At 30.8% G+C, this 72,089-nt stretch overlaps 1 protein-coding gene across 1 annotated transcript; it reads right to left on the reverse strand.

The window, feature by feature from the left end:
* Window positions 1–34,720: 34,720 nt before the first annotated feature.
* Window positions 34,721–35,212, reverse strand: LOC129968217 (V-type proton ATPase 16 kDa proteolipid subunit c-like). The gene has a single exon (XM_056082071.1). The coding sequence runs from the start codon at window positions 35,195–35,197 to the stop codon at window positions 34,721–34,723; it is 477 nt and encodes a 158-aa protein (XP_055938046.1). The 5' UTR covers window positions 35,198–35,212.
* Between the last annotated feature and the right edge of the window lie 36,877 nt (window positions 35,213–72,089).

The raw sequence follows: 72,089 nt of genomic DNA on the forward strand, positions 1-72,089 counted from the left end.
AGTAAATGAGTGAAAAACATTGACAGTAAATACTCAGCGTTATTAAACGATTCTGCTCGAAACGGTTGTACCATGTTTGCGTGAAAAAGATGCGCCTTCTACTGTTTATGAAATATGGAGCAAGAAGTCACACTGCAATTCCAGTCCAAGAATTCTTGATACAGACGTTCGAGGGCGAGAGAATCATTTGCAGACATTGCAAGTTTCCTTGGCCTTCTCGGTCTTCAGATCTAGCACCAGCAGACTTTCGGCTATGGGGAAATTTAATATCCCGGGTGTATTGATCTCGCCCATCCAATCTGCCGGAATTGAAAGATCCAATCTGCCGAGAGCAATCATGTATACATGATGCACTCTGCCGTTGCTGGATTTGTGACATTGCTGCAATGTGTTTTCACCAGTGGTGATGGACATGTGAAATACATACAGCTATAGTAAATGATTTGGTAATATTATTTCTGTTTTCTGCCCGTCTTTTCTTCCAATTACGTACGAAAAGCCACCTATCGGATGTTTTTTTAATTATTTTTTTTAATTATCTTATAAAAAAATCCCGCAACTTATTGATGCTAAACATGCAAACTGTTTTTTTATTTTGCTTGGTTTTCCGGCTTTTATTAATTTTTCAAGTTTTTATAGACTTTTTGCCCATTCTGTACTTTCTGTTTACTACTTATATGAGGAATTTAAAAAACTTCGTTGTAACATAGTTATTTAAATCAAAAGCAAACGAGCTAAATTGTGCAACAAAATAAATCTTTTTGCTTTTATGTCTACCAAGTATAAAAAAGGAAAGTATAGTAAACATAATAATAATAAGGGAATTCGGATTTTAATAAAATACACATTTTTATGTAGGGCGCATGCTTAATACTTTTATTTGAAAGTATAGAAGAAAGTTTCAGAGAGACCATTCTTAATGACTATCATGTTAAACTTAATGATTATGATATTGTTACGAATCTGCAATGCGGCTTTCCAGCATAGTTGGTTCCATGGAAGGTCCCAGAGCTTGGCGACAAACTTGGCGACCATTTGGCGACTTGACGACGAATTTGGCGACTTTGGCACCAAAATATATTATACCCGAAACATCGAGAATTTCCCCGATCCATCCAGTAGGAACGGAGATACGCTTCGAACGTTCCTGATTGGTTGAGAGGCTTCTAGCCCCGCCTCCTGAGACCTATAAAAAGAAGCACCCGCAGCTGCCGGGCAGCGGTGAATTGGGTTGCGAACCAGTGGAGTCGAAGAGTAGTCGTGAACCGACGGTGAGTCGAGTGGTGAACCAGTGGTGAATTGAGTAGTCGGAAGCGACAGAGAAGAGTGGTCGTGGACCATTGGAGTCGTAGTAGTTGTGAACCAGACGGTGAATTGAGTCGTGGACCAGTCGTGAACCGGAGGGTGAATTGAGTCGTGGACCAGTGGAGTCGAAGAGTAGTCGGAAGCGACGGAGAAGAACTCGTCTTCCAGTAACTAGCGGAGCAGTGACGGAGTAGAGCTGCTGTGTATACTGTTGTATGCTGCACGTCTCGGCTGAAGATAATCGTCTTCTGTGCTGTATATAGTTGTCGTCTTTGTGCTGTCCTGTGTATCTTCGTGTAAATAAACGTCGTTGTTTTATTTTCTACTGCCGCCTGCTGATTGAGCGTTCTTCACACCATATAACCACCACTATCCAAACGAACCCGCGGAAATTTCGTAACAATATTAAAATAAGACAGAGAACTCATAATATATGCAAATGCTCTATCAGCATGCACATACTCAAATTGAGTATGTGCATGCTGCCTAAAAAGTGTATAATTCAATAATTTAATTCAATTTCAATAATTAATTTCAGTTATTTCATTAAATAGCTAGTTATGAATGACAGATGTTTCATAGAATATCTAATTATTTTTATGAAAAAGTTGATCATATCCTATGAAATAATGGATTTCATACCTTTAACATGTACATTATTCATTTGTCAGTATAGAGTAAAATATGCTTTTGACACAAAAGAAAATTGAACGGTTTGTTCATTTAATGGATCAAACCAATTTCAGATGCACACAATTCAAAATAAAAATGCAGGAATTATTTCCCATTTCTTGAGCCATACAACTTTCTTCTCTGTGACATTTGATCACTCTTTAATGTTCAGACAACTATAATAAAGACTTTAAAAACTCTATGTGATATTACCCTAATAAACACGCTTAAATTAATGCAATTTTCGACGAACATCTGCATTTTGTCGAAACAATAGTCGCAGCGTTAATGTCCCTTTGTATCTTTAAAGTAGATGCATGTTGTCATGGAAACCAATTGTGATCGACAGTAGTGAATGCAGTTAACGGATCAATTTTACGAAAAGCAGTATTTGTTGTCTGATAAAATTCTAAAAGTACATTATGTCAGGGGGGGGGGGAGAATAAATGGTCATCCAGTATGTTTGAGTGACAAGCATGGATGTTGTAACTAATTCCGCACACGTTAAAACTCTATTAGGAACCGAAAAGAGGCATTTAAAAGTTTGCCTCGTTTCACTGATGAAGGAATAATTTCATTTTTATTAACAGTTTTGTCTCGATAGTGGTAAGAAAGTCATAGCACAGGAAAATGTGATAAGCAGTTTGAATTTGAATTTGATTTCAGTTTGGGCTGGCAAACGTTAGGTCTTATTTTAGATATTTCGCAGAGATTTGGATGAGAGTGGATAGAAAAGATTCCCAATCAGATTTGGTTTCATGACTGGTCATGTTTTACTTATTGAATTGAATTTAGAATTAACTTTTTAGATAATTATACTCTATTTCTCATTGTAGAAAAATAATAAAGACGTCTAAGTACACACACACACACACACACACACACACACACACACACACACACACACACACACACACACACACATATATATATATATATATATATATATATATGCATTTAAAAGTTGTAAAGATAAACTAAGTACATAGAAAGTCTCAATACAGTAATCCTAAACAAACGAAAGAAAATCAAATATATTAATACGTAATTGAAATGAGCTTATCGTACACCGACTTCGTTTTATTGAACCTATCTTTTTTTTTTATTATTCTCTGCGTTTCGTTGAAACTTAATATATTTTAATAATTTACCAAGTTTCTTATTTGATGATGTATTTTAGAAATCATGAAGATATTTTAGGAATTGAAATTTTGTCATATATACCATTCTCAACATACTACACAGATTCCATCTGTCCAACTCTCCATGGGAGATCTTATCTCGCTGTGGTGAGATAAGATCTCCAATTCACTATGCCACCGATTGTACGCTAATTCTGTCATAACACATGAAAAAGTCAGAAACAAGTATCAAGAAAGAATGGTATGCCAGCAATACCTCGACCTAGCCAGAGGCAATGTCGGAAACTTGATGGGGCGCCGAAGAGAAACACCACATAGCACGAAAGACATGAGACACTTTATATATTGGATACTTGTAAACAACATAGAGCCCTCTACAGAGAACGATTCAGAAATGGGACATTACATTTTTACATTACATATTAAGTTATATAAATTTAAAAATGCATTATATACACTAAATGTAGTTAATATTTTGCATTAAGAAGTGACTTAAGATAAGAACATTGAAAAAAATGTCCTTAATAGAAGATTTAATGACTGGAATTTGAAATGGAATAAAGTAGAGGAGAGTTGCATCGAACATCCTTTAAGGCTGCAAGATCTCTGCTATAATAAATATATGCTATAATAAATAATAATGCATTCTCAAATACCAAGAACCCTTCAAGATCACTCAACTAAGACAAAAATGTCACTCGTCAAAATCTTTTTTCATTCTTCACTGGTAACTGCAATACCTTAATTTAATCATAAACTTTTATTGTTTTTTTTTTAATTTTTTCCTCTTTACTTTTCCTCCCAACTTGCGCGCATCCAACTGATTAGATAACTCATTGTTATAGGCACCGGTGAAAAAAACTAAAGGAAGGAAGGATCTTAACTTCTCCTCCACAGTACCATATGCTGTGCCATACACAGTTCAGCTAAGATATTAAAGACAAGTATATATACTCTGCTGATATTCGGTAGATTTGCACATCAGATAAGATTATAGAAGAAATAAAGTCATAGGATTCGGATTACACAGATGTGGAATTATATGTGAAGTGAATTGACTACTTCAAAGCAAAAACTCAAAAATTCTGAGGATAAATAGATTCGAATATTATGGTAAAAACTGCGGGATGACAATATGAGTTTAGAAATGAATTCGAGTTATTTCATAACTTAAATGCAGAATTTCCTAACAGAAAGAAACATCAAGATACTAACATCCAATAATTCAATATTATCTGCATTTGCAAAGAAAAATAAAATATTCAGAATGAAAAATTTTCAAAATAATGTAATGCAGATGGTAAGGGAAATGAAAAACCAGTATCAATCATCGCATATTTTAATGAAAACAAAGAAATCGCTATCTTGTGGAGTGTCGGTATAGATTCTGAGGAGGCAGCAGAGTTATAGAAACTCAGGGTACTGTGTGTATAAAACTTTAGTGTGTTTATGTAAATTTAAAAGAGAAATATCATGAAAAAGCGTCAAAAAATAATTTACCCTGTGCTCAAATTATTCTCGTTGCGCCATTAACTGGATTGTCCCAATTTTGTATTGTGATTACAGAAAAAAATAAATTATTGTTACAAATCTATAATGTTGCTTCCTATCACGGTTAGTTGAATCACGGAAAAGACCGTTTTACAATCAGCTCTGTTGGATGCTTATCGGGTGCCACGCCAGTGATCCCCGAGTTTGGCGACAAGACAAGTACTGAAAACTTTCAAAATTTTAGCTATTAAGGCAATAGGTGCCGAGATATGCCTGATTACTCTTGCACCTTCTCTGCCCCCCCCTCCTGGGAACTATAAAAGGCAGGCAGTCTAAAGTCAGTCAGTCGTAGTCGTGAAACGAGTCAGCCGTGGAAAAAGACAGCGGGATAGTTGAATCAGCAAACGTTGTGTTTTGCTCAAGAGATTGCTGAGCTGTGTGCCGTGCCATTGCAATTATTGTAGAAGCAGCATCGAGTCGTGTTAGGAGTAGCCAGTCACGTAGTAGTGACTTCGGCATTTGGATACAGCTAAAGCGAGGAGACAGTGGAGAATTGCAGACGTTTGGAGAGATCGTGAAATGAAGCTACGTGGATTCTCTCCTCCTTCTGAATTCTGCTTGGCTGCTTTGTGTGCTGTGGTTTTTATTACAACCGATTACTACTTGTGGACTACTGTTTATTGTAGTTTGCTGCTGCGTGTTATCTGTTTTCGTCGCAGCTGTATATTTGCTGTGCTGCGTATTCTTGTCTTCGTGTTCATAAAAGCCTTCATCTTTTGTTACTAGAAGACTGTTTCTTCATCGACTAATAAATCGGTGAAAGACCCCGGAATTTAACAATAACCCCGTAACAATATAAAGCATTTCTAGTGCTAACAATATTAGAGTTCATATGAAATATTACAAAACATATGATTTTCGGCCATAATATGTTTATGAAAGCAGTGACGTACTTTAAACAAAGATTATAAAACCTATTAACCATGGTTTAAAACAAAGACAAAAAATTTTGTGTAATGTCATAATTTTCTTGATTGTATCATGATATATTTTATAGTTCATTCAGAAAAAAAATTCAAAAAATATATCTTTCTTTTATAAAAACATTTGACAAGTTATAAAAATAAATTTTCTTAATCCAAGATTTGAAACTTTAATAATTATCTTTCTTCTGAAATCTATTTTTTTTTCGTCTGTTGTAAAAAAAAAAAAACCCGCACTTGAATAAAATTAATTTTATTTTTTAAAGATAAATTTGAAAAAGGAATGGTCTATCCCCACTCTACATAAATTTATAATGGCATAAGTGGTTGCCAGACACACAAATTTCAGGTAAAAGTAACATTTAGTGAGATATTGGTGAAGTCTCAAAGTTTTAAAGAATATTAAATATTTATAAAGCAGAGAGGGGGTTTTCAGATAATTAAATTTGCCTGGAATTTTTATACTGATTGCTGGTGCAAAGCAATATATCTAGAAGGTGCCAAAATATATTTTATTTTAAAATGATATATCCTTCTTTGTTTACACTTTAACTATCAGAAGCATATAGAAAACGAATTTTGAATTTTCAGTCACGATTTAAATATTGTATGAAGAGTCTGAAATATATTTCGTAACATGAGACTGGAAATCCAGCGTTAATTTCTGTCAAGACCAAGTATTAATTTATTTACTTTATACAAATAGTTAAAGAATGTGTGAAACAATTCCGGAATTAAATTAAGTTAAACAACAAATTGCATCGTTTAAAAATGTTAGCTAACTTCTCATAGATTAATTTCCCCCTCTTAGTTCTTTCTGAAAAGAAAAAAAAAATCCTAGACTATCTGCAGACATATCTAGCTCTAATCTCGTTAAATTATGACTCTCCTTTGCGAAAGTATTATCACCATGCTAAGAAGTACCCACTTGATATAAAAGTCTTCGAAGGAATTTTTCATCTCAGCTCACTCTGTTTCACTTTCAAAGAATAGCAGCCAAATATTTATCGCCATTAATACTCAATTGTTTCTCCGGCTCTTTAATTCTTTCTGAAAAGAGGAATGTTTCTTTTCCGTTTCTCTTCTCTACTAATCTCTATCTCTACTAATAATAAAGATAAATGTGTGTTCGTGCGTGCATGTGTCAGTGCTTGTGCTGACGAACGATAGGTAAGACCATTCAACCTATGGCTAAAGCAATGCCATATATATAATTTGAAGGATGGAAATGTGCACCTCGAAATGATGTTTCAAAATTTCAATTAGAAATTTAATTAATCGAAAACTTAGCTACATTTTTCCACCATAACTTCCAAAACCGCTACAGCGCAAAAATAATTTGTATGTCATTTTAAAATTGAAAGCATTATTTTTTTAAAGATACTAATTTAATATTCCTGGATTTTTTTTTTTTTTTTTTGAATTTCGGCAATGTTCGGGTGATATTATTTGCTGATATAATTGAATGAAATTGAATATATCTAAAATCCCTGTTAAACTATCTGGTCGCCAAATGCGAATAGTAAACAATAATATTAATTTCCCAGCGGAATGACGTGACATGTTTAGAGTAACTTTGCTCTGATTTTATGTCTAGTGATTTTTTATTTTTCTTTGAAGAAAGTTTGTAAGGGAGATTTATGCGAAACTGAATGCTGCTTTGAATGGAATTCTGTAAATTATCCCTTATATACAGGGTAGTTATAAGTTGCACTTTGAAATGGTCATAAAAGAAAACCGGAGTCACCGGAGGGCCAAGAAGTGGAAAAGTTTCGGTTTAAATCCGTTCATTCATGAAATATTGCTTAAGTAACTATGTGACACATGTACCAATATGTCACATATTGGTGCCCCTTTCTGTCTTGCATAAAACTCAAAGTATCTAAATTGCCATGCTGCTACAGTTCAGAAGAAACGTCTTAACATTCACTGTAAGCAAGCTGTAGTCACACTGCATTTAACAGGTCTAGCTGTCGACTGCTCTTCAAAGAAAAATGATCCAATTTTGAAATTAACTGTCATATCATACCAAATAGTGACTTCAGGAGAATGCAATTGAGCTGGGTAGATAACATGAAGAATTGGTTTAGCCGAAATCCTGCAGTTATCGGTGCTGATATCGCCATGTAGTTACAAATGGCCTTCATTTGCCCATAAAATGTCTCTTGCAGCAGTAGGATTATATTGAAGTTCTTGAATATGTTTGATTTTGAATGGGTAGAACTGAAGCACTCTACAGGCAATTTTGTATACTGCACTCCATGGTATGTCCTTTCGACTTGCGACACCACATAAGCTACACATACCGTGAATGCTTTGAATTGTTGCTTCCTCCACTGCTAATACAACAGCTTCCTCAGTTTCCACAGAAGATGATTTGCTTCCCCTCTCAGATGTAACAACTTGTGGCTTCAAATTTTGCCATCACTTTCCTCATTGACATTGTTACCACTGGCGCTCGGAGTATTCCTCGTACTGAAAGATACCTTTTCAAATCACACCTTTCATTTCTATCGCATTTATAATAACATTTAACGAGAAAAATAGGGTCTTGAATTGTCGAACACTGAGAACTCTGACAAACAGGGTCATTTTTATTTGGAAAAATCAAATGACGCGTAAAGCGCGTCTGCATAAATAATTTGCTTCTTTCTGTCGTAAACCAATTACGAGCCATTGCGGATTTGCAATAACCCCACAAACAGTTTCATTTCTGAAACGATGTAACACATTTTAAATCATTGTCTTCATGTTTTATTTTGTTTAACAATATTACATACAGAACAATTTCCTCCCTGGTGGTGAGTGTTTGAACTTTTTTTCCCGAAAAAGACATTTTTATAACCTCCTTTAAACTATTACTAAGTTTGATAACATTTGGCCCAATAGTTTTCCTTTTATGACCATTTCAAAATGGAACTTTAATTATAACCACCCTGTATTTTAATTTGTGATGGATAATTAAGCAGTTTTTAAGATATTCTTCAATTTATGTTGTTTTTTTTTATTCTCTGTATATTACAGGTTTTCGAACATCATGTGCTTTTCATATCAATCTATTTTCAGCACTTTTTCTACTAAGAAAAGTAATAAAATATTTATTTGTTTAACCGTGTTTTTAAAAAGTTCTTTTAATTTCTTTCTTAGCACTTAATATATTTTTAAATTTATCATCATTACAGATATAATCTTGTGAATGATTATTCCCTTTATATCAGTTATTGGAACATAAAAAGGAGATAGGCGGCATTGTATAATGAATACCTCAAAATATACCCAGGAAGTGATTCATGCGATTATTTTAGATAAAAATCAGTAAAAATGAGCTGATATTTGTTACACATTATTTGCAGAACAAAATATTTATTTTATAACACGCCAATCCAGTCTATCAATTAGGTGTAAGGCTCGTATTGAGCCAAGGGGGAAATGAAAATCAACGATATAATCTTTATATACATAATATAAAACAAAAAAGGTGATTAATTATATCAAACAACAAAAACTATAATGATATACAAATAGCAAAATGGTAGACAGTGAATAATATAACATATATACTATTAAGAGTGATCTCCTCAAACTTTTCTCGCATACTCTCTAATAAAGGTGTATCACTGAAAACAATTTGCATAGCATGTGTTTACAACAGTTACGAAATATAAACTTTTGACGTGAATTTAGCATTTTTACTGAATCTACCGTATCACCTTTGGCAAATTATTTGGCGATTAATTCTTGACATGCAATTAATAATACAGCAATTTGAATTTGTATTTTGTATTTGAAGACGCATTCCTTTTCCAACTGAGCAAAATAAAAATTTGACAAACTGCATTTGTTGACACAAAATCCCATACCAAATTTGATATTTTTAAATCATTGGGACTTTGAGTTATTGCATTTGAAAATTTCTAAAAATAACTAACCGACAGACGGTGAATCCCTTCTTAGATTTGTATCAAAACTTGATAGATGACTAGACTATAAATGGTAATTCTTTGTATGGAATTTTATCAATATGGCTCTATATATTTTGAAGTAATCGTGCTAAATTATACTCGAACAATCGAACAAGCAGAACAGATTTTACTCAAAATTTGATAGAAATCAGAATACTTGGTATAAATTCCACATACTAAATTTCATTCGCCTAGATCAAAGCATTTTGAGTTATCTTTGTCACAGGCAGACAGACAGACGGTTATTTTCCAGAATGTGTTTTCCGAACTCAGAAAGTTCATGAACGTGGAGATTCGTGGAAACCTCGATATCGAATGCTTTTGACGATAATTATACTTTTTCTATACTACGTATACGAGGAAGTAAAGAAAAACCTAGTTACAACACAAGAGCCAGAAAGTTACAACTACCGAGGAAGCACTTAATTAACAATAAGCAATTTATAAATAAAATAAATATTCGTTACGAATAAGTGATTCAATATATGTTAATATATGTTTATTATAACTTTATATATATATATATATATGTTAACAGTATATGTTAGGTCTGTGATTTTTACCAAAACGAGTAATTGGGATTGACTTATGCGTGACATATTAACTTTTTCATATAACCATGACTATAACCTCCAGATAATTAAAAAAACTATATTACATAATATTTATTTTATTTCAGAATCATTAGAAAGTATTTTTATCATAAATATATTTTCCACTGATACATGCTGCTTAAAAAAGTTGTATTTCTGTGGATTGAATCTATTTATTGAAGTTCATGGTATGATGTCTTTTGTTTTGACTTTCCTATTAAAATCAATGTCTAAGAATCCCTCAGTCTTTTAGCCACCAACCGGACAAATCCACAAGGATTATAATTACCTTTTGTTATAGGCGTGACAAATTTAATTTTTTATAGCAGCGTATTGTTGAAATTACAGTCCATGAATTTTCTCATGAATTATGTTTTTTCAGTAATAAGTTGAATTCCCAGAGATGTATGTTTATTACAGCTGAAATTTGTAAGAATCCTATTATCTTAAGGAGAAACGAAACAATTCAATAAAATAATAAACAAAACAAAAAGATTCTGGAAATAATTCTCATTTAGGGCAAAATGTTAAAGCCTCTTTTTTTTTCCTTAGATGAATTTTCCTGGAACCTTTTCTATAGCTTTTGCAGCATTTTATAAACTTTGACCTTTTATTTTTATAAACATTAATTTATGCTTGAGATATTTCAACATATGTAAAATAGTCTGTATAACAAATTACTAATTTTCTTTCATAAAAATTACTTTTCAATAATTTAAACGCAGTAGCCCTTGATGTTAAAAACTAATGTTTATATTAATTTTAATGAAAAGGGATGGAAAGGAGAATGCGTCTGTCTATAGGTTTCCTGTAAAGCCTTTGTGGGCGTCCTAATATTCATCAAATGTATTAAAATTTTCTAACTATGGTCTTTATTTTTTATCAGCTTTTTGTATACCTTTGTTTGCTTGTTTCATATTTGTAAAAAGAAAATTTTGTAATAGATTTTTATCTCATTTTTGATGAGGCAGAGATGGTATATTCATGAATAAAATAAAATGATTATAAATGGATTCAAAATGTGTTTTATTTTATTAAAATTATCGAAAAAAGCAAATCATATCTAAACTTTTAAGTTTATAATAATTTCAATTTAAGAACATCAGAAATGCTTTAAGATAACAAAGTCATGGTATATTTCTTAATAATGCGTCACCTCTCCTTTTGTGCAACAATTCGAAATGATATGTTTTACAAGCCGTTGGAAGTTCCCTGTAGAAGTATTGAGGCATGCTTCCTCTATAGATGTCCACACGAAAGTAGTGCTGGTGAAAGGTTTTACACCGGCAACTGTTTTTAATTATGTCCTTCGATTTAGATTACGCCCCAAAAATGTTTGATAGGATTCATGTCGGAAGATCTAGGTGGCCAAATTATTCACTGGAACTGTCCAGAATATGCTTCAAACCAATTGCAAATGATCGTGGCCCAGTGGTATGCCACATTGTTATCCATAAATATTACATCATTGCTTGAGAACATGAAGTCCATGAATGGCTGCAATTCGTCTCCAAGTAACTCAGCATAATCATTTCGTGGCAATTGGACCAGAGGACTCAATCAATTCCATGAAAAAACAACTCGCACCATTACGGAGCCGCTACCAGCTTGTGTAGTACCGTGTTGAGTTCATGGATTCTAAACCACACTCAAATTCTAACATCAACTCTTACCAATTGAAATCGTGACTCATCTAACCACGTCACAGTTTTCCATTCATCTAGGGTCCAATTAATATGGCTTTGAGCTTACGAGAGGCAATGCTGTGCTGCTATTAAAGGTGCTCTAGTCGGTCTTTTCGTTCTGCCATAACCCGTTAAACCAAAATTTTAAAGCACTGACCAAAGGGACACATCCATCGTACGTCCCACATTGATTCCAGCGATTATTTCATGCAGTGTTACTTGTTTACTACCACTGGCAATTTTACAAATGCATCTCAGGTCTTGGTCTTTAAGTGTAGACGACCGGCCACTGCATTGTCCATGGTGGAAGAATATGCATAAAACTAAGTATTTTCGATGTATTCTTGACTGTGGAACTTTGAATGTGGAATTCTCTAACAATTTCCGAAATGGAATGTTCCATATCTCTAGCTACTATTCTGTATTCAAAGTCTACTAAATCACATTGTTCGGCCATAATAACGTCAGTAACCTTTTCACATGAATCATTTGAATACAAATGAAAACCCTGTAAATGCACTGCACAATTATACATTTTGTATGCTATACTAATGCTATCTGTATATTTGCATATTTCTATCCCATGACTTTTCTCACATCAGAGTAATGTTACGTATCTGAAAGATTGTTTTTCCCTGCTGTCTATTGTTTTTAAAGAGAGGTTTACAAATTATCTTAATGGATTCTGTATGGATGCTAGATGAATGATGATCTTGGGAACCCTTTGACAACAGATTTGAAAAATGATTGTGCACATCCATAAAAGGAGCTGGCAAAAACTGTGTAGGAAGTACGAATTCCGGCAATAATTTGAATAGGAGCCGAAATGAAAATTTCTAGAATTTCATTTATCTTCAAATGAAATCCTTTTTCGGGCAAATATTTTAACAATCTTATTCATTTCTTACTGATTGTATATATTAATATCAATCCTAGTATACACAACTTGAAAAAAATTCACGTAATTTCTGTACAATGATATCAGAACACTTTTGAGCTAAGTTTGCTGATAAAAATGAAATACTTGTATCTTTATTTAAGCAATTAAAAGGTCCTTTTTTTCATACTAGCAGCAAAGACTTTGTGCAGAATAATTACAGCGCCCTCTATTTTTCACTCAAACATACTGGATTCCTTTACACTTTCCAATTCCCTAGAATAAAAAGCTGTCTTTAAAAGGCCACATAAACTTTGGACTGTTATTATGATTATTATGTTTACTCTGTTCTCTGTCATGGATGATAAAGGTTTTTCATGAAACATCATGTTGAGATATTTGTTCATCAAAATACAGAAATACGATCATCGTTCAAATATGTTCATCATCAAAATGCATTCATCAGAAAATGCAAGACTCACACCATACATTTTTTTTTTGTAATAATTAACATGATTGTATTTTCAACAGTTTTTGATCTTTAGTAATATTTTTAAATTTTAAAACTTAGAGCCTCTTTAACGTGAGAAAAAATTACCTCGAAAATGAAATAATAAATTAAGTATACGTGACAAACTAACTCATATGTTTTGAAATGTAAATTGGACTTAATTTTGAGAAATTAATTAACACTTTAAAATTAACGTCAAATGCATTTAATAAAAAAAATGCACAATCATTTATATTATCAGATTAATAGTATACATAAATTGTTTCTTGCAGAAATCACTTGGTAAATTGAGCTATAATATAAGCTTTGTAATTTATATTGATTTAGGTAGTAGATATGAAAAAGTCAGTGGCTGGCTAATTTTATTTATTTGTTTGTTTTTGAATATTTATGCTTTTTATTGTTTACCAAATTTAGAAATTCTTTATTACACAAAAGGAATTCAAGAAGGAGAAAAGAACTGTTTACGAAAAAGTAGTATATAATTTCTGATGTAATACATATTACTTTTAGTTTCCGTTCAATGCACCTCTTTTCATACTTTGAGCATCGTTTGAATTTTAAAGGCATTTTATTTTTAGAATTCTTATAGTGAGAATGAAATAAACTCACTGTAAGAATATGAGAGATAAATTTATATCTTTAAGCATAATAGAGTAGTTAAAAATGATAAATAATTCAGAAAAAAACATGAAAAATATATCTAAAATTTTATAAAAAATTAGTTTAATTTTTTATTTTAACGAGCTTAATAATTTTAAATACAATAAGAGTGAATTGGCCCAGGACATTCATATTTATATATTTATATATCTCTGATTATATCTTTGTTTAGAAATTATATAATTATATATATATAATTCGATTATATCTTTATTTATAATTTTTTTAACTATTTAAGTTTTATTGACTTTCTTACCATAAAAGTTAAGTATGCATTATTTTTCAGCCAGAAAATTTAAGAATTTGATATGTCTATTTCTGTATGTCTTAACTGACATACTGCATCGATTTTTTTGACATGACCATTCAGGTTCTATGCATAGAATGTCTACTATAATCTTTAATTAAAAAAAACAAATAATTAGAAAGCTGCTATCTTTTCAAAAGGAAGATGAGAATTGATGTTTTATCCCATCATCCGTGAATTTCATTATTAACACATAATCTAGTCATTAAATATTTGGGAATATAATGGGACAAAAAATAAGAACTGAGAAAAATGATTAGAAGCCCTTTAGATTTTTGTAATTGAACAAATTTAATCAAATAACCAAGTGGCACAACAGTCAAAATACTTTGTACATAGATTGAAAGAAAATATAACTCGCATAAGAAATTCGTAAGTAATATTCATTTTATTATATCAGGAACATAAATTTTATTTTAATGTCACTGATGAAGAATGAATTACTTTTTCTTATATATAAGGAACATTTTAAGTAACTAGTTCCTTCATACTCGGTGTATCTTATAAATATTAATTCGCATCTTTTATCCATTGTCAAACAGAAAATTATTTCATATTTACGATAGAAAAGGAATTAAAATTATCCTATTTGAAATGATTTGCGGTTAAAAGATTAAGCAGGGAATGAAACAAAATCTATATTTTGATGCAAAGATGTCTTAGGACAAGAAACAGGCGATGTAAAAAGAGTTAGTCACCGAGGCGTCTTTGCTGGCAGCATGCCAAGCAAGTTCTTGCAATCAAGTAGACAAGAAAATGGTTTCTTCTTATTTTATTCCTGATTCTTGAGATTGTTGGTTAAATTGCTTTCTTAACAGTGGGTTTCCGTTCAAAAGAATTTGAATGAAGTGCAATTAGAGAGTATGCAATGTTAAATAGAGATTTAAGACAAAGATTGCTTTTTTAGTTTTTTTTAAAGTTGTTGAATTAAAACAAATCTTGCCTCAAGTATTCCAGCATTACATTTTAAGAATGTTAGAAGTTCAGTCCTTTTTTCAAATCGTTTTTCCTTAAAATTCCCAATGATTTATACGATAACAGTTTTCTAGCCATACATCAATTCCCACCTTCTTGATATTATTTACATTAAGAAGCTTTAAAGGAAAGAATTTTCAAGAACTGCAAAAATTTAATTATTTTTTATCGTGAAAAAAAACACATATATTGATTAAAGACAAAATATAAAGGGTGTCCCAAAATAAAAGCAAGATTTGAATTTGACACCATCCGTGCAATAAAATATTGGCAACCCTATTAAAAAAACCATTTGATATTTAATAGTTTAGGATTAGTAAAAATGGAGCGTTACACGCCACCATTATCATTTTGCATGAATGTGGCTGGTTTAAACTGTGCAGCGTGGAATTCCCTCCCCCCCTTTAATGCAAGCGTCCTTGTGGGCTTGTTGGAATAGACCTTTGACTTCAAATAAGCCGGTAAGAAAACCAATGGTGTTAGAAACTATCAATCCATAAATAAACAATGTGCAAAAACACCTATATAATTTTTCTGAATCTATATAATAAAATATAAAATATACATTGTATTTAGAGAGCGCTAATGCTGCTACAACTAAAACACAAATGAACTTAACCAAAATTAGAAATAAATATTAAGTTAACAGCCCAAGAATCAAAAAGAAAGATTAAATGAATCCGGCCCGAAGACTTTCTCAAGGGTCACCCTCAGGCAAGGATTCAAACCAGGGATTTTTTCTGTGAGGGGTCTGACTTTCGTCCAACAAACTGACCCCTCTTGACCTGAAAATCCCAGAAAATGGCCAATGTTGTTAGTTCATACGGCCATTTAAAGTAATAAAACACGTTTTTCTGTTGTGTAAAGCTCCTTTTTTACTAACCCTAAATTAATAAGTCAGTTAAAAAACAATATTAATTAAACCCTCTCAAATGTTTTTTTAATAGAGTTGCCAACACTTTACTATACGATTGCTGACAAATTCAAATCTTGCGTTAATTTTGGGACACCCTTTATATATGATTGCGGATGGAAATATCATAACGAAATAAAGTGAAACAAACAAATACATAAAACCAACAATGCATAAAATTCAACATAACCTTTTAGACTGGAATTGAAGACCTGTATTAGATTTTAGTAAAATCCGAAGACAAAAACATTTGAAAGTCGTGGGGCACAGAATGGAAATTTTTCCCCGTATTAACTCAATCTATTTTCAGTACTAAGCAATTCACATACTTAGATTCAAAATAGCTTAACGAAAATAATCTTTAGATAATAACTTTAGAGAAGATAAAATCAGATAAGTCTTTACTATCACTTTATCCTCCACACTTTGGCCAATCAAATAAGCTTCAGAATTTTGCTTCTCACTTACACTCAAAGTTATCTAAAAGCAAATCCTCCAAATCGAAGTTTATCCATCAGCAACTCAAACAAAATGAATAGATCTTATATTGCATTGATTTTTTCCTTTACTTTTAATCTAACCAAAAGTTTGAAAATAAATTTAATAAGAAATTTCTTCTTTTATACGAGATAAAAATAGAATTTATCTTTAAGAATCTGCTACTGATTAATCATTATGTGTCTTTAATGTTCCAGAAGGTATTAGGAAATCTTAATTTGGCCAGTTACCGTCAAGAAACGTCTAATAGGTTGCGAAGATCTTCATCTTTATGAGGTTAAAGTAATTAGCGCTAAGATCATAGTCCTCTAGAGTTCTTCCTTAACCTTATCTACTTGGGAAGCCTAATTTGCTTGATTATGGCTTCTAACACGATGGCATAAAATAGCAAACAAACTTCTTAAGCTGGCGTACATTTATTTTTATGTTCTTTTTGGGCTACCGCTAAATCTGCTATATATTACTTTCTTTAGTAAAACAAGGCATTAACTCTGTTAGTTAGGAATAAGGTACAATTGCCTCATGGACTTTTTGTGACTCATAAAATTCGATATAAGGTAGCAACGTTGGTTTTTATTTTCTTATATTTATATTATATAAAAGGGGATGTATTGGACTTGTAAAAAAATGAATCCGATATTTTGATAAATTACCGTGTTTTAAACAATTCTAAGAAAAGCATTTTTTTGAAATTATGTCTGTCTGTCTGTCTGTGAACACGTAATTCAAAAACAAATGATATTTGATGCGTATTCTTTAGTATAAATATGTAGTATTGCTATCAAATTTTGAACGAAATCAGTTATTAGGTATTTGTCTGTCACTCTGAGTGCAAGTGAGAAAGAAAACTTTAAAAAGCAAACAATGTAAAATAAAATTTGATACACAATTTTAGCATTTGTAGTATAATCAAATGCTAAACTTTCGAGTGGCTGAGAGTCGGTGTGTGAAACTGCATATGCGTAAACGTGGTAATTAAAAATGTAAAAAAACTTTTATAAATGAAATTTGACTAGCAATTTTGTCTAGTTTTCACTAGTATCTAATAGTTTCGTCTGATTTAATTGATTGAAAAACGTCATCAAAAATGAATATTCGGCTTCTTCACTTGACTACGAAGCACAAAACTTTCATTAGTGGGACTCAGAAAATTCAATTCTGATTATTCTTTCTAATCAGGGATTTGTCTAAAAATCTCTGATTTTTTTTCCGGGAAGAAGTGGCAATAAACTTGTTTGTTATGTTTTAGAATTCTTTTGCAGTCTTTAACACGCCGTGAAATCAATTCAGATTAAACGGAATCACAAATACTTGATTAAGAGTTTGCTGGATAGGTAAGCATGCTCATACTTCCTTGGTGAAAATATAATAAGATTCTGGAAGATAAGATTTAGACTGTTACCTTCACTCCGAAAAAGGTATTTAACTCAAATACAGCAGGTAGTAATGGTTATAAATCCTTAGAAATCTGCCTTCTGTCTCTCACTATCTTGATAAATTTCATCAGATAATCTCTGATGCGAAGGCTTGGCATGTGTAACTCTTTTGTTGATGCTAAACGAAATGAATTGGTTTAGAAATATTCGAAAATATGCTTTAGAATATCAGATATATTACTCTGTAAATCGAAAAAATTATCGCTTTCGAGTTTCAGTCTGATATAAGCTCTACATTTATTGCGAAGTTTAAAAGTATTAGTTTATAAGGTAATAATATACAGCTAAACTTTCAGATTTTATATATATATTGTTACAAACCTGGATAGTTATATAACTGGATAGCAAAATTACAGGTTTGTAACATTGTTCCCCTCTTAAAGGACAGACGTCCCGGCAGTCCCATTTCAATCCAATCCGATGTGATGATGACATCATTTACTAAATTGGCGACAACTAAAGATCCATCCGAACGTTCTCAATGTTTTTGACTCAGACCTCTTCGTCGCTTCGGATTGTACATCCAGACTTGATTTCGCTCCTTAAAGTGCAAAGTCTCCCATGGAGACTATCATAGCAGAATCCTTCGGAAGGAATTCTCTCCAGACTGGTCGGTTGTTCGTTTTAAGTTTTCCTCCATCGAACCAACCGAATGTCAGGATGATCCAAAAATGCCCTCCGGAGTCCACTTGAAAGCCAGTGATTTGCCTTCGTCGCCAGATCTTTCACGGGAAAACTTTCACCTATTCCCTGCTCATTCTCGACACTCGAGAATTGTCCACAGCTCAAAACACAGGATTGTCTAAAGAGCGCATCTGCCTTTGCGGGAAGGGTTCCTCTGCGACGACGTAATTTATCCGGATACACAGAAGATTCATGACTCCTTTTTGCATCACATTCCTATGCAAATCCACAACAAGGCCAAATTCTTGAGGGCAGTCGACGCCGAGATCAGAAGGCTCGAACGATTCCAACAACGTAATCTCCATCCGTATCGCCTTGCACGGAGATACCAAGAGGTTGCAGATAGGTTGTACCAGGGACGAATCCATTCCAAACAGGGTCGCATCAACTCCTGTATCCATAGGCATAGAGCAGGGGTCACCACTAACAGACCCGTTCAAAGAGAGTTCCTCTTCTCCAACCGAAAGCTCCTGTACTTCCGATTCCACTTCAGGGGACGCATTCAGAGAAGACTGTTTCAGCTCTAAAATTATTTAACGATCTCCATGTTCGTGCCTCTCCTTATGGAACTTCAGTTCATCCTCCGGATGGCTAAGTTCCTTCTCAGTGATACCGGTCTCCATTCTCTTTTCGGACTTTTCTTCTTCCACTTGGCTGTCGCCATTTCCTTCAATTTCTTCTGTGATATTTTGGACGTCTTCGCTTTGATTAACTTGATTTTTTAAAGCTTCTTTCATCAACGAAAGGTCTTTCTTTAATTCACGCTTACTTTACTTTCGCAAAGGCTTTCATTTCTTCCAAAAGTTTCTTTTCACCGGCTATCAATTCTTCATGTCCGGTTTTCATTTCTTCTTCCATTGCTCTGGTATTTCGTCTGCACCATACACTGTTAACCACTATCCCACTTCTGAGATCAAACTGTTACGTATTTTCCTCACCGACGGGTTATTTTGATTGTGTGTGTTTGGTTTGAGAGCACAATCAGCAGGCCTCAGTAGGAAAAAAAACAATGACATTTATTTACACGAAGACACTAATACAAAGACGACTACACAGACGACAAATATTTACAGCAGAAGCGAACACAAGACAGCACACAGTAGCACACTACAGCAGACAGTAGTCCACAAGTAGTAATCGTCCACAGCACGCGAAGCGGCCAGACAGAATCCAGCAGGAGAGGGGTTCCTCGGAGCTCCCCTCTACGGTCTCTCCAACGGCTGAACTTCTCGCTCCCTTTTCTCGCTTTAACTGCCGACTCACTACTTCTCACAACTGGCTACTACACAAAGGATACGACGTTGTTTCCACAGTAGACAACAATATTCGGCACACAGCAGTTCAGCACTCGTTTCATACAACGTTGGTACTCCGCCGTTGCTTCGCTATCCTCTCAAAGATTCTTTATTTGTCGGCGACTCCGACTACAATTATCGACGATGACTCTCGACGACACACCATAGCTTGAGAGTGCTAGCCTTTTATTGTTCCTCGGAGGCGGAGTAGAAGCTTCTAGACCAATCAGGCGTATCTCGGTTCCTAATGGACAGATCAACAAAATTCTGGAAGTTTCGAGTATTATTCGTTTTGCCGCCAAAGTAGGCACATTCATCGCTAAGTCGTCAAATGGACGCCACATTTGTCGACAAGCTCTTGGATCACTGACTCGGCATCCAATACAGATGACTGTAAAACTATCTTTCTTCTGATGACAATATTCGCGCTGGGAAGCAAAATTACAGATTTGTAACTATATATATATATATATATATATATATATATAATTTAAATCCTAATTTATTTCTAAAATTTTATCTTAATTTTACCCATATTAACTGAATTCTAATATATTCTCTTATTTAGTGATAACATTCCACCTTTTTTTTTATTTCATTAGTGCTCCACGAGTTCCAAAATTGCTCAAAATCGACAAGTTTCGTCACTCTTAGTGAAGTGATAAAAATCTGTCAGTCTAAACAAATTCTTTTAAAATATACCTATTTTCACCTTATCTAAATTGACGCGTGTCTTTTCTCTCTTCGGACATGAAACTGCTTCAAATATATATATATATATATATATATATATATATATATATATATATATATATATATATATATATATATATATATATATATATATATATATTACAGCTTCAAATATATATATATACATATATATTTGAAGCTGTTTCATGTCCGAAGAGAGAAAAGACATTTTTAATTTTAAACTTCGCTTAACTATATATATATTTAAGTATTGTTAATTTTTAATTAATTAAATTTTTTAAACTTTGCTCCAAGGTTCATATTTTCACCCACCAAACTGCATTTTCCCCAAGTTTTGTAGCTCTATGTCTAGCTGTCTAATTTTCTTATTGTGTTCCAAGTATATAGTCTCTGAACCTGGAAGAAAATTTACGGAATAATATGTTGAATATTATAAACAAAAGTTCGATAGATTTCCATAAAGGACCAATTAGAATGAATGTATAAAGTCAAATTCATATTAATTCAATTGTTCCATTTTCTCAGAATTAATAATTAAGACATTGTTCCCACGCAGACATTCAGTTTTAATTAAACGGAGAGGAAAGAAACCTCAAGGTACTGGTATAAGACAATTCAATGGGATTTAGACGCCATTAAGAATGGTTTGAAATTCGAATCATACTAAAGTAGTTTATGGGAAGTTAATTATTCTTAACTAGCATAACAAATAGTAATAATGGATTAAAGAGCAAGCACTATATTTTCGTATTTTAGATTTTCTTAATTCCTTTAATTGGAGAGTAATGGTTATAATTAGATATTGCTTAAGAGCTGAATTTTTAAACTAAGATTGGAAAAATTAGCTCTTGTATTGTTTGTAATTAGATATGTTATGAAAGTTGTTACAGAAAGAATGCTGATTGAAATGATTTGTTACAGAAAGAATGATTTGTAATTTTTGAAGTCATAAAATGAGATTCAATTAAGTAGCTAGTTGGTTTTTATAAATAATATGCTTTTAATCTGTTTTCATTAAATTTAAGTTCAGTTTATTCAGATAATTTCTCTATGTATTTAATTTATTTGGCATCAGGAATTGCATCATCACTGATGCCAAAACGTTTTAGGTAATAAAGAATAGAATACATTTTGAATACAATCATCTAATATGGATTGGATTTAGCGCAAATCTTATGGCCTTTATAGTCTTTTTTATGCTGTGTCACATCAATTCTTCAAGAAACCTTATTAAACTTTTAGTCTTACGACAAAATGTCTTAATTTCTTAACTTCCGAATTTTTAAAGATTATTTGTATTCATGATGATGATAATGGTGGTGTCGTGTCCACGTTACCACGGATGGGAAATGCAGAAGCTTCTGAGGGCAAAGACCCCTGAGCAACCGAGGGCAGAAGTCTGACTTCTAGCTCATATGAAGATGAAACTCACATATTCGCTTGTACAACCCCTTTTTATTGGGGGGCACATTCACACATCTCACAGATAGAACACAGATGAAGAACAACCATGCCCGAACCGGGACTCGAACCCGCGGAAGACACGCTTACCCTATGCCAGGACGCCGGCATTTATTTATATTCATATATAGTCAAAAAGGAAGTGGATGTAATTTTAATTTTTGTAATATCACTGTAAGAAAGTAGATTTTTTTTTATTGAGCATTGATACTAAAAAAAAATTAAATTCAACTTGTTTTTTGACACTCAAGATGTTAAAATTTTGCTTGCACCAAACTAACACTTAATATCCGATATAAATTTATATAATAATATTTTTTATCTCATTTAGACTATTATGAAAGTAATGTACAGTGAACTGTGCCTATAGCAATGCCTGTGCGAAATCAAATCATTCATGGTCTACGCAAATCGCATTAACATATTCTGAATAGCAATTGTAATAATGCAACAATACTAGGTATTTGTATATTAACCAAATGTCATTGACGAACATAATCAGTAGGTTTAACATGGCAACTTTGGCGATGAATCATGGTTTACAATAAACATGTTATCATTGTCTATTATTACTATTATTTGGCAATTTATCATTAATCACTGCATACGGTTAATACTAAAGTACCCATCCATATTGTATTTAATAAGCTTTTGTTCTCTATATCAATTCATATTTCATTCTGCTCGTACCACTATTGTAAATATAATACATTAACACTTATTACAGTGATCAAAAAGTATTTGAAATGGTACCATAAGAAAATGAACCAATGGCAGTAGTGTCCCCAAATTTTTCTCGCATACTTTCTTATAAAGCTGTCATCCTTGAGAGAATTTTAAAAGGCATTTTCTTACAATAGTTGTGAAACATAAAACTTCGGAGTGAATTTAGCATTTTGATTAAATTTTTTGTCATCTTTGGCGAGTTTTTAGTGACTAAACTCTGGTATTTCAGTTAATAATATCCAAAAACGGAATTTGTGTTTTTGACAAATGTTCACAACTAATCGGAACCATAGTTTGACACAAAATTGCACATTTAGTTCAAAAAATCTCGTGCAAAATTTGATATATTTAAGTCATTCCGTTTTTGAATATGGCGGTTACATGTTTCTGAAAGTACAGATCCACAGGTGGTTATTTCCTTACTGGGTTTGAGGGCCGCGGTGGCCTGGTGGTAAGGTCTCGGCTTCGGAACCGAAGGGTTTCAGGTTCGTGACCCGATTCCACCGAAGAACCGTCGTGTAAGGGGGGCTGTTGCACGTTAAATCCGTCATCTCTCGATGTTAAATTCGTATATCGAATCTTATCGATATAACTCATTTTGTATTTATAGCGTTCACCTATATTCGAACAGCCGGACAGACAGGCTTCCTCTAAACGGATTCAACTCAGAATTTGTCAGAAATCTATAAATGTGATTTTAAATCTGTATATTAAAGTTCAACCATCTATTTCTAAGCGTTTTGGAGTTATCTTTTCACAAACGGACAGACAGACGTACATTTTCCAAAAATGTGTTTTTAAAAGTCAGGGAGGTCTAAAATATGGAGGTATGACAAAATCTCGAGTTGGAAATTTTTGAAGATTACTATGATTTCTCTGTGCAACGTATATTGGAAAGTAAAAAATAATGATAAATTTATTACTCAAATGTTACTACAATTTCTTTATAGTAATCTGCTCCGACTATACCGCACATTCACCATCGTTTTCTCCACTCATCAAAACATGCCTTAAAATCGTTTCTCTGAAGCCTTTTTGTGGAATTTTCATTTACCGAATTAGTGATCTCAAAATGGTGAGCACGGAGAAATAAGAATAAAATCCCACACAGCCATATCATGTAATACAAAGTTTACAGAGCCGTATTTATTTATTTTTTATATAGCCATGGATAATAATTGTAAAGTGAAAAACATATATTATTTTTTCGCAGGGTTCATAAGTTGATCTTCGACAATTTCTGTTGTTATGATTGTTCACATAAGAAATGGGGCAGCAGTGGCCTGGTAGTGAGGTCTAGGCTCGCGAGCCGTATGGTTTAAGGTTCGAGATCCAATTCTACCTATGAACCGTCGTATAAGGGACTCTGATACACGTTAAATTCGTCAGGACCAAACGTCTTCCTTCTGGTGTGGTGAGGGGGGGAGGGTGCACATTCCCGGCCTCCAAGTTATACACGTGCCAAAATTGGTAGCTTTAGGTAGGACAGTCTGACCTTAGAGCACCAACACACACACATACGCCCTTTGAGGTTTATTATAAGTATAGATATAGATTAAGACATTTTTTAGGGATTGTCAAAATTATAAAGCTTTCAAGAAAGCAATAAAGTTCATTTTATTGTTTTGTATGAAATATAGAGTTTCACAAACTATTCTTATAATAGCGACAAAAAAATTTTGTATGCACGGTTCTTCTATGTATAATTTTATGTAATCAAGTACGCATTGCTCTTCTAAGAGCTTCAAAAGACGTCTTCTTAGGAATCCTGCACTCATATGAAACAATAAATTTGCAAAACTGCATATCATTTTGTAGTCAAGACAGCATATCTCAAATCATTTGTTTAAAAAACTGTTTACAAACCATTTGTTTATAAACTAATGGCTTATAAACAGTTTGCTTAGAAAATAACTTATATTGTAAACAAAAGTTTTAAATTTTGTTTATAAAATAATAACTGGTTTATAAAATTAATAAATAATAATGGCATGAATTATATAATTTCATCAAAAATCACGGGGAAATTGTTTTACTAATTGCAATGCGCAAAATTAAACAAGGGACAAGTATATAATATTCTAATGGCTTTGTGCACTCGCCGAAATACATCTAACAATGCCTTCTTCTACTTTGTACTAACATAAAAATGACAAAATTAGTGGAGACAGAAATAGGAAATACGTACGATTGTGCCTTTTAAAACACATCTTTTCAGCTATTATTGCTTAGTAGTTAAGATAAACTTTAGATACTCACAAAGCTCCTCATTTCACTTTATGGTCCTTTGGTACAACCTAAACAGAAATTAATACTACATATTTTGCTACTTTCCCAAACAGTTGAGAGAGAATTACGTAAGTAATAAGGGGAAAAAAGTTATATTTCAGAATGTACTACAAATTCTAATGGTCTTTATTGCCTGTTTATGACGTCATTTATGAAGACAGATGCATTAAAGTGATCATTCCTAAACGTTTTAAAAGGGAATTTTATTTTTCTCATTTTTAACAGTTTTAAATGGAAAGAAATTCATGGATGGGAATTTAACTTAATTTGGGAAATGAAGGGGGCTTGCTTTTATTTGTGCCAGAATTTTCTATGAGCATGACCTAATTTTCATAAAATGCTCTTTTGAACTGATTTGTTGCATTAGCATCTGGCTTTGAAGCTACAGGAAGTGTGATTATTTTGTTAAACATTCATTAACGTGAGCTTGAAAATGGATCTGGCAATTGCTGCTGGTAAAATTTCGGTATATCTCTCTTTATCTTCATTTACCAATTATTAAGGCATTCTGTTATTTTTATGTCAACAAAATGCATTTATTATCACATTCTTTTTAAATTTCTACAGAGTTTTCAAACATTTTTATATCTCTTCACTATTCTATGAAAGGACGCTGCTTAAAGATTCGTAGAATCACAGTAAGACAAATGCATTAAGATTATTTCGCATATTTTTATACCAAAGAAAACATTATATTCATTAAATCTGTAAAATGATAACTTAAAACAGAATATTTTACAATTTTTCAGTAATATTTAATACAAATAATATCGCTATTTCTCATCCACCGCTTTTGTTCAAAGATTCTTTTGAACGAAATAACTATGAACATGAAATTTCATAGAGAAAGTCATATTATATTCTGAAACAAAGTTTATATTTTTGAAATCGGCTATCTACTCACATTTGGTTGTTTGAGTTATTTATTGAATGCATTGAAAGTTATTGACAATGTAAGCTTTTGAAATCATATTGAATTTCATATTAAGTAAGATGTTTTAAGATAAATGAGATAAATTCCAATACTTAAATAACGTTAAAAGTCTTAACTGAATAAGGTTTAACATAGGAGTGAAAAATATGTTATTGATTTGAAGAATGATTTGTTTATTGTTTCTAGTCAAGTCTAGTTATCGTTTATCGTCTAAGTTTATCGTTTCTAGTCAAACAACCAATTAACAGCAAAAAAAAAAAAAGAAAAGAAAAGAAAAGAAAGAAAGAAAGGAAGAAAGAAACATGAAGGCATTTGGATTAAGAGGCTTTGTAATGTTTATAAAAATTTCAGTTTGTAAAGACAAGATCAATTTTAATAAAAATATTTTTAGAGATAAATTTTACCTCTTGATATTGAAGTTACAAAACAAACGACGGAAATTTATGGTTCATCCTTGTTTGTAATTCATACTCATTATTCGAAACAAAATCATATTCTCCATGTAAATAATCATTATATTTTGCTTACCGTATTGTATTTATTACTTTTAATAGATGGTAAATAAGGAAAATTATGCGAATATTATCTTTGTATGCAATTTATTTTCGAACTGAACGTTTTCTTTAAACATTTTAATCCTCTAAAAAATATTTTTATTTCATATTACAGATTGGGTACAAGTTAATGCCATCCTCAGTTCCATACTCTGATGTCTGTTGCTAGCAAAGTATCATGTAGTTTGAAAAGGATTCATCATTTTAAACAGAGGGTGTACTCCCGGGGGGCACCTCGAAAAGAGAATGAGATTCTTCCGATATGGTGCTTGGATCTCGCCACCCTTGAGGCTACACAAAAAGGTGGGGAATCTGGCTCCTCCCATCGATGGCATACTTCCTTCGGGAAGGGTTGTACCGTGGCCGGTGATGGCCCTTAGGACTCAACCACAGTTCCGGCCACTATTGCTGTTTTGCTGTTGCGGTGGTATTGTCATTCAGTATTATTTATCCGTATGCCTTCGAGCGGGTCGGAGAGTCATTGATATGGCCCACTAGAGGGTGTGGTTTCCTCAAAAATTCCTCGCATTCTCTCTAATAAAAGTTTTATCTCATATAATATTCGTGAAGCGTGAAGCAAGATGATAATGCGCAAGTATATAATATTCATCATATAATGTAATGCAAAATGCGGCATTTCATTCTTGGGAATTTGCACTAACATAACATGCGTCGTCCCCTCCAAAACTTTCTGCCATGCCTTCTGAGAAAATTCTCGTGCCGGAGAACGCTTTGGTGGCATTGGCATACAACAGTTACAATATATTAACCTTTGGTGTGAATTTAGCAGTTTTACTGAATATATCGTGTCATCCTTGGCGAGTTATTTGACGATTAATCATTAGCATGCGGTGAGTAGTATCCAAAGTTGTGGTTTTAAATCCAATACAATCGGATTATATTTTAGAATGGTTTTTCACGACCTTCTGGAACAAAGATTTGACAGAAAACTGTACTTCTACCCACAAATTTTCATACAAAATTCGATTTATTTAAGTCATCTCGTCTTTGAATAATCACGTGTATATGTTTCTAAAAGTACAGACTGACAGTTGGTCAATCCCTTGTTGGATTTGGCTCAAAATCTGAAAGATGCCTAGACTATATATGTTAATTTAGTGTACCAAGTTTTATTAATCTAGCTTTCTTTGTTTTTCAATTATCGTGTTAAATTATATTCGAACGATAAGACAGACAAACCTTTTTTAAACGGATATTTCTCAAAACGTGATAGAAATCTTCAAATTTGGCATAAAGCCCATTTACTAAATTTCAACCTTGTATCTCCAAATCTTTAAGCATTTTTGAGCTATATTTGTCACAAACAGACAGACGGGCGGATTTTCGAAAAATGTGCTTTTTAAACTCAAGGAGGTCTACAACTTGGGGGTTCGTCAAAATCTGAATTTTGGATTTATTTTTTTTTTTTTACGATTATTATACTTTCACAACATTATGGGTACGAGAAAGTAAGAACTAAAATTAAATGGAAACCAAAAATGTCTGTTCTTGTCCGCTGTAATTTTCCTAAAATTCATTCAAAAGTGAAATTAAAATAATAAAAAAATTGTTTTATGTATAATAACACTATTATTGCACATTTTCTCAAATACTCTAATACGCGAGAACTATAATACATTTTATTAAATTATTCTTTTTCTTTTCCTTTTAACCATTGTTCAGCACTTTGCTACCAACGCGCCAACTTGGCGATCTTCCATTCTACTGTTGCTCCTTTTTGTAACTGCGTGGGTCATGAACTAGAATTGAACTCCGAACGTGATGCTATACTTTTGGTAGCAGGGTGTCTCCCTGTCCCTTCTCATAGTTCAACAGCCTCTAAAACCATTAATCATAATTTTCGAAAAATTTGGTTTCTAGAGTAGAATGTTTTGTAGAATATTTAGTCGAAAAAACATACACAAAAGGAAACTTTGTAAGAAACTTTCATGCAAATCAGTGTCATGTGAAGCATACCAAAAATTTGAAAATAAAGAAATTTTTATTTGTTTTTCGAAAGACATGTGAAAGATTTGTCAAACGTACTTTAATTGTAACACTATGCAAACAATTCAATACATAAAACAAAAATTCTCAAAGAATTTAAACAAAAGTGTAACGAAAAACAAAATTGTTTATTCAATTCAATTTATTCGTTTCAAATTGAGTTTCTTTATTAACACCAAAACGAGAATACTTAATTCTTCCAAAAGTACAAAGATTTTTTTTTGGGGGGGGGGGAGAGATATGTGCTGGGTTTCTGTACAGTCTGAACCAACACAGAAGCAAAAAAAATTGAAAGATTTCTCGACATCTCAATAGAATACATTTGATTACAATGAATACCAACAACGAGGGTTAAAAAAATATGTTCACATTCTTGTAAAAGTTCAAAAAGAGATTTTGCAAAAGAATGTTGTTGGTAACGTTTGAAATGCTTTTCGTAAAAGAATTTGGAAAAAGAAATATGGCATGTAAACTTTATTTTCCTTCATTCTGATAAAAAATATCGTTGCTAAACATTGGAATGAAACTTTTCGTTCTACGTAAAAATCATTGAATAGATTTAATTTTCAATGAAAAAAATCTATTCTATGTTCTATTCATCTTATTCAATTTTTATGCAAATTTTATAAGTGGATAAACAGGAGCAACATTTTCAGCTCCGAAATGTACAAAGTTTTCAAAGTAATTTATCAAGGTTTTAAATAATAAATAAACAAATAAATAATAAATACTAATCTATACTTATAATAAAGCTCAATGTGTGTGTGTGTGTGTGTGTGTGTGTGTTGGCGCTCTACAGGCCAGGTCATTTGACATACAGCTACCAAATTTGGTACATGTATACCTTAGAGGTCGGGAATGTGCACCTGGGGTCCCTTTTTTTGAAATTTTAATTAGAATTTTAATTATTAATTAAAAACTAACTTTCCCGCCAAAAAAATCTTCCATTTTCCCCACCGCCAACTTTTCCGCCAAAAAAATCTTCCATTTTCCCCAACGCCAAATGATTTAGGCTTTAGTTCTGTTTTTCTCCCAACAGTAATGAGGCTAGGGTTAAGATTTTTCGGCGGATTATTTCAAACGATTCTGTTTATTTTCTTAATGTTTTATGCATTTAAAATTAAACATTGTTAATTAATCCATGTTTCAGATTCATTCTGAAGTACTTTTGAATTAAAATAACACAGAATAAAGGAAATTAAAAATGTATAATCTGCATAGCGTTACCCCAACTGGAGTAGAAAAATTCACGCATTTGCGTTACCGTAAAAGGTGAAGAAAATTCACGCATGCGCACTGTGTTCTGATTGTTGGCATGGCAACCATTCTCAACGAACGATTTAAATTACTTTTAGGTTAGTTGTATGCTTTTGTAAGTAAATTGTGTTTATGTTAGTTATATATTCTTTGTATATGCTTATAGTTTTAAGTACATCGTTTTTTAAGTAGTTTTTTTTAACCTGCTTTCAATGATTTAAATTATTTTTAGGCTAATTGCATGCTTTTGTAATAAAATTGTATTTACGTTAGTTATATATTTTTTGATATATGCTTATAGTTTTAAGTACATCGTTTTTTAAGTAGTTTTTTTAAACCTGTTTTCGACCGATTATTTTAAACGATTCATTTTATTTTCTTAGTGTTTGATGCATTTAAAATGAAACGTTGTTAATGAATCGATCCGTTCATGATGAATCTGAGAAAAGTTTGTTGACAAATTCTTGAGATATTATATAAATTAAGAAAGATATTCTTTAGTGCCCATAAAGTTTAAACGATCAGTGACTCTATTATCAGTAATCATATTATTAAAAAAAGTGCTTTGTTTCAGTAAAAAATATTATTATATTAATTGCAGATTAATCCTTTACACTTTAATTTAAAGCATAAATTCTATGAGGGGTAACAGAAAATTAGAGAGGTATATATCACGTTATGACTGAAGGCCTTTATAATATTATGAGTGAATTATATGACTATCAAAATTTGAAGTTTTAAAATATTTTGCTGAAGAATCTATTAAAGTTGGAATTGCATAAAATATTTAATTATTAAAATTTTAACGAACATTAAGATTGGCGAACCGGCTGGTCGCCAAAGGCGGCTAGTAAATAATAAATAAATAATAATAATAGAATAGAATAATGATCTCCATCACATAAAATTTTTGTTTGGTGTTTAGTTTCGTTATCTTGTAACGAAATTATTATGATTTTTTTTGTACTTTTTCCTTCAATTCAAAACATGACGAAAAATTTCCAGTGTCGGTTTTAAGATTCTGAACACAAACTGAATTTAATATTTCTAATTTGCAACCTTTTGGAGTTACTGATTTCATAAACTGACGAATAAAGGGATATGAAAGGTAAGATAAAAATTCTGCAGAGGAGCATTGAGTGTGGACAAGTTTATATTGTAACATACCAACATTTATTATCTAATAACAATTAAAACTCAGAAGATAATTAATTAAGATTTTCAAAATAATATGGCAATATAAATTTGAAATTTGTGAATTGATTAAGAAATAACATTCTTCCTCTAAAATATTTAGTATCGTCAAACACAGAATGCAAAGGCTGATATAATACTCAGCATAGAATAACAATTCAAGGTAAAAACTTTACCATGTTAAATATTTGAGTTAATCCCGAATTTCTTTCTTTCTTAATTTTTGGAAAATTGTAATAAAAATTAATATTGTCAGCATATCCATTGATTTGAAATCTCTTTGGTATATTTGCTTTGCCAATGACTAGATTGCTATATGTCATACAACTCTATGAAATATGGTAACCAAAGCATCCAAACTGAATCAGTTGTTACTCCACTGAAAGATACTCCACTTAGTATCTTTTGGCAATGGTCAGAATTATAAAAACTATAATCAAAAGAAGATTATCAGCTTCTCATTTAAACAATATGAAGAAACTGATCACTGCATAAATCAGCGTTTATGGTTTTTCCAAAACTTTTTCGCATACTTTCTAATACAGGTGTTATCACAGAGAACGCCTTGCGTTGCATTGCCGTACAATAGTTGCAAAATATTAACTTTTGGCGTTAATCCAGCTTTTTACTGAATCTATCATGGGATCCTTGGCGATGAAGCCCTGCTATTAATAATATCTGAAAATGGAATTTGCGTTTTAGACGCGTTGGTTCCCAATTGATTCAAACAACACGATAGAACTGTATTATAGTCATAAAATCACATATCACATTTTATATGTTTAAGTCATTAGGTCTTTAAGTTATAGTGTTTATATTTTTCTGAAGATACAGACCGACAGACGGCCAACCCCCTCATTAGATTTCGCTTAAACGTCGACACGTGCTTATACAATCGATATTGCAAATGTGTACCAAATCCTTTTTATCTATTTCTCTTTAATTTGTAATCATCGTGTTGCGATTACTTATATTTCGTGTTGACTTATATTTCAAAGCCAGACAAACTGCTTTTGAAAGATTTTTGCTCTAAACGTGATAGAAATCAACAAATTTGATGTAAAGACCGTATACCAAATTTCACCTGTCTGGATCAATTGTTTTTTTAGTTTTCTTTGCTACACAAAGACAGAATGACGAATATACAGACGTTTTTTAAATGTGATTTGGGAACACAGGGAAGTCTAAACGTTGACATTTGTCAAAATCTCGAATTCAATTGTTTCACAATTACAATATTATCTTTATAATCCGTTTAAGCCACAATAACTGGAATTTACTCAATATTCCTTGATTAAATTTAAGAAAATGGTATATTATCGTCGCCAAATTTCATACCACATTCGCCAATATTAAATATATATATATATACCGTTGGATCGTATTCATGTTCAATTTATCACAAATTTGGACAAACATCACATGAAGAAAATACGTTCAAAAATCCTTCACCCATTGATCAATAGCAAAGTTTGTTGCGTCGTATTGGATATACTTTTGGATTGGATTTAGTATGTCTTAAGATAACTTTAATCTAATCGATATGAATTAATTAGATGGAAATCACATTTAATATGGCTCTTATCGCCAATATGGTAACCCAAATAATCATGTGGAATAGTTCCGATGTTAATCCTTCTTTTAACCTTTTTTTCTTATTGAGTTATATGCTTATTATACCAATTTTGCAGAGAACTGCAGAGTAAAGATTATTATTACTTCATTATTAATTTAAAAATTAAAAAAAATTATGAATCTAATATCTTTGAAGCGAGATTTTTTTCAATAATAAGAAGAATATTTTAGTTCTATTTTTTTTTTTTAAAAAGCATTCCAAAAAATTATTTTTTTCCTATTACGCTTGTTAATGAACGAAATTTTTAGCTTCTTATTACAATAAAAATTATCAGACCTTCAATTTTTTTTCTTACTATTTGTTTTTATTTCAGAATTTTCGTTTTAATTAAAGTATTTATTTCTACAGAATTCTTAGAATTTTTTTCCCTTTTATAGTCTTGTTTTACGATTCTCTATATGTCTGTATATGCCACTGAATTACTGAAAAATAGAAGAAAGGTGATTTGAATTCTTTTAAAGGATTTGATAGTGTCTGGAAGCAGTTTCCCTGATAGTGGTTAGTTCTTTTAGTTTCTTTATTACAGTACCAGTTCTAAGTGCTATTTTTCAGAATTCTTACTTTCAATTTATTACAAAAGTTAGAACGTTCCAATTCCCGCAGCTAGCGAAACTATTTTTTTTTATGTTGAAAAAACTTATCCGTTTTATTCAGACGCTTATGACATCAAGTATTGTAATAAAGTAATCAACTGCTCAGATTGGCTAAAGCAGTTATTCCTAATTCTAGAATTTAAAGGATAATGAGCGAAAGAATGTTCAGAAAGGAATAAAAAAAAATTCAAAAGACAGTCTTTGTAAATAGAACAATCGTAATCGATAAAATTCATGGCTGCAATAAAAAAAAGTATTTATTTGTTAGCGTACTTTATAGCATTGTTTATCTTAGCAGCTATCTTGTCTTTGGAGTTTGTTAACTTGACATCCTAACTTAGAAGAGAAACATAAAAATTCAGACATTTAAGGTACAAAATAAATGTTATGTATGGAAAAAAATTTAGCATTTTGAAGCTCATTGTAATCACCGGTTAAAAATATAAATATTAGCGAATTAACTATTGCCATTGGTGAACTTAAGGCTTAACTATAGGACACTGGCGAGAATAGTGAAATTTCCTCTATATTTAACGTTACACTTTTGGCGATTAATCGCAGCATGAAATAGACAGACATCTTCGTCGATTTTTTTTATGTGATTAAACGCAAATATATATTTAATAAAAAAGTCCTAATATATATTATTTATTGTTTTAACTATTATTTTTATGTGTAGTAGCTAAAGTATTTATTGTACTGGCATGATGTATGAAATATCAAAATGAGGCAAAGCTTTGATTTTGATATACAGTCATTTGGCGCCTTGCTAGGTTGACAGTTTTTCGGTGGCGCTTTTGCTACCGTTACTCTACTGGTGCCGGTCGCGCCATAATCGGTCATTTCACTCAAATTTGGCGATAAACTCTTTGTTTTTTGGCGAAAATGACTGTATATCAGAGCTTTTTCTTAAAATGAAATAAAAGCAAATATTGCCCAATTCACATTAGATGAGAAAGTTTAAAATCTGCATGTCATTGATTGATACATTTATAAAAATAACAAATGAAATAAGGCATGAAACAGGAATGCTGCAATTTTCAGAATTTTATTTCTCAATATTATGACTATTTTCAAGAGACGCTGGCGACTTTATCTTTAAAGTTTGGCGCCAACTTTGGAGGTACCCGTCCCTAGGATTTAGCCAATTCTTTATCATTTACTATTTGTCAGGTGTTTGGCGCACATAAATTACGATAAATTATAAAGGGCGTTATTGTATTAATATAGTTTAATAAAGTTTTAAACACATCAATAAAATGATAACGGTCAATCATGTTATGTCACATTTTGTCTGAAAAGAAACTGATTTTAAATTACCAACAAATATGCGGTATTTGTAAAAAAAAATATTTAATTTTCATCATTTTCCTTGTTTAGTTGCCATTATAAGAGCAACAATTAAACCATACAATCCAAGAACTTCAGCAAATATAAGAATCAAAATCATTCCGACAAAGAGTTTTTGCTGTTGGGCTGTCCCTCTGACACCAGCGTCACCAACAATCCCAATCGCAAATCCAGCTGCCAATCCACTGAGTCCTACAGATAATCCAGATCCAAAATGGAGAAATCCAGCAAACAGAGTATAGTTAGGAGGTTTATCTATTGCATTGACTATTAAAACAGCTACAACAAGTCCGTAAATGGCAATGATGCCACTCATGACTACTGGAATGATAGATTTCATGATTAACTCAGGTTTTCTAACTGCCATTGCACTAATGCCGAGTCCAGATTTTGCTGTCCCATATGCAGCGCCAATTGCACTGAGCGAAATAGCAGATGCAGAACCCATGACACCAAAAAAGACGGAATATTCGGGAGATTTTTCACTCATCTTTATGCTGTAGAGACGAGTACAATTGTAAATAAATCTTTAAAAGAAACACCAAACGACAGCTTTCAATTAGCACTTACGATCGTATCTGCTTTTGAAAGTTTTTTACTTTCATAAACAATGCTTGAGAAAAGTCTATAATTCCTCTTAGCTTAAAATAAATAGATATAATCCTTTTGCTTACCAGTAAAGCTTAAAATAACGATGCCATTTGATTGCAGCTAAAGTTATATGAAATTAATTGCGTATAATTTGATAAAGCGTGAAGTATTTCAAAATTAGTCACGCGCTGAAAAGGTATATGAAAGCATATTTTTTTCATATACAGCCAAATGCACGATTATTATTTATTTATAATTATTAGAGATCGTATCTTTTGAGGAGTGGCAACAGTTGGATGTTTCGCTTCTAATTTGAAAACTATTTTCAAACTTACTTCTTACAGATAGTCTTTCAGTTCTTACAGCACTTCAAAAATTTTCATATAAATCCCCATCCATTATTCATAAAATTGTGGAAAAATCTCAGATTAACCAACATATTACTTTTCTATGGATCCCAGGGCGACAATTTTATGGAATGAAAAAGCGGACTTGATCGCAAAATCAGTTACTGAAATCAGCCCATGCATTGAATGGATCGCATCGGAAGACATCATCTCACGCATCAAACAAATATCAAAAAGAAAAACAACAGACAGCTATAGACAGAGCAAATATTATGAAATTCTTGGTGAAATTCCAGACATAAAAAATATTGCTAAATGGACAAGAAATAGAAGAGAAGACATCATTTGCGCTAGAATATCTACCAAAACACTCATTACACCTGGCCTTCTACATCGTTTTAACCTGTCGAATCAACCAAATTGCGAAACATGCCACTCTTTGAATAATTTGGATCATATCTTACTGCACTGCCGAAAATACTCAAGCGTAAGACGTTGCCTGTGGTCGAAGTTGGGCCTCAACTCTCTTTCAAGCTGTAATTTCAAACAACTCACGAGCAAAGCATTTGCAGATAAACTCTCTCTCCATATTTTCCTTCAACACTTGAAATTTTTTGACATTTATTGATTGAAGATATTGTTGAACGCTGGGATGACAGCCTTTGTAGCTAAAAATCCCTAAATCCCCCTCATTCAAACAAACAAACAAAAAAACTATTTTCTGGAAGCCTAAGTTACGAGATGTATACTAACGAATTAGCTACGAGTATGTTTTATTATTTAATAAATGTTTTATTTTATATTTCTAAAATATCGAATTAAATCCAGCTATTTAAGAAGCCAATGTAATGATTATGGTGAAAGAATATTTACAATGATGATCATCAGGGGCTACATGAGTTACTGTGATACAACTTGTGAGACACTTTTTTCTCACCCGATAAAACAAAAAATTGACACATAATTGCATATGTAATCAAACAATCCCGTACTAAATTTGATATATTTAAGTTGTGGCGAAGCTTTATAAGCCAGATAACAGCTCTTGGCCGTGACTGATCACTTTTGTCTAGTGGTCTTGTTACGCGGCTACTATCCTTAAGATTACGAGCTCGGTCCTCGCTATCACCAAATAGCAACATTGGTGACCCGGACGTGATACGTAGGACCTATACAAAGTCATTACGTTTTTCAGTTATCACTTTTACATGTTTCTGAATGCAAAGACCGTCAGACAGTAAATTCGGACAACTATCTTCACTATCGATATTAAATCTATGCGCCGAATATTATCTCTCTAGCTCCCTTCGTTTTGTAATCATCGTTTGAACTTATATTCGAACATCCCAATAGAAGGATTTTTTTTCAACACTTGAAGGACAGATTTTACTCAACACTTGATATAAATCTCGAAATTTGATGCAAAGATTGTATACTAAATTTCATTCGTCTGACTTCAAGCATTCATGAATTATGTTTGTCAAAGACAGACAGACGGCCATTTTCCAAAAATTTGTTTTCCAAATTCGAGGAAGTCTGAAACATGGAGATTCGTCAAAATCTCAAGTTTGAATTTTTTGACGATAACTATTCATTGGTACTTTTCCGTTAACTGGGTTCAAGTGAAAAATCGCCAAATATTGTAGAATTCCACCAAATTCGCGTTTGGTTCACAATTGGCGACATTTGCTCCTGGCTAACGGAAAAGTACTCTATAATTTCTTCATACCGCGTATACAAGAAAGTAAAAAGGCGACAAAAGGAAGATAAAAGGAGGAGCTATTTATATTTAAGGCGAATTTAGATTATTCGGAGAATTAGGAGGCATAATAACTCTTCATCTTTCTGCGTACCACCCCTTATTGATGTACATTCGTCAAAAAGTACTAATCTAAATATACTGAAACGTGTAGTGCTTGTTGTCGAACGACCGCATTCAAATTTAAATAAATTATTATAACAAATTCCGATTGCTACATTGAAAGTTTTTGCAGCAACACTGAATTGAATGCTTCGTATAGAGCAGAAAATATTATTAGAAAATTTCTGGGGATGGTTCGTCATATCCTCAAGATGTACATTCAATTAAAGGAAAGAAGATATAAAAGAAACCAAAAAATAGTCATCAAACAGAAAACCTTTCGAGTCCAAAGACTTAACCGCCGCCAAATGGTCAATAGTTATGACTTGCCTAGGGAAATTGATGTTCACAATTGCTAACACAATTATCTTACAAAAAAAGGGTTTGTGTTATCACGACTCAAAAAATTATATTTTAATTATATTGCTGCATTGAAAATAGGCAGTCGACTCCCCATGGCCGAATGGTCATAACACTTATCTCGTAATCAAGAGATCGTAAGTTCGAATCGCGCTTGAGGCAATGCTAGACAGTTTATGTAAATATTTCATTCCTTTATTTCATGTTCCAGAAGATTCTGGGCATTTCTTTAGCTTACCAGATAAGTGTTCTGGACTATTCTTTCTGTCTCCAGAAATGTATTCTGGAACTTTCCCTGCTAGTATAAAAGCAGAAGATCTGTCAGTCACTGTGTTCTCAGTTCAGAGTTGAGTTAATAAATTGGTTTAGCTCTACTTCTTATTTGTCATTGAGTTCCACACTAGAGTGCCTACGTGACAATATAATTTTCCTTTCTGTAGATTTTTCCCTCGATAAAAATATTTATTTTTCCAAAAATATTTATTTTTTTGTATCATCAAAATATACATTCAATTAAAGGAAAGAATATTTAAAAGAAACCAAGGAATAGACATCAAACAGAAAACTTTTCGAGCCCAAAGACTTAACCGCCGCCAAATGGTCAATAGTTATGACTTGCCTAGGGAAATTGATGTTCATAATTTTCAACGCAACTATCTTACAAAAATAGTGTTCGTATTATCACAAGACTCAAAAACTTATAACTTAATTATATAATTTTCCTTTCTGTTGATTTTTTCCTCGATAAAAATATTAATTTTTCCCCTTTAATACCATTTTTAATTCAATTTCATTCATTATATGTAACGATGTTTTTAAATGATACGATGGAATACAAACTCATCCATCATTAAATCAGCAACAGGATTATCACTTAAGCACTTATTTCTTAATGCATGCACTTTTTACTTTTTTCGTGTACTTAGTATAGAGAAAGTATAGAAATCGTCAAAAGCGTCGAACTCGAAATTTTAATGAATCTCCACGTTTAGAACTCCCTGAGTTCGAAAATACATTTTTGGAAAAATGTCCGTTGGTCTGTCTGTGGCAAAGAAACCTCAAAGATGCTTTGAGCTAGACTGTTGAAATTTGGTATATGATCTTTACACCAAATTTGCAGAGTTGGTTAATGTTTGTGCAAAGGAAGTCCTGTCTGCCAGGCTGTTCGAATATAAGTTAACACGATAATTTCAAAAAGAAGATGATTACATAGATAAAATTCGTCTGGGCAGAGGGACTTCCTCTGATATATTCAATATCTATAGCATAGACACTTGTCAAATTGTGAGCAACATCCAGCAAAGGGTTGACTGTCTGTAAGTCTGTACTTTCAAAAAGATGTAATTGTGATTATTCAAAAATGCAGTGACATAAATATATGAAACTTAGTATGGGATTTTGTGATTACAAATGCAGTTTTGTGTCAAATGTTTGTTTCAATTGGTTGAGAAAAACTTGTATAAAGCACAAATTAAATTGTTGGATGCTATTAATTGTTTTCCCTGGAATAGTCGCCAAAAAAAGAGCCAAGGAACTGTTGTATGCCAATGCCATATAAGGCGTTCTCAGGCCTGACGAATTTATTAGAGAGTATGCGAGAAAGTTTTGGGGAGACATTACTAGCTTACTTTAAGTATGCTAAGATATATATTCTTTCAGTTAAAATGAAATTACTACAATTGTTTGATGGATTGGCGAGAGTTAAAGAATCGGGAATGAACATCCTACTTCGAAACAAATTTCCTGGCAATAAAATTTGCAAATAATATAAAATATCTTATTCTTTTTTATTTAAAATTTAACTATATTTTCATAGTTGTTGAATCTTCTACTTCTTGGATGCTACATAAAAATATAAATTCATTTTCCTTAAGAATCAATACACCGTAAAAAATAATGCTAACATATTTCATATGAAACGCACATAAGACATTTTCATTGCTTAAGTCAGATAACTATAAAATGCGATAGAAATAAATCAGGCGACTGAAAAGGATCATCAATATTGAGAATCTTCAAAGGCATATCCCGATTAAGAAATGAAGACGAATAAAGGATTCTATAAATTCCTCATTCGCGAGCAGTTTTATTCAAATAACGAATGCCTTCTTAACGCAGTAAATGGATCCAATATTTCCAAAGAGACTTTCGGAAGGCATTAGAAAACTTTTAAACGAGACTTCAAAAGAATATTTTCTCATCCACTAACAGTCAGTTCTTGTTTAAAATCGCAAAGATAAATCGAAAGCTGCATTTGTCAGGACAGTCATAAGTATGCATTAGCATTTTCATGAACAAAACGTTTGAATGCGAGAGTATTCTTTAATTTACCAGAAATTTCAGCTTTTCTGTTTTGTTAAAGCCATTTTTCAGCGTAACGTGTTTTTTTTAAGTCTCTTTCCCGCCATTGCAGTACGGAATTATGGGAGAATTTATTGGAGTAAAGAACGAGGTTTTATCGTTACAAGCTAAGAAATTGTAGCATTTATCTGCAAATAGTAACTCATTTTTAATTCCCGTAATAGGTTCTAAGTCTTCTTTAAAATACTTTTTGATGTTTATTGTTTTACAAAGATTTATTTTCAGACAGAAAATAAATCTGCAATTGTTAATAAATGAGTTCTAAATGGAACAGTTATATTTTATATAATATTTTATAACGATGATGTTTTGAAAATAAAATGCATTGAATTGATGGCATCATATTTAAGTTATAAAAATAAAATAGATTATTCTAAAAAATGTTTTTTTCCTTTTTTTTTTTTCGTAGTTGCAAACGATCTGAAATGCATTGCTAAATTTAATATACATTTATTCATCTTAAAAAGATTAATTTATTTTAATACTATGCAAAGATAAAAGTTTTAAATTCATGATTATTTGTCTGTCACTCCATCTACTATATTTAAAAATCGAAAAGCTAATTATTCTGAAGCTGAATTCATATTAATAACTATTTTAAAATCTTCTTTAAGAACTATAATATATTTCACTTATCTATCTGAAATATAACATATTCTTGGGTAAATTTATTTGTTTCGTTTCGTAAGAATTAAGCAATGTAACAAGTTTGTTTCAGAATTCTTTTTTAAGTTAAATTAAATATATAACATATCAAGTTATTCACTATATATGTTTAAAATTTATTGAACTATCAGTAAACAGTTAAAATACACGATTTCGAGTTCATTTTGAATAAAATTTTGTGTATTAAAAAAGTATTAATATTAATTTGCTTTTCATGCTTCCGTCATTTCTGAATATTTTATTGAAAATTAATAATTTCTCATTACATATGTAAATATAAAATTTTAAAATTCATAAGGAATAATTTAAGAAATATGAATAAGTCTAAATCTATCAAATTATACAAATACCGTTGTTGAAAGTTATCGCAGACTTATTAATTAGTTTAAATACCCATTAAGAAAATTTGGTAATAATTCAAAAGATGGAATTCAAGCGAATTTTCATAGTTTAAAATGAGGATAAAAGTATTAAGATTCTGTATTTTACTGAGAATTTTAGATGTTTTATTATAATTATTTTTAAAAGTATCTAAATCTCGAAACAGTTATTTAAATTAAGTTAAAATCAAATTATTATCAATTAATTAGGAGAAAATTAACAATTCATCTTAGATAGAGTCATTCTTAAAATATTTTCATTATTTTACTTGGAATTATAAATTGGGGTTATAGTTACTCGAACGACAATGTGAAAATGCAGAATAAATTTTCCACGCAGTTTCGTTTTAAATGTCTCTATATTATTACATGTCTTGCCTCTATTAGAAAGAAAATTCATGTATGCATAAAGCTTTGAAAATAACATGACTACAATTTTTATGACCATTTTTTATTTAAAAAATTGTTTGTCGGGAGAATAATGAATACTATCCCAAGAACAGAAAATTTTACTAAACACCTGCCACCAAATGTAGCTAATTTAGTAATAAAACAAAATAAATAAGTTCTACATTTCTTACAAAATTAAAAGATTCTGACTTTTCACAATAACTTCTAAATAATAATCATAAATCTGAAATAAATTCTACATAATATGAAGAAATTAAATGGAAGAAAACAATGTTTACTGTGAAGGATGGCAACGGAAAAAATATTTAAATACTTACACAGACGATATATTTTTCTTTCTCCATGAATTATTTTACTTTTTGTCAAATGAATCCTTTTTAAATAATTATATATTCTTAATCATAAATCATATTAATAATGTTAATGTATTTAATATTTTTTATTAAGTTTTATGATTTATAATATATTTCTTAAGTCGTTTTTTTAGATCAATACTCTTTGTCCGTAGAATAATTTTAAAAAAAAAATTCCAGTTTATTTATGACCAGCTTTATTTGGAAACCAACTAATTTCTAAAACATTGGGAATGTTTTATCGAAAGTAAATCTCTCATGAATAGTTGAATCTCTCAATATTTTTTAAATATCAAATAATGATGGACATTAGTTCCGGAGTATTTAAATAGCCTTACACATCTTTCTTTCATTGTGTAAAAGAGCCTTCTTAATAAAATAATATCCCATAAAAAACAAGGCAGTTCGGGTCATTTATATTTTAATTTTCTATTGTATTTAGCAATGTTGTAATTTTACATCATTATTCCTTATATAATAAACAAATATGGTGATTTAGTATTTTATGAAACAAAGTGAAAAATATGAGTTTCATAACAAAATTAAAAATATTGAACAAAGTTATGTCAAAAATTAATTTTATTGATTAAAAATTTTAAAAGATGTAAGAAATATTTTTGTTTAAAATTATTGTGGGACATAATTGTAAAAATACGTCATAAGCCTCGTTAAGGTTTTAATTAAAAAAAAATCTAATAAAAAATCTTCTGTTTTCCAAACTTTATGTCAAATTTCGTAGCTTTGTATCAAACCATTTAAATCGTCATTGAAAGAATAAAATCCTGCACACATATTCTTTATTTTTATTAATAGAAGTTTATGATTCACGACTTTAATTCCCTAAGATAATCTCCCTTAAGAGAACCATCACTAAGGATAAGTTAAATATTTGTACATTATACTTTTCTTTCTCGCATAAAAAAGATTGAAAAAGCACCTATAAAACCAAGATATATACCAGTTAAGTGACAAACGTGTTTTAAAATTTGGAAAAAGGGGCTTTTTTCTTACTAAAATGGGTATAAAGTAAAAATATTAATTCTAGTTTAGAGGTTTATGAAACGATTTGCTTAAAATTCTGCAGATAGCTTAAGAAATATATTATCTAATTCCTGAAATAAATAATAAGATATATTTCTATCCATTCTTTAAATATTGGAATTCGAATGATCAATAATACGAAATTTTCAATATTTTTCACATCATGTAGCTATAAAATATTTCTAAACAAATAAATTACAGATTCTCTAATTCAAGAACTTAAAAACATATTAAGAAATTACTATACGAAATTTGAAAAAATGTAATTATTAGATTTTAATTTATAAAGTTTCTCGTAAGAAAATTCTAATGGCAATAAACTATGACAAAAACTTTGATGTTTAACATCTTTGTTTATAATTTTTTGATTTATATTTAATTCTTGGAATCTGTTCATATTCCATTTAATTCGGAAAAATGAAAATCTTCTCTTTTATATTGAGAGATAGAGGAAATCGGCCAGATATCCTCTTCTATATATATAAAAGAGGTATTTCGCCCTTAACATTATTCCAATAATCATAAATCAAAAATTAATTCAAAGAATTATAAATGTCAGGTTATAAGCGAATACACTGGTATAATGATATATATTTTATCTAACAAGACTTGTTTTTTTTAGAAACGATCTTCTTTGAATTATAAAACTATTCAAAGACATATCAAAAATATTTTTTCAAACTTTTTTCCCTCCAAACCTCTTGATTTCATCTAATCAATTAAAGAAGATGTGAAACTTTCAATCGCAGGCATTGATTGATGAACCTCAAATACTTTGATGAAATCTTCCGTTCTTTGCAAAGAAAGTTTTTGTAGAAAAAAACTTAATGTACTCATAAGAAAAAAAAATAACATAAAAGTTTTTGGGAATTAATTCTTAATGTCTTATCACTGACGAAGCCTAAATGACCTAAGACGTTATATAGAATAAAAAAAATAAAGTAACTTGAGTGTTAATTTTCTAAATTAAGAATTTCATTTCATTTCTTTAAACACTTCTAAGTAATATGTTTGTCTCGTTAGATAACACTTCTAAATAATATTTATCTTGTTAACTTTATTTCACACACACACACACAAAAAAATCAGCAAACTATTTTTTAATCATTAATTAGCTTTTATGAAATTAGATTTCTTTGAATTAGTAATTATTAAACAATAATTGCAAAAATAAAAGAATTGGTTCTGAATTTTATTGCCATTCAGTATTTTTATAGGACATTGCCATTTAGATAATTAATAGAGGTTTAGTCAATCAAAACAATTGGAACCTCATTAAAAATAATTAATTAGTTAAAATATGTGTTGTCATTTATTGAATAAAAACATAGCCATTTCGTTTTTTAATTATTAACCATATTCTATTTGTTTCAATATTTTGTTCGTAATAGAGATTTTTTTTCAAAGTTTAGATATATCAGAAGCAGTTAACTGATATTCAATTTTTTAAAAATTCGAGTGGGGTAAATGAAAATACAAATTAGTTTCTGTATTATACTATCCGAAGGCGTTTTATATATTATCATCTATCCGTTTTTTTCATTTATTTAGGTTATCACCAAAGGATTGCTATAGGGAAAAATAGATGTCACTGCATTATATATTTTCTTCTATATTAGCCACTTTGGAGGAATACTGTCTCGATAATAATAATTTAAAGGTGAACTTCGTCTCAAAAATTAATTCTTAATTGGAAATCTGGAATCATGTGTTACCATTAAAATACCAACGCCATTTTAAGAAGAGGATAAATCCTCTTCTCTGTGTGTAATTAGCAGGTCTTGATCTTGAATGAGTTGGAAATAGGCGCTGACTATCAGAATGCGAAATCTCTTATTCTGGAGGTAACTTTTCAAATGAACATTTGCATTAAATTGTCTTCTCGAGGCTAAATTGACTTCTTTTAAATCAAACTAAAGATATAAATTCACCAATCAAAGTCTCATTCTTAAATTTTTACTTTGTTGTATACGTAGTATAGAAAAAGTATAGAAATCACCAAAGAAAAATAAAGAAAAAAACTCGAGATTTGAACAAACCTTTACATTTTTGACCTCCCTGAAGGATTTTTGGAAAATATCCATCCGTTTGTGACAAAGTTAACTAAAAAAACGCTTTGAGCTAGACGGCTGAAATTTGGTATATGATCTTTACATAAAATTTGTAGATTTCCATCAAATATTGTGTAAATTATGTGCAGATGAAGTCTGTCTGACAGGTTGTTCGAATATAACTTAACACGGCAGTTACAAAACGAAGATAGCTAGATAGATAAAATATGGTATACAGATTCAACATGCAACGTAGATACCAGTCAAATTGTGAGGCAATTCCAATAATGGATCGAGTGTCTGTATGAGATTTTGTGACTACAAGCTCAGTTTTGTGTCAAATTTTTATTTCAGTCGGTTGAGAAAACCATGTCTAGAACAAGAATTCGAGTTTGGTATACTATTAAGCCTTCCATTGATCAATCGCCAAATAATTCGCCAAGGATGACAGTATCAATTCAGTAAAAAATGCTGATTCGAGCCAAAAGTTAATATTTTATAACTGTTGTACGCCAATGTTAGATAAGGTATTTTATGGCATGAAAAGTTTTGCGAAAAAGTTTTAGAGAGACTACTCCCACTGGTTTTATTAAACATTTTGTTCGAAAAAAAAAGTTGGAGTAAAACATAAATACTACGAACAATAGGTTCATAAAAATCTCTTTTATGTTACTGCTAACATACGATGAATAATTTGTGAGCGTAATATTTTATAAAATATATAAATTTGCATATAAAATATTTTAATGAATAAATATAGTTCTTCTTTAGCTTCTGCAAATAACACTTTCAACCTACAGCCGGTGAACATTGATTCCTCGTTTCTACTGAAGTTTCATTGAAAGCGCCTTTCCCTTCCAAGAGGACATTCTTCTTGGAAGCGAAGCAAACATTACAAGCAAGTTTAAATCTCTATATCAGGAGGTAATTTTTCAAATGAAAATCTGAATTAAATTGTCTTCTTGAGGTTCAATTGATTTCTTTCAAATCAAACCAAAGATGCAAGTTTACCAACCAATTTTTAATTCTCTAATATTTTTTGTTAAACAATTTCTTGGAAAATGTTTGACTCAAATGGAAGTGCTACGAAAAAAATAGTTTCATGAAACTCTCTTATATGTTACTGCTTACAAATGATGCATGATCTATTAACACAATATTTTATAAAATGTACAGATGAATAAACAAATGAATGAATATTTCAATGAATAAACATTGTTCCTGTTTAGTTTCTGTAAAAAGAGTTTTCAACCTAAAGCAAATGATTCCTAGTTTCTGTTGAAGTTTCATTCAAAGAATATTTCTCTTCAAAGAGGATTGTCCTCTTGGGAGACAAACACACAAGGCAAGGAATTTAACTATCCAGATGTCAGAAAAATGGTACACATTAACACATTGACTGTCACCCTCTACAGTGTAGTTTATATGCCCCCCCCTCGGCCAACGATGATTTCCATAGTTGCCAAGGTGTTAATCTGCAATAGATTCCCCTAGTTGCCAAGGTGTTAATCTGCAATATATTCCCATAGTTGTTAAGGTGTTAATCTGCAATAGATTCCCATAGTTGTTAAGGTGTAATTTTGCAATAGATTCCCATAGTTGTCAAGGTGTTAATCTGCAATAGATTCCCATAGTTGTCAAGGTGTTAATCTACAATAAATTATCAATATTGAGAATCTTTATGATATACTTTTACTTAGAATTGGATGTGAAATTAAGGCATCTAAAATTCTTTATTCATCTTCATTTCAGACATATGTTGTTCAAACATATTGGACCTCTTTTCTCATTTGAATTCATCCAATATTCAATTAGAGAATTTTTGAAATTTAGAAATTTTAAAAGCTGGAAATTAAAAACATAGTTCCTTATTCCTTAATGCCCAATTCTAGATTGGAATTAAAAAGATAAAGAGAAAGCTTGTTTATCTAGGACATGCACAAATCCGCATTAATATTTTTATGTATGTAGAATTTAAATTTGATAAAATTTTTAATTTATCTGAAATATTATTTTTCTATTCGATTGGAATCATTTTTCAACATAACCATCTTTTCTTTTTGCGCGACATTTTTCTACAAATACACCAAGGAATTCCAGTAGAATTCATAGATATTAAAAGCGGAATTTCGTTAAAAAAATAATATTTATCAGGAATTAAATATTATTTTTATGTCTAATAATTGGTTTGAAATTCTTTCATAAGTACTTTTTAGTGTCACAACAATCCATTTAAAAAAAAAAGAGCATTTTAAAGTTTTTGGTTTTATTTCAACTGAAATTTAATAATACATTTTTTTACTTATTTTGAGTAGAATATTTTTTTAATTAAAAATGTCTAGAAGTGAAAGCATATTACGACCCAGACGAAGTTATTAAAACTGTCTGACATTATTTAAAATTTTTCAAAACAATAGTAAAATTTTGAATTTCATTTCTCTCTTAAATGTTTATGCTTTCACTATTTTCAAAGGGATTTATTTATGAGTTTAAAAATTGAAGGAAAGTTTTTAAAAGTAATTTTCATTTCAAATTATATTATTATGAAGACATGACTATTCTCTTATGAATTAAAATGGAAATACGTATTAAATATAAATGTTAAAGCAGTCACAGAGGTGTTTTATGTTTTATTTTTTCATAGAAATATAAAAGAGAGTGTTTAAATTAGTTTAAAAGGAATTCTAATCACTAAAGTAAATATTGATTTTTTAAGTACTTTCATTTATCTTTATTTATTTCATATTTGTAAAAATAAATTCATTAGTTTATTTTTCAATTTTTTTTAATTTTTGTTGATGATACAATTTTCTAATAATTTCGTAATTTAATTTTCAGTTAATTGCTTAAATCAATTAATCTCTTCTTCCAAACAATTCTATCGTCTGGTTGTGAGATTGAAAAATGTAATTGATTTCAATGCTTCATACTATTTAAAGAATAAAAATTATATAATAAATGAAATTCCTTACTTTAGGTACAGTAATAAAAGTGTTTATTTTAAATAATTTTGTTTAAGTTCCTTACAAAATTAAATTAATGTGACTTCTAGAAATAAAAAAAAACTGACAGTAGCTAGAAAGTGCAATAGATAAACGAAATGATTGGAGTATGTTTGCTTGCTCGTCTAAAAGGTGACGTAAGCTAAATACAGAATTGGTCTGACAATACTTGAATTCGCTGCTAAGCGAACATCGTTAATTTTAAATACGTGTGATACGTAGATGGATATATGTATCCTTACCATTTGGAAAGGATACATATCACCAATGGTGATATCCTTGGTTTGTAAAGTTATCCATCTTCCGGACTCGGCATTTTGGAATTATCCATCTTGGACTGCAGTGTTATCCATCTTCCGAACTAGGCATTTTGGATTATCCATCTTGGTTTGTAAATTTATCCATCCTCCGGACTCGACATTTTGGAATTATCCATCTTGGACTGTAGTGTTATCCATCTTCTGATCTAGGCATTGTTGATTATCCATCTTGGTTTGTAGAGTTATCCATCTTCCGGACTCGGCATTTTGGAATTATCCATCTTGGACTGCAGTGTTATCCATCTTCCGAACTAGGCATTTTGGATTATCCATCTTGGTTTGTAAATTTATCCATCCTCCGGACTCGACATTTTGGAATTATCCATCTTGGACTGTAGTGTTATCCATCTTCTGATCTAGGCATTGTTGATTATCCATCTTGGTTTGTAGAGTTATCCATCTTCCGGATTCGGCATTTGGGAATTTTCCATCTTGGACTGTAGTGTTATCCATCTTCCGAACTAGGCATGTATATGTTATCACCATTTTGGAATTTTCCATCTTGGACTGCAGTGTTATCCATCTTCCGAACTAGGCATTGTTGATTATCCATTTTGGTTTGTAGAGTTATCCATCTTCCGGATTCGGCATTTGGGAATTTTCCATCTTGGACTGTAGTGTTATCCATCTTCCGAACTAGGCATGTATATGTTATCACCATTTTGGAATTTTCCATCTTGGACTGTAGTGTTATCCATCTTCCGAACTAGGCATTTTGGATTATCCATTGGTTTGTAAATTTATCCATCTTCCGGACTCGGCATTTTGGAATTATCCATCTTGGACTGTAGTGTTATCCATCTTCTGATCTAGGCATTGTTGATTATCCATCTTGGTTTGTAGAGTTATCCATCTTCCGGATTCGGCATTTGGGAATTTTCCATCTTGGACTGTAGTGTTATCCATCTTCCGAACTAGGCATGTATATATTAGCACCATTTTGGAATTTTCCATCTTGGACTGTAGTGTTATCCATCTTCCGAACTAGGCATTTTGGATTATCCATCTTGATTTGTCGAGTTATTCATCTTCAATTTAAGTCAAGAATTCGTTTTAGAGCACGGCGAATGCAATATTAGCAGCTTAATGATTTCGAATGAGGTCATGTAACAGCTCTATGAAAATATGATTTTTTTTTCACGATATTCCTGAAAGACTTCGCATATATGCATTCTCTGTAAACCATTGTTAACAGCTGTAGTCACGGCTAGGCATTGTCTCAGGAAGACCAGAATCTACTTCTCAATGTGTGAATCTCGTTTACTTTAAATACCTTGAAAACGACGATGGATATATATAGCATAACCCATCTTTTAAGGAGACCAAGAACTCATTAAGCAGTATCAACAGCTTAATGAGTTTGAATGAAGTCGTATAATAGCTCTACGAGAAAATGGATTGTCTTTCTGTGATATTGGAGAAAGATTTGACAGGGATGTATCCTCTGAGCTGGCAACTGCAGTCAAGTTGAGTATTGTCTCACGAAAAAACAGAATCCACTGCTGAGAGGAAATATCTTAATTTTCGCTACATAGCTACGGCGCATAGCACTGCATCTTCAACAATATTTGAACTGTGATATGCATCAGAATAATAAGCAAATGATAATCTAATCTATTATCTGAGAGATAACTGTGAGACAGAGGTCTTGTTGCATTTGCACCGATAACTCCAAGTTACCGCTAACTGCGTTTTCCGTGGTGTCCAACTGACTCCTTTCACGATACTATATGAAATCTGATTTAATAACAAGTTTTAATCACAACTTATGGGAATATGTTTATTTACACGGTGAACCGGAATTTTACCCACTTCTTCGCAAAGTTGCGATAACGCGCCAAAGCTGGCAACCTCCAGACTGGTATACCTATTATCTTTCGCCTTTATTATACAGTATGATTGGACATCTGTTCCCTCGCTTTTGAACATTTCGCAAAACACGCACAAGACCGTTGTTGGCGAGTTGGCGATTTTTGCAAATTGCGCCAAGCAGGGGGGTTAAACTCCGGTCGTACCCATGTTTACTTTTTATACTTGGTATTCACATCTAAATGTTCATTGCCCGGTTGTAATAAATTCTGAATGGGTCGGCCAAACGGATGTATTCGATGACTGGTGCAGATGATGGGTCATAATAATTAAAACATTTTTGTTGTCATATCAATCACAATATCAATTACCATTTTCTTTGTCATAACAGGAATTATAATATGAGATTCGTGAGTAATTCAATGAGTAACAGATCAATATTTTATGACAAGATCGAATATGATTGATGCGTGGAAAATTTTATTTTTTGAACTTTTGAAATTAACTGTTCATTACTTAAGTTCAAAGATGAAAACATTTTTACTTTAACTACTAAATAGCGTTAATGTTTAATTTTTCCACCGAATTCAAAATCAGATCACCACAACAATATTTAAATGAAGCCATTCTACTGCATTAAACTTCATTAACATCATAGAAATAATAAATCATATATTTTTCGGAAACGTTGCCGTATCAAATGAAATTGCACAGCTCTCATTTGCTTCTTTCTGCTTTGACTTCATCGGAGGAAAGCAAGCTGGTTTTCTTACTCTTACAGAAATTGCCTCCTAATTATACGTTGAAAGAAACCTAACGCGTTGAATAATAGAAAACAACAATTATTTATTCAACAAGGAAACACAAAACATTTGTCTTAAAATTATAGCCCCCGATATTCAAAGAAAGTTCTCGAAGAAATGAAAAACAGATAACTAATCTCTATGTAAATAACAAGATCAGCATAATAGCAGGCGGCGTATCAATTCCCAATATTATTATTTCTCCATTTGACAAATTTATTTTAATTGCTAGTTTTTATATAAGTTTTCAACCGACGTCCTGGCATAGGGGCAGCGCGTCTTCCCCATGATCTGGGAGTCCGGAGTTTGAATCCCGGTTCGGGCATGGTTGTTTTTCATCTGTTCTATCTGTGAGACGTGTGAATGTGCCCCCCTGTAGAAAAGGATTGTGCAAGGGAATGTGATGTGTGAGTAGCTAAGACGTACTCTTGGCCCTAGTTGGCGCTACTAAAACAAGAGACGCTCCTTTAGCTTAAAATCACTGACTTCGTCAACCAGCTTGTCCATGGCAAGTTCCATTATAAACAACGACAATTATGAGTTTTCCAACAAGACATGGAATTTTCCAGAAGACTCTTTGAATCTCGTTTTCTCATACAAATTTCGAAATAATGCTTATATTTTCAAATCGCTTCATGTGTGTTATTAAAGTGGTCAAAGGGTTACCTATTTGCTAATTCTCTTCCAAGTTTGTAATCAAAAGTTCTCTTCCAAGTTTGTAATCAAAAGTTCTCTTCCAAGTTTGTAATCAAAAGTTCTCTTCCAAGTTTGTAATCAAAAGTTCTCTTCCAAGTTTGTAATCAAAAGTTCTCTTCCAAGTTTGTAATCAAAAGTTCTCTTCCGAGTTTGTAATCAAAAGTTCTCTTCCGAGTTTGTAATCAAAAGTTCTCTTCCAAGTTTGTAATCAAAAGTTCTCTTCCGAGTTTGTAATCAAAAGTTCTCTTCCAAGTTTGTAATCAAAAGTTATCTTCCAAGTTTGTAATCAAAAGTTCTCTTCCAAGTTTGTACGGCGTAGATCATTATCAACATCCATTAACAATACCAGTAAGTTACTTTCTTTTTAGTTATATTATTGGCATTAAAGGAAAACATCAACTCAGATTCCTAAGAAATATAATGGCTTTGTCTGGAATCCACATCAAAGCAAACTAAATGGTTTAAATATATTTTTCAGTGATTAAAGAAATATGGTTCGAGACTAAAATATTTTTATTTTAGATTATCGGGACTGAATTTATTTTTAAAAAGTTACAACTTTCTTTCTTTCAAATGCGTTCATGTTACACATATTAGTTATTAATTCATGTTAAAGAGTAATCATATTCACTCTTAAGACTCCAGACACGCCAATTTCTTATAGCAAAATCTTTTCATACATGATCAATCTAAGCATACAGATTCCCTTTAATCGCAATATCATTTATCCTATATTATATATCGTTTTCAAAATAATCATCACTAAAAATCCAGTTATTTTCTGAAAAAACAATTTTTTTCTTTCTAGCTTGAAAAAATCCTTTTCAATAAATTTTGAAAGCTTTTTTTTTCTTTCTTGTTTACAGTATCCGAAACGTTATGCAATACAGCGGCATCCTTTGATCTTTTTGCTGGCTTTTTCCTTTTTTACCCCTGGGAAATTTTGACTCAGAAATGTGAAGAAAAACTTGCTTAAAATACAATTTCATTATATTCGTATAAAATTTATAGATTTTGTTGTTTTTATTTGATTTTTCTTAAAGCTACGGTTGTATCTTAACATTTACGAGAGGAGACATTTAAAGATGAATGCTCAAAATAAATAATTCACACTCAGTTTTGTCTTGAGACATGCCTTACTTGCTTAAAGGTTAGATTAAAACTTATTCTATAATTTTAAAGCTTCGCTATTATTGTGGATTTTTAAGAAATTAATTTTATTAAAGTAAAACTATTAAATTAATTCAATAATTTCATTAAATATATTTTTTTGTTCTAAATAACTGATGCTATATTTAATTCCTAAGCACTTTTAAGATCTGAAAAATACTGGAAAGAGAAAATTAATTAAACTTATTTCTTTCGTCTTAAATTGTTATTGATTAGAATATAAACACCTTAATATCTTCATTATGAGTGCCTAATGAACCAAATTACGTTCTTCGATCCCACCACCATCCTCCACTTTTATGTTGCTAAGCCAGCATGAATTAAAGAGTTCTTGTTCTTCACTTAGACATATTTCCCTAATCATTCATTCATTTTCAAACTATAAGGGTGATGTGAAGCGATTATGAAGTCGTTATACATTTCTTACTTATTATTAATTACATCAGTTATAATTACATTATATTAAAAAAGTTGCATCTCCCTTAACGCCCAGATTTGCTTACCCTGCGTATTTAAGTATTTTATACAGCTGGCCAAATTACCAACTTGTGTAGTTTCTAGTACCTACTTGGTGTAGTCTCTAGCACTGACTTGGTGTAGTTTCTAGCACTGACTTGGTTCAGTTTCTAAATAGTACCTACTTGATGTAGTTTTTAGCCCTGACTTGTTACAGTTTCTAGCACTGACTTAGTGCAGTTTCTAGCACTGACTTAGTGAAGTTTCTAGCACTGACTTAGTGCGGTTTATAGCACTGACTTAGTGCGGTTTATAGCACTGACTTGGTGCAGTCTCTAGTACTTTCTTGGTGTAGTTCGCAGCACTGAATTGGTGCAGTCTCTAGTATAGGGATGGCGAACCAATGGCACGCGTGCCATTGGTGGCACTCGACACAATATTTTGGGCACGCCGCCGATCAAAACGGTTTACACTTTAGTTCAAAATAACAAAATTCACTATAAAGTATTACGAACAAACGCGAGTGTTCGCATTCCATTTAAAATTTCCCAATCCATTTTTAAAAACGCACACATATTTGTATGGCTGTTAAATATTCGCTTTCTAAGAAAGAAATTGATTTGAAAAGAATTGTTTCAGTAACTGATGGTGCTCCAAATATGATGGGAAAAAATGTTTTCATTAGTCTATTTTAAACAGGCGTAGGACATTCGATTCTTGAACTCCACTGCATTATTCACCAACAAGCCTTGTGTCTTAAGCGTGGTTTAACATCTTTTGATAGTATAATGCACTTCCTAAATTTAAATATATATATATATATATATATATATATATATATATATTGTTACGAATCTGTAATGCTACTTCCTAGCATAGTTGGTTCCACCATCGGAAAGAATGTTTTACAATCATCTGTATTGGACGGAGTCCGTGTGTCGCGTCGGAGGTTCCAGAGCTTGGCGACAAACTTGGCGACTTTGGCGCCAAAATAGATTATACCCGAAACATCGAAAATTTTCCCTATCCGTCCAGTAGGAACCGAGATACGCCTCGTTCCTGATTGGTTGAGAGGCTTCTAGCCCCGCCTCCTAAGACCTATAAAAGGAGTAGCCTGCCGCTGCCGGGAGGGGGGGGTGCGAGAGTAGAGAGTAATCGGACTCGACGGTGAAGAACTGGTCTTCCAGGGATTAGCGGAGCAGCAACGGAATCAAGCTAGTGCTGAACTAAGCTGTGCGCTACTGTCTGCAGTAGAGTCTTGTTGTATGCTGCACGTCTCGGCTGAAGATAATCATCTTCTGTGCTGTATATAGTTGTCGTCTTTGTGCTGTCCTGTGTGTCTTCGTGTAAATAAACGTCGTTTTTTTTTCTACTACCGCCTGCTGATTGAGCGTTCTCCACACCATAAAACTTCCACTATCCAAACGAACCCCGGAAATTTCGCAATAATATATATATATATATATATACATACGTTGATCCCTAAAGGTTCGCCACGCCTGCTCTAGTATCTAGTTGGTGTAGTTTCTAGCACTGACTTGGTGCAGTATCTAGTACCTAGTTGGTGCAGTTTCTAGCACTGACTTGGTGCAGACTCTTGTACCTACTTGGTGTAGTTCCAACCTTTGCTGTCATAATTCGGATATTTAGAAAAATAATAAAAGTACAAGCTAGTGTCTACTTGGTATAGTTTCTGAGACCAATTTGGCATAGTTTCAGTTTTTGCTTTCATAATTCGGATGTTTAGCGAAGTTCAATAGTTTAGGATGTTCAATACATAATTTTATTCATTTTTATAAAAAAAATATATGTACTAGAAGAAACTACAATATTTTAAAATATATTATCCAAAGAAGAGGTTTATCAGTTACAGGCTTCCACTGATGAATACAAACCTGGATTCAGCGATTCGTCAATTAATAGTTCAATAGTTAGCAATAAACTGACAATGAAAAAAGAATAACGAACATGAAATGCACAGTAACCCAATCTGATTATTTTATTCGATCGGCATATTTTATTAATTATTATGCATTTATATTGCCACATTGAAGAAAGACAGTCGAATATCCATGGCCGAATGGTCATGGCACTGGTCTCATGATCAAGACACCTGAGTTCGAATCCCGCTAGAGACAATGCGATTAATAGTATGTGTAAATACTTAATTCCTCGATTTTATGTTTTCCTTTATTTCTTGTTCCAGAAGATACTGGACATTTCTTTAATTTACCAGAAAAGTGTTCTGGACTTTTCTTACTGTCTCCAGAAGAGTATTCTGGAACTTTCTCTGTTTGTATAAAAGCAGAAGATTTGACAGTTACTGTGTTCTCAGTTCGGAGTTCAGTTAATAAATTGGTTTAGCTCTACCTCTTGTGTGTGGCATTGAGTTCTATATTATAGTTCTACGTGACAATATGAGCAGTGCAAATCGTCATTGAAACATAGATAAAAAAAAGCAAAAGTTTTAAATGAAGCGTGTTGAACTCATAAGACTCCAGAAGATATATTATTTGTGAGAAAATCTTTCACGTAGGTCTTAGTATGTTAATGTACCACATATAAATAAAGCAACTGTCTTTCGAATATCCGCTGCAATTTTCAACTATCTTCAAATAAGGAAAATTCGCCATAACCAAATTTAAAATGGACAAAGTCCTTTTCTCTAATATACTTGTAACTCAAAATATTGACTACTAGCCGCCTTTGGCGACCAGCCGGTTCACCAGTATTACCGCTCGCTACAATTTTCAATTAAATATTTTCAGTAACTTGTCTCTTAATAGCTTCTCAAACAAAACATTTTTAATCTTCAAATTTTGATAGTCATACCAAACTTATACTGTTGTTTAGATCGTTTACTATATATATTTTCCTAATTTGTTGTCATTTCCGGTAAAGCTTCAACTTTAATTTAAAGTGGAAATGCTGAGATTGCTATTAATATAAAGATATTTTTTAATGAAACCAAGCGTTTTATTTTATTTATCATTTTTATTGTTATTTATTTATTATTATTATTATTGAATATGAGTACTGCAAACAGAATCGCTCGGTATTTAAGTCTTATGTGAATTACAAAATATTTTTCATAATTTATGTAATATCTCAAAGAATAATTCAACAAAAATTTCTCCAATTCAGTATAAAATTCAGATTTTAGTTTTGCTTTCAAAAGGATTGAAATGAAATTCATAATAATATTTTGTTCCGGCCTATAAATATATTTCAAAAATTATGAAATCTAAATTTAATGCAGTAAGGTATCATATTCTGAGAAATATTCTGGACACACCAAATTTTAAATAAATGAATGAATGTTTCCATTTTCAACGATCAACTAAGACTGATTTATGTAATTTTGAGTTTTAAAAATTTAGAAAAACTCAACATTTTCATAATTTTAGGCCAATTAATCTTGAGAAACCTGCGCGCTTTTTGGCGTATTTTCTTTGAAACGATCGATGGGAAATCTAAAATTATCCTTTTTTATTGAATAGTGATATTCAAATTTTTATAAATCAGTCAGTTTAAGTGATTGATTTAGTTGATTGGAAATTAACTCTTTTTATTTAAAATACTAGCCGCCTTTGGCGACCAGCCGGTTCGCCAGTATTACCGCTCGCTACAATTTTCAATTAAATATTGTAGGTAACTGGTCTCTTAATAGATTCTCAAACAAAACATTTTTAGTCTTCAAATTTTGATAGTCATAGAAACTTATACTGTTGTTTAGATCGTTTCGTTCAATTTACTATGTATATTTTGCTAATTTGTTGTCATTTCCGGTAAAACTTCAACTTTAATTTAAAGTGGAAATGATGAAATTGCAATTAATATAAATATATTTTTTTAATAAAACCAAGCGTTTTATTTTATTTATCATCTTTATTGTTATTAATTTATTATTAATTTTATTGAATATGAGTATTGCAAACAGAATCGCTCGGTATTTAAGTCTTATGTGAACTACAAAATATTTTTCATAATTTATGCAATATCTCAAACAATAATTCAACAAATATTTCTCAGATTCAGCATAAAATTCAGTTTTTAGTTTTGTTTTCAAAAGGATTGAATAGAAATCAATAATAATATTTTGTTCCGGCCTATAAATATATTTCAAAAATTATGAGGTCTAAATTTCATGCAGTAAGGTATCATATTCTGAGAAATATTCTGGACACAACAAATTTTAAATAAATGAATGAATGTTTCTATTTTCATCGATCAACTGAGACTGATTTATGAAGTTTTGAATGTTAAAAAATTAGAAAAACTCAACATTTTCATAATCTTAGGCCAATTAATCTTGAGAAACTTGAGCGCTGATTGGCGTATTTTCTTTGAAACGATCGATGGAAAATCTAAAATTATCCTTTTTTTTTATACAATAGTAATATTCAAATTTTCATAAATCAGTCAGTTTAAGTGATTGATTTAGTTGATTGGAAATTAACTCTTTTTATTTAAAATATTAGTGTTTCAAGAACATTTTGTTATTCGTTATTTCCACAGCAGAAGCTTTATGTAAAATCAAAAATTCGTTATTTATTAGAGCATTTATTGAATCAAGTTACATAAAATATAATCATTTTCAATTTAGACCATTTTAGAAGATCTGTGTCTATTACTAAAGGTTTACAAATTAGCTGTGTGGCCCAGATTTGAATGAATATCTTGTTCATATTAAACAAAACTTGCCTTAAAGTAAAACTGATTTATTGGATTAATAATATAGAGAGTGTAAAAGATCATAAAATAAATTTTCTTGAATTTATTTTTTAGAAAAAATAATAATTCATATTTGTTTCATTTCATACAGACACGTGACGAAAATCATATTTTTGCAGATTTCATTTCCAAAAAGATTTAATTTATTTTTAAATGAAGCTTTAATCTATGTGATGGCAACACTTTGAAAAAAGCTAATTTTTTCCCCCATGAATGCGAAACGTGCTCGTGCAGCTTAAATTTTATTTTTATTTTGTACGAATGAGCTTTATTGTTGAAAAATATATTTAAAAAATCAATTAAAAATAGAAATTTAAGGTTAAAACATTGGTATCATTTAAAAAGAGAAATTTTTGATCTTTAACTTGATGTAAAAATCTTTTTTGTGCGGTAATATTTTCGGAAGTTATAGCAGAAACACGCCAAAATTTCGCTTATTTTTTAAATAAACAAAATTCTAATTAAAAATTCGAAAAAATAACCCCGAGGTGCACATTCCCGGCCTCCAAAGGTATACACGTGCCAAATTTCGTAGCTGTTGGTCGAACGGTCTGGCCTGTATAGCGCCAACACACACACACACACACACACACACACACACACACACACACACACACACACACACACACACACACACACACATACACAAACACACACACACATACACACACACACACATTGAGCTTTATTATATTATAAGTATAGATTACTATTTTAGTTACAATTTTAAAACCAAATCTAGAGACTAGAATTTAGAAATAAAAATAATTAACAAAATGAAACTGGGGTCTTATTCACGCAAACAAAATGTTTTTTTTTTCTACTTTAACAAAAATACATACATTCTGAAAATTTAAATGTATAAAATATAAAAAGAAAAACTATACAATATTATATAGAAATTTCTTTTACCTCATATTTATTAAACGGCAATTATTAGAAATTCTACTAAAAATATGATTTTAAAATAAATTTTAGACAAAGAAATTGTCTTTCAATTGTTAATTTCGCTAAATTAATTAAGATTGTTTGTTATTTGGCATCGAAAATATTTTGCTATTATTTTTTAAATTTCATAATAGTAATTAAAAAAGGTTGATCCAGTTACATAGAAAATTATTCAAAAAAAATTTCCGAAGTTACTTAAAGATTTAATTTTTTCACAATGAAAGATTCATATTACTTTGAATTTGCATATTTAAACAATACTTATATCCAAAAAGTACACATACACTTTGTAATAATTTTTAATAGTGCTTTAAAAAAAGACTTTCAATGAATTTTGCAGTCATTAAATATCATACTAAAAATATGATTTAATAATAAATAAATTTAAGAAGCACCAAAAATTTCATTCAATGACAATGATTGATGATCGGACATATAATTTGATGAAAACTATCAATCATATATATATATATATATATATATATATATATATAACTTTTTATTTTCGAAAAAACCTAAGAAATGCAAAGAGAAGAACATTTAATGAGTTTGTAAGACTTCTGAGAATTAATTCTTAATATCTTTCAACGACGGAGTCTAAATTAAATAAAGTGGCCCGACTGTATTTGTTGTTTTACTTATATAAAAAAAGAGCCTTGAATGCGAATTTCCAATATCAGTATTTTTCTTTCTGTCTTTTCTTGCACTTTGCCGAAAGAAAAATTCTTTCTTTTGAAGTGCTAGCTTTGTCGAGTTCTCTGTCAACTTCACTAAGATAAAAACGCTAGCAAACAGCTTTTAATCGTTAATTGACTGCCTCAAACGATAAAACAATAACAGCAAAGGTGGAAAAGTTATCGAAGACTTTAGGGGATCAAATAGTATTTCTGTAAAAATTGATTTTCACTTAAGAGTGAAAAATAGAAGATTTCTAGGTTTAAGAGAAATAAGTATTTTAAGAAGCACACATTTATTTATTTATTTAATAAAAACAACAGTTTTGTATTGTAATTAGTTTAGTATGTTTTTTTTTGTTTGTTTAAAGAAACAAACCATATGAAGAATGCGAACATTTTTTGTGCTGTATTGACCATATGTTTTTCATATCAGCTGAAAATAAAAAACACTGATTTGCGACATTCAAAATTTAACTGATATTATTGAACATTTAGTAAGTATTGAAAACTTTTTGTTCTATCTAGTGTTTAAGGATTGATTCAGGAATCGCCAAGTGATATAGGTAAAACTAAAATTGTGTTGTACTGTCCTGTTGAACTTGCATTAAATTGTCAATAATTGTATTCCATCAAATTATAGGTATTATGAGAGCACAGAAGTGATGGAATTTACTGGTAGCAAAATGAATTGTTAATCTATACTTATAATAAAGCTCAATGTGTGTGTGTGTGTGTGTGTGTGTGTGTTGGCGCTCTACAGGCCAGGTCATTTGACATACAGCTATCAAATTTGGTACATGTATACCTTAGAGGTCGGGAATGTGCACCTAGGGTCCCTTTTTTTGAAATTTTAATTAGAATTTTAATTATTAATTAAAAACTAACTTTCCCGCCAAAAAAATCTTTCATTTTCCCCACCGCCAACTTTTCCGCCAAAAAAATCTTCCATTTTCGCCAACGCCAAATGAGTAAGGCTTCCGGGTTTTTTTTCTCCCAACAGTAATGAGGCTAGGGTTAGTATTTTTCGGCGGATTATTTCAAACGATTCTGTTTATTTTCTTAATGTCTGATGCATTTAAAATTAAACATTGTTAATGAATCGATCCTTCAGATTCATTCTGAAGAACTTTTGAATAAAAATAAAACAGAATAAAGGAAATTGAAAATTTCTAATCCGCATAGCATTATCCCAACTGGCGTAGAAAAAAAATCACGTATTTGCGTTACGTAACTGGCGTTGAAAATTCACGCATGCGCTGTGTGTTCTGAATTCCGCATTGTGTTGACGAATTATTATCAACCGATGCGGACTGGATTTAAATTTCTTTTAGGTTCGTTGCAGGTTTTTGTAATTAAAATGTATTTATGTTAGTTATATATTTTTTGTATATGCTTATAGTTTTAAGTACATCGTTTTTTAAGTAGTTTTTTTTAAACCTGTTTTAAACCGTCTATTTTAAACGATTCGTTTCATTTTCTTAGTGTTTGATGCATTTAAAAGTAAACATTGTTAATGAATCGATCTGCTCATGATGAATCTAAGAAAATTTTGTTGACAAATTCTTGAGATAATACGTAAATTGAAAAGGATATTCTTTAGTGCCCATAAAGTTTAAACGCTGAGTGACTCTATTTTCATTAATCAGATTATAAAAAAATTCTTTGTTTCAGTAAAAAATATTATTATATTAATTGCAGATTAATTCTTTCCACTTTAATTTAAAACATAAATTCTACGGGTGCTAACAGAAAATTAGAGAGATACATATTACGTTATGACTGAAGGCCTTTATAATATTATGAGTGACTTATATGACTATCAAAATTTGAAGTTTTAAAATATTTTGATGAAGAAGCTATTAAAGTAGGAATTGCATAAAATATTTAAATATAAAAATTTTAACGGGCATTAAGATTGGCGAACCGGTTGGTCGACAAATTCTTGAGATATTACATAAATTAAGAAAGATATTTTTTAGTTCCCATAAGGTTTAAATGCTCAGTGACTCTGTTTTCGTTAATCATGTTAGTAAAAAAATTAACATTTAATGACGAACACGAACACACTGATATTCACCGTTACTCTGATTAGATATTATAAAATCTGAATAGATAAACATAAACGTGTAAACAGCTGTGCGCCGGTTTCTATGGCAACACAGCTGGAAAGGGAAAAGAAGTTTCCGAAGAAAATTCACGCATGCGCATTGTTCTGATTGTTGTCATGACAACCACTTTCAACAGACGATTTAAATTATTTTTAGGTGAGTTACATGCTTTTGTAAGTAAATTGTATTTATGTTAGTTATATATTTTTTGTATATGCTTATAGTTTTAAGTACATCGTTTTTTAAGTAGTTTTTTTTAAAACCTGTTTTCAATGATTTAAATTATTTTTAGGTTAGTTGCATGCTTTTGTAATTAAATTGTATTTATGTTAGTTATATTTTTGTATATGCTTATAGTTTTAAGTACATCGTTTTTAAGTAGTTTTTTTAAACCTGTTTTAGACCGATTATTTTAAACGATTCATTTTATTTTCTTAGTGTTTAATGCATTTAAAATGAAATATTGTTCATTAATCGATCTGTTCATGATAAATCTGTGAAAATTTTGTTGACAAATTCTTGAGATATTACATAAATTAAGAAAGATATTCTTTAGTGCCCATAAAGTTTAAACGCTCAGTGACTGTATTATCAGTAATCATATTATTAAAAAAAATGCTTTGTTTCAGTAAAAAATATTATTATATTAATTGCAGATGAATCATTTACACTTTAATTTAAAGCATAAATTCTACGAGGGGTAACAGAAAATGAGAGAGATACATATCACGTTATGACTGAAGGCCTTTATAATATTATGAGTAAATTATATGACTATCAAAATTTGAAGTTTTAAAATATTTTGCTGAAGAATCTATTAAAGTTGGTATTGCATAAAATATTTAATTATTAAAATTTTAACGAACATTAAGATTGGCGAACCGGCTGGTCGCCAAAGGCGGCTAGTAGGAAATAATTCCAAAAAAACCTGAAGTGAATTAGAATAAAGGATCTCATAAAGGATCCAAAGCAAATAAATATATCCATTCTTAAACAATTTTATTGAAATGATGCATAGTATGCATCCACGTCAAAGTAATTACATTTTTCAGCGAAAAGATAAGTTAACTTTAAAGTAAGGATTTAAAAATGTACTTCATCATTCACAAAATAGCACATTTTGAAACTGCGAAGTTAAATATAAACAATATTAATCATTAGAGACATCAATATATTTTATTATATTCGCATTTAAATACAAGATTATTCTTTAATTTACCAGAAGTATTAACTTTTATGCTCGGTTTGAGGCATTTTTCAAAGTAACTTATTTGATATCTGCATGACTGGTTCCCGCCATTTTATCGAGGAATTGCGCTCAAATGTATTGGAATAAGAATTAAAAAATTTTATCGCTGCAATTCAAGTAATTGTACCCGTTTATTTTATCTTTTTATCTGTTCTTTCCTAATTGTTTTAAAATTCTGCAAAATTCTTTAAAGAACATTTTCAAAAAGTTAACGTCATTTTTAAAATCTGTTATTTTATTCAAAACGGTGCCTTATTTTGAAACTTATTTTATGCAGACGATATTCCATTCAGAGAAAATATTTAGAGAAACAGTGATATTATATATAAAGACTAACAAAATAAATTCGATTCATTTTAAAGTGGTAAATGTTTTGATGATGAAATTTAATTTTAAGTTTAATATTTATTTTAATATTTTTACTTTAATTTTTATTGAAGAAATGATTTATTAAGATTTGTGCGAAAAGGTGAATGCATTTTATTTATCTATTCTAATTTTATTCTTGTAAAAAGGAATATATTTTTATTTTTATTATTATTATTATCGTTTGCTATTTGTTATTTATGAAAAAGCGAATGAATTTTAACTATCTATTCTATTTATATCACTGTAAAAATGAATCGGAATGTTATTGATAAAAAAACTGATACAATGTTAATATGAATGTATTTAAAAACAAAGCTGTTTTTAATTTTTAGCAATCAACTTTATTAAAAAATTGTTTAAACTTGAAATTAAATAACAGGAGATAGAATTCTAAAATGAGGACTAGCTAAATGAAATGGAAGTTTTTGAAGTGAAATATTTTAACTTTTAAAAAAACTCTTAAAACGAAGCTCCTTTAAGATTTTCTTTGGAAGTAAAATGTTATTTTTGTAAAAATAGATTATCATTTATTTGCTTATTTTATTCAGAATTTATAAACGATCAGGTTAAGAAAAATGCCTAATAAAATATATATCTGTGTATAAAATGTCATAATTTTTTAAGACGGTATACAAACATAGTAGTTTGTGAGTCCATTTTGGTTTAGTGAGTTTTTGTAAAATGTTGGTTTCCATCGGTAGGAAAAAAAAAAAGCCCAAAAGAGATTTGATGTAAAAATTACAATCCAGTGATTAATTGCCAAAAATAAATCGGTAAAATCGCACGTTAATAGACTTTTTTGTAACTACTGATTGCTAATGACATGTTGATAATAATAACAGCCACAATCATTAGAGAGTATACAAGAAAATTTAGAGGAGGGGCACCCCCCCCCCCCTGATATTACACTAAAAACTGAATACATCCTAATATGTATTGATGGAGAGGAATTTTGAAATTAAAAGGTAAAAATAAGCACATGTTTTTTTTTTTTAAAAATAAAAAAAAATCTAGCAGAGGAAGCTATTAAAACAAAGAAAGATAAAATATTTAATTGAGTTTTATTAGTCATAAAATCTAACAAACCTACTGGATGTATAAGATGGCTTTCTTGTCATAAACACGAAACATGGAAATCCTCTTTATGTATGCTAAGTGTGTGATTTCTTGTAGCTTTAAAATGTGTTATTGTTTAAGAAAAATATTTTTTTGTGAAGGTTTAAAGGAATTAATGTTTTTTTTTTTTGCAAATCTGATTTAATTATTAATTTTTTAATGAATTTCTAATTCGCTGCAGAAATTTTTAATTCAAAAAGCAGTTTCACTGTGTGTAATTATCTTTCTTTTTAATAGGTGAAATGTGAAGGTCAGTTATTCACTATTAAATGAAACGGCACTTTTTTTAAACCGATTTTTTTAAAGCAAGGCATTTTCAAAGAAAAATTTATATTGTATTTCACTTTAAGGTATTTAAATATATTCTGAAAATCTTTTCGACAAAAAGGTAAGCTAGACACCGTGTAAACCGATATATTGTCTACAAAAAAAAAAAAAAAAAAAAAAAAAAACTTTTCAGAAAATTGAAACTTACTTTTTTGCCATTTTTCCATGTTGATGTAAGGTGCGATAACTACACAATTTACCTTTTTGGATCTGTTGATTCTCCATCATATTGCTTAAGATCATTCAGATATATTTTATATTATTCGAAAAAAGTAAAGCCTATCGATAAATAAAGAAAAACATTGAATAATTTTCTAACGACAAGAAATTAAAACTCCGATACTAAAACAAATGGTTACATGAATCCCAATATTAAATTAGTTTGAAACCTTTACGCAATTGTTTACATTTTGCTTACATAATCCCTAGTTGCAAATATTTTAGAATCAATAGTATTTTTGAGTTTTACAAAAATGTTTTAAGAAAAGTAATTTCATAAATTCTTCTTCAGGATATTTACTTTCTGCAAATACCGTCTGTAGAAAATCACGCAATTAAATATTTGATGAAAAATTGAAACCAATTTAAATGTCAGTTGAACAATAAATTCTGTTGTAGAAAATTACACAAAAGATTTGCTTTAAGTTTCACGATTATTCAAGAAATATTTGCGTGGCAATGAAATTGTTTTCTTTAAAACTATCATTTTTTTAAACAGATTTTTTTTAATAGTGTGAAATTCACTTTTTTGTAATGATATTATTTAGGTGTTATCGAGGTAATTACAAAGAAATTCCCCCAATTTCTAACTAATATAAATTTTCAATAATTTGCTTCGATGTTTATATTCACATCATTTTTTGACTTGTTTCGCTGATCTAGATCTAATGACCTATCATGTAGAAAGACACACACATAGGCACTCAATAAAACTGAATAAATTTTCGTTTCAAATGATTTTTCTTTCCCCTTTTGCTTTTTTAAAAAAAAAAAAATATTTTAAACTTATTTTGCAACAATATATTTCATTGATGAAAAGAAACTGAAACAGTTTGCTTCGATGTTTATATTCACATCATTTTTTGACTTGTTTCGCTGATCTAGATCTAATGACCTATCATGTAGAAAGACACACACATAGGCACTCAATAAAACTGAATAAATTTTCGTTTCAAATTATTTTTCTTTCCCCTTTTGCTTTTTAAAATAAAATATTTTAAACTTATTTTGCAACAATATATTTCATTGATGAAAAGAAACTGAAACAGTTTGCTTCGATGTTTATATTCACATCATTTTTTGACTTGTTTCGCTGATCTAGATCTAATGACCTATCATGTAGAAAGACACACACATAGGCACTCAATAAAACTGAATAAATTTTCGTTTCAAATGATTTTTCTTTCCCCTTTTTTTTTTTTTTTAAAAAAATATTTTAAACTTATTTTGCAACAATATATTTCATTGATGAAAAGAAACTGAAACAGTTTGCTTCGATGTTTATATTCACATCATTTTTTGACTTGTTTCGCTGATCTAGATCTAATGACCTATCATGTAGAAAGACACATACATAGGCACTCAATAAAACTGAATAAATTTTCGTTTCAAATGATTTTTCTTTCCCCTTTTTTTTTTTTTTTAAAAATATTTTAAACTTATTTTGCAACAATATATTTCATTGATGAAAAGAAACTGAAACAGTTTGCTTCGATGTTTATATTCACATCATTTTTTGACTTGTTTCGCTGATCTAGATCTAATGACCTATCATGTAGAAAGACACACACATAGGCACTCAATAAAACTGAATAAATTTTCGTTTCAAATTATTTTTCTTTCCCCTTTTGCTTTTTTAAAAAAAATATTTTAAACTTATTTTGCAACAATATATTTCATTGATGAAAAGAAACTGAAACAGTTTGCTTCGATGTTTATATTCACATCATTTTTTGACTTGTTTCGCTGATCTAGATCTAATGACCTATCATGCAGAAAGACACACACATAGGCACTCAATAAAACTGAATAAATTTTCGTTTCAAATTATTTTTCTTTCCCCTTTTGCTTTTTAAGAAAAATATTTTAAACTTATTTTGCAACAATATATTTCCTTGATGAAAAGAAACTGAAACAGTTTGCTTCGATGTTTATATTCACATCATTTTTTGACTTGTTTCGCTGATCTAGATCTAATGACCTATCATGTAGAAAGACACACACATAGGCACTCAATAAAACTGAATAAATTTTCGTTTCAAATGATTTTTCTTTCCCCTTTTTTTTTAAAAAAAAAATATTTTAAACTTATTTTGCAACAATATATTTCATTGATGAAAAGAAACTGAAACAGTTTGCTTCGATGTTTATATTCACATCATTTTTTGACTTGTTTCGCTGATCTAGATCTAATGACCTATCATGTAGAAAGACACACACATAGGCACTCAATAAAACTGAATAAATTTTCGTTTCAAATTATTTTTCTTTCCCCTTTTGCTTTTTAAAAAAAAATATTTTAAACTTATTTTGCAACAATATATTTCATTGATGAAAAGAAATTGAAACAGTTCGCAATGTTGCTAATAATATTTCATCTCTGATTTTTTTTTATGGTTGTGACAAAGATATAAAGAAATATGTCTTTTTTTTCCATGTTGAGTAGATTTCATTATAAAGCATGCTTTTAACAACTAGTTTTTAGTTTTTTTTTAAACTTTTGTTATACTTAAAATTAAGGTTTAAGTTCGAAATCTAGAAATAATAGCAAAATTTTAAAATACTTCTACTTTTTTATATGATATAATTGGTTGTATAAAGATTTAGACAAAAAATTAGGAGATTGTAAAGCACAAGGAACAGGATGATGTAACCACAAACTGGCTACTCCGACTCAACGGAAGCCAAACTGAAAAATTTGCATAACCTGATCACCGAAACAGCAAAACTGGCTAAAATAGTCCTAAAAATAGTCACCGGCCACGGTATAACCCTTCCCGAAGGAAGCACGTCTCGTCATTGATGGGATTAGACGACCCCATCTTATTTTGTTCCCATCAGCCAGTGTGGAGAGAAACAACCATCATACCGGAAGCTTCTCATCCTTAATTGTGGGATGTCCCCTGGGGATCTATTAAATTTATAAAACTAAAAATATGCAGATAAATTGGGTAGTAGGAAAAATTTGCAATTGTTTACTGTTAGTTATAATTCCGTTTATCTTGTAATTTCGAAGCACATCCTATCATAATGGAGGGGGGGGACAGACCCCCTCCTCTTTTTCTTGTATCTACTAGGGTGACGAGAACCATCCACCATACCGGAAGCTTTTTGTCCACAATTACGAGGTGCCTTCCCCCATGGGACTACAGAATGCTGTAAGCTTTTAAAATAATGCTATAAAAATGTCATCAAAATTTGAAATTAAAAATTATTTTAATGGTAAAACAATTGAAATATTTAGCAACCATTAATCCCGGTGAGGCAACTAGTCTTCAAAGCCTGCTGGCTAATATTAAATATCATATAATCCTGAAAAGTTCTTCACTGAATGATATTATAATGAATATTTATACTAAGAAATAAGACCTTTTTTCAAATAATTAAAATTTTCTTATACCATAAAATATACAAATAATTTGAAAAAGAACTACAGCTTTTATTTTCAAATGATGATTGATGAACGTCGCACAGCTAAATAAAAATTTTATCTTTCCAAAGAAAAAGCGATATTTTTCTAGAAGCAAATGAAAAATCACAAACCGAAAAACATTTAACGAGCCAGTAAGCATTCGCGAAATTAATTCTTCATATCCTTCAAAGACTAAATTAAATAACACACCACAACTGTATTTGCTGTATTAGACAAAAAAATTGAATCAGAATTTTCAATACCAGATGTTTTATTCTTTTCTATTTACACTACGATGCAAGAAAAATCTTTTCCTTTAAATAGTCTGCTTCGTTGAATTTACTTGTCAACGTCATTCAGCTGAAAGTAAAAAGATAAAAAAATAGTTTTAATAGCTGAGTGACTGTTTTGAATAATAAAGCGATTAAATCAAAGGTTGAAATATCTTAAACACATATTTTCATTTTAGGACGGAAAAAGATACCTGGATTTGAAAGCAAATATCATTTCAGTAAGAAATATGCAGTTATTTCTTTCTTTCTGACTAATCTACTTTTTTCTTTTTCTTGAGCAATGTCAAACACATACTTAACTTTCGTTGACTGTCGAATTCTTTTTAAATATAAAAGGAATCTGATTTCACATGTCCTCTTATTTCTGTTCCAGCAAATTTAATGAATAGTTGCTTTATCATTGATATTGGTTAGGTTTAAATTAATTATTTCTTGTGTATAATTTAATATTTGTGACTTTCTAAATAAAGTACGTTTTAATATGAAACTGGGATAGATATTTAAGTCGTGCCATTTTCTTGCTTTGTTTATTATGAAGCTAAACCTCCTTAATGGAGTGAGATCCCGTTCGGTTACATTTCCGTGCAAGGATAAGAGTTGTCTTCAATTAAAACTTAATTACACGGTGTCTAATATAGAAATTTCACTACATTATTAGTTTCCCGTGTGAGTAAACTGTATTTGACATTTACATACTTTTGACTGCAAGCAGGGGTGAATCGTCATGGGTAACACGACAGATTCAGTAAAAATGCTAAATTCAGGCCAAAAGTTAATATTCTGTAACTATTGTACGCCAATACCATGCAAGGCTTTCACTAGGATTACATCTTTACTAGAATGTATGCGAGTAAGACGACTACCTCTGGCTTTTCATTTAAAATTCAAAAAGTTTATATTATATATATATATATATATATATATATATATATATATATATAGCTAGACCGATTTTAAGCTGGAAAAGGAAAAAACATCGTTTTTTAAATATCGACGTATGCGTAATTTGATATTCCCACAATTGTTTAAAATCGGTTTCAGCTGGCTTTTCACGAAAAAAGAATTCTGACCTTGTGAAAATAATTTTAGAGCTCGGTTTATTTTGAAATGGCCAAACACCGTCGCTTTTCTAAATTTTGGTGATTGCGAAATATGAGTCATGCGAAATGAGTTATGACCTTCTGTAACCACGTAACTTAAAAATGTAATGTTCTCACATGAAATTTGTGGTAGCGAAGTTCATTTTTTTAATTTATTTTTTCAATGTGGCATTATAATCAAAAGCATTTTGATATATATATATATTTATATGTATTTGTAATATATATAAAAGCTTTTTGGTTTCTTTTCTTTTTTTTATCGTAAATTCAATAAAAATATTTTTTGAAAAAAAATAGGAAATTTTATTTATATATTGTAAAGAATATGAGTTATTATTTTCATAGATTCAGAAATAGGCACATCAATATATATTTTCTCTCCTTTGACAGAATAAGGTCAAAAGCAAAAATAAAGTTTCTTACTAGAAAGGTGACCTAAAAAGTCTAGGACGATCAATCTGACTGCTATTTTTAAGCATATTTTGAAAAAAAAAAATGTTTGCTTTAAAAAATTCTTTTGTAAATCAAAAAAGGAAGAATAGATGATAACTTGATAATATTTGCCAAATTTTACCTTGTGAGAAATCCTATGAATGAATCCTATCCCACCATAATATCCCTGGCAATATTTTCTCATCTATATCTATGTTTTTAAGAGCTTTATAATAAATAATTAATTAATCAATTTATATGTTTCAGATCTGTCGTATTAGAGTAAATGGAGCAAATCTAGAATATCCCTTTCGGGACGGAAGGCCACTATCCTAGACGAACGCATGGGGCGAAAATTCTTTTCGCACGGTTCTTTCATCTCATAGAACGGAGGTTTTACATCGCCAAGCCTAACTTTGAAAAAAAATTACAAAAATAAAGTTTAAGTCCAACAGTCTCATGTTTACTACCTTTTTGGATTATTAGTTCCTTCATTATATGAGCACATTTTTCCACTGACAAATCACGATTTTTTTTTTTGTTATAATAAACCAAATCCAAGGCTTTCCATAATAACAAGAGAAGTGACAATGTATCCGAAGTCTATGCAGTATACAACAGAAGTGACGGTAAAACCTAAGAACATAACAAAAATAACAAAAAGTATAACTATAAAAGTATAACAAAAAAAAAATTTGGAGGGAGATCAGAAACTCGAATGATTCTATCAAGTCGAAAGTTACACAACCCAGCTCTGTTTATTTACATCACTCTTGCCCTCCCCTCTCCCTCAACAGCTGATGAGTAAAATACCAAAGGCTGAATGTGAGCAAAAAGAAGATCATGATGCTAAAACTATATTTATTTGAAAAGTAATGGACATAGGGAACCATCTAGTGGCGTTTAAAAAATGTTTCAGTTTAAAATGCATATGTATATCACCATTCCATGAGTTCGATTTCCAGAAATGCACCGGTGGTACGCCCAGCTGTGAGAGAGTTCGTTGGTTATGGATATATGACACGTCCGTCGCGAAAGGGACATTAGACCAAATTTAGAATATAGAATCTAGAAAATCTTAGAAATCTAGAACCAGATCTATGGTACTTTGAGCTTGTTTATTTCAAAATTAATGATAAAGGCAAACTCATTTAAAAATATGCTCTAATATGTCTCTTGTAAGAATCGATGTTTTTTTTTTTTTTTTTTTTTTTTTTTTGTTGTTGTTGAGGAAATGTGAAATGTGCTTCCTAATGTCTTCATACTATTGTAAAGTTATAGCCCTAACAGCAAACTAATAATATCTGAACTTCTTATGCTTCTACATGAAGAAAGAATAACACAAGATTATTTTTTTATGATACTCTTTTACTTCTTCGTTTTTTCTCATTTCAGAAGCAGATATGTGTTTGTGACTTTTTGCAACTATTCTACTTCAGTTTTGGCTTTCTTTTTCCTTAACATAAGAGATTATTTTTCGGCTGGAAGTATTTGCATGTTTACAATCAATGTTTGTGCATGTATTTTCTTCATTTTGAAATTCCGAAGAGATAACATTATGTGCAATATCTGTAAAAAAAAAAAGCGTTCGTTCGATGAAGCTGGATTGTTTTCATCGATTGGAATGTATTTATCTTGAGATGAATTATATTTTTTTTTCTCAGACAACAGTTTTAAGACTTTTCTTGTGACACACTTTCTCGCAGCTCCAAACAAAATT

Source organism: Argiope bruennichi, chromosome 5 (genome assembly GCF_947563725.1).
Source record: "Argiope bruennichi chromosome 5, qqArgBrue1.1, whole genome shotgun sequence".
In the NCBI taxonomy this organism is placed as follows: Eukaryota; Metazoa; Arthropoda; class Arachnida; order Araneae; family Araneidae; genus Argiope; species Argiope bruennichi.

Bases quoted from the DNA above. Each gene is read 5' to 3' on its own strand.
- LOC129968217 (XM_056082071.1), bottom strand. From the start codon at position 35,197: ATGAGTGAAAAATCTCCCGAATATTCCGTCTTTTTTGGTGTCATGGGT.